The 72,089-nt window shown below is 43.0% G+C and overlaps 2 protein-coding genes across 2 annotated transcripts; one reads left to right on the forward strand and one right to left on the reverse strand.

The window, feature by feature from the left end:
* Window positions 1-12,539: 12,539 nt before the first annotated feature.
* Window positions 12,540-29,469, forward strand: LOC122113728 (spermatogenesis-associated protein 31-like). Its single transcript, XM_042686803.1, has 5 exons — window positions 12,540-12,731; window positions 14,761-14,792; window positions 15,284-18,754; window positions 23,467-23,611; window positions 29,350-29,469. Exons 1-5 carry the CDS (start codon window positions 12,540-12,542, stop codon window positions 29,467-29,469), a joined length of 3,960 nt encoding a protein of 1,319 aa, XP_042542737.1.
* Window positions 29,470-54,026: 24,557 nt separating this feature from the next.
* LOC122113729 (NUT family member 2G-like) lies at window positions 54,027-60,492 on the reverse strand. The gene is made up of 7 exons (XM_042686804.1): window positions 60,459-60,492; window positions 58,104-58,809; window positions 57,109-57,237; window positions 56,156-56,295; window positions 55,415-55,707; window positions 55,078-55,212; window positions 54,027-54,809 (listed from the first exon to the last, which is right to left on the reverse strand). Exons 1-7 carry the CDS (start codon window positions 60,490-60,492, stop codon window positions 54,027-54,029), a joined length of 2,220 nt encoding a protein of 739 aa, XP_042542738.1.
* Window positions 60,493-72,089: the final 11,597 nt, after the last annotated feature.

Below are 72,089 nucleotides of genomic sequence, written 5' to 3' on the forward strand. Positions count from 1 at the left end.
TTTTTTTTCATAATTACATGTGATAAACAGCAAAGTCTGGAAGGTTTGGGAAGCTTCGCCTCCTCCCAGTAATGGTGACCTCTAAAGACTCACTTTGTACTCCCATCTAAACTGAACATATATATATATATATATATATATATATATATATATATACACACATATATATGTATACACACACACACACACACACACACACACATATATATACAAACACACACACATATATTTTTTTCTGGTCCATTGTGGGACTTGAACTCTGGGCCTGGCACTGTCCCTGAGGTGAATGCTCTACCACTTGAGCCACAGTGCCACTTCTGGTTTTCTGGTGGTTTATCAGAGATAAGACTCTTGTGGACTTTCCTGCCCTGGCTGGCTTTGAACCTCGATCCTCAGATCTCAGCCTCCTTAGTAGCTAGGATTACAGGTGTGACCCACCAGCACCTGGCTCTAAACTGAATTTTTAAATACTGAATAATTTCTTTCTGCCAGCAGGTAATTTCATGTTGGACTTCTACACTTGTAGTCAAATGGCAAGTGCTTCCTGGCAGAACTCCCCACCCAAGGTGAGTGCCCCTGGTGATTTCCCCAAGGAAGTGCAGACCAGGCCACAAGCCCCCTTCCAACTTGCCAGGCTGGACACTGGGAAAAGGTCCTTACAAACTCAGCTCTAGACTAACTGGTTCCGGGTGGGTACCTTGCCCTCAGCAGTTCAATATACTTCAGTCAAAGGAGGTCCATTTTGAGATGGATAATGTTTGTGAATTAGTCTTTCTGAGTGCAAAATATTGAGCCTGACTTTAGTAAACTTGGAAGTTATCTTAGTTGAAAAGGAGAGGTCAAGACAGAATCTACTATTGTGGCTTTAAGAAAACAATTGCATAGAACAAAAACTTGTCTAATATTAGTATTTTCTTATGCCTCCTCTTGCTTGGAAACAAGAATTATGGTCAGTAAATGAATTTTTTTAAATGAACATCCTGGAAGGAGCTGTCTGATAGTCTGAAGGCTATCAGAGGAAATTGCCTTACATTAGGAATGTAATTAACAGATGTAATCGATGGTCAAAGTGGATGGTAATTAACAGATACAACTGATAATCAGTTTTGTAGTATTGCTTTCTACTCCTTCCTTTCTGTTTTATCCCTCCCTCATTCTGTCTCCTTTGTCTTTTTGACTCTGCCTGTCCCTGTGAAGACCCGGCTTGCCCTAGTACCCAATGAATTCTCCTAACTCTACTTCCTGAGGGCGGGATACAGGTGCGTGCAATTACACCTTACCGTCACTCAACTTAATTGTAATTCCCCGAAGAGACATTTTGAACAGCGATGAAATTTGAAGCAAAGGAACAAGAAAATGTGTAATTTTATAATCCAGCATATAGAGAGCCCATGCAGAGGAGACCTGGGTTTCTAAGTCCCTGACCTTGAAATAAGTTGCCAGTCTAGTGGCCCCCTCTCCTTCTTGATCTGGCCATGAGAAGAAATGATTAAGGAATTAATGGCTGTGCATAGAGGGGATCAGTTTTCTCCTACAACTGGGACCTAACACAAGACAATTGTGCCAAGCCCCTGAGAAGGCCTTCCTTCCTTCCTTCATTCATTCCTACATTCCTTCCTTCCTTCATTCCTACATTCCTTCCTTCCTTCCTTCATTCCTTCCTTCCTTCCTTCATCCCTACATTCCTTCCTTCCTTCCTTCATTCCTACATTCCTTCCTTCCTTCCTTCATTCCTACATTCCTTCCTTCCTTCATTCCTACATTCCTTCCTTCCTTCATTCATTCCTACATTCCTTCCTTCCTTTCTCTTTCTTTTTAGTTCATTGCAATAAATATTATTTTATAGGATCAGAGGCACATGGGCATTGCATGAGAAGGCATTTCTGTTCCACCCAAAGTGATCAAAAGGGGAAAGGATCTTTAACTTTAACACTGCCCCGAGAAGAAAGCAGGGAATGTGTTTTTATTCTTTCTGTTCTACAGTAAAAGAAAAATAGTAACAATGATGATGCTAACATTAATACTAGAGAAATTGAGGCATTTGCAGAGGCCAAAATTAACTGTAGAAATGCTGAGAGTGTATCCAATTCATGTCGCTTCTGAGTCCAACTTGAACCAGGAAGCTCAACCCCGGCGCTCAGTAGTTTGGGGACGCACTGATAGTGGAGCTCACTGGGAGATGCACTGGGAAAACAGCGACAGCACACTCATCAGACACTCATCGGACACTTCTCCAGTGCTTGTGTTCCAAGGCCTGATATTTTATTCTAAACTTTAAAAACCAAGCATAATTAATGATTTCCATTAAAGCTTTGAAAATTAATGATTTCCATTAATGATTAACTAATGGCTTCTATTAAACTAATGGTTTCTATTAAAGTTTTAAAAATTTTTAATTTTAACCAACAAATGAAGCACTGTGTGTGTGAGTGTGTGTGTGTGGGGGGGGGGGGTGTTGCAGCCAATGTACACCAGATATAGACAATGACTTAAAACTGGTATGAGCCAGGTGCTAGTGGTTCATGTCTATAATCCTAGCTCCTCAGAAAGCTGAGTTCTGGGGATCACAGTTCGAAGCCAGCCTGGGAAGGAAAGTCTGTGAGACTCCTATCTCCAGTTAACTATCAAAAAAGCCAGAAAGGAAGCTGTGGCTCAAGTGGTAGAGTACTAGCCTTGAGCAAAAAGTTCAGGGACAGAACTCAGGGTTTGAGTTCAACCACAGGACCAGCACCTAAAATCAAACCAAAGCAAAAACATGGTGTGAGTCTCCAATAAAATAAATGAACAGCCCATGTTTAGGAATGTGTATGTTCTCATGAACAAAATTGAAAATATCATGTAAGCTGAGACTAAACATGTGGTATTTCCTGACCAACATCATCAGTCCCCTCCTCACAGCTGGCCCTTGCCCATTTACCTTAGGCCTCCAGACCTGCCCAGGAGTTGGAGGAGGATAGAGTTGCCTTGAAATAGAGAAATCCTTCCCCAATACCCTCTACAGCTTAAACCATAACTCCATCAATTTTCATCTTTGTTAACCATTTTCTCAAGTTCAAATACTGTAATACAAAATAACTTTATTTATGCTAAGAGTAATTGTCTCCATAAGGTCCAAAACAACAACTCCTAAGAAACCATTAGCAAGAAGCAAATTGTACACAGCCCAGTGTCTTTTTAGGTTTTCTCTTATGAGCTGTGCTCTGTTATCACCTGTCCTCCATAGCTACGGTTTAACACTGGACAGATGTTCATTATTAGTGTCAACTCCACCTTTCTTACAAATTCAGCCTGCTTCTCCAAGGAGGACTTCCTGTGACCAGTACTTACACCTAAGCCAAGCGAGAGAAGCCAAACTGGAACCAAAGTACAAACAAAGTACAAAGTACAAACAGAGTACAAAGTACAAGGCTGTGCCGTGCTTTGAAAAGGGCCGGAGGAAACCTTTCATGAGGCACAGATAGACAGACACCTGGCGCTTTTCCTAGTGTTCTGTCCTGAGCAGTCAAGGAGATGAAAGATGAAAAGTTGAGCTCAGAGTCAGAAGCCAACAGTGAGCCCTATTATCACACTCTGATGTTACCCCTGTTGGTCCTGAGGAAGTCCCCTGAGGAGAACTAGTGGAAATTTCCATGTGCTCAGCCACATCGAGGAGGAGAAGCAGGGAGACATAGCACTGCCTCAGTCCCAACAGGACCAACAGAATCACCAAAACAACTTTATGTGTATCTAGGTGAACCTTCTGATTTATGGGAGACATACAACATGGCTGTGAATGTTTTTATTTCTTTAAAGTAGGGCGGGAGAAGCAGAGTTGCATGTTCCCTTAAAAGTATTGGGGGGGGGGGGCGGGGGCTGGGTGGTGGTAGCTCACACCTGTAACCCTAGATACTCAGGAGGCTGAGATCTGAGGATCATGGTTCAAAGCCAGCCCAGGTAGAAAAATCTGTGAGGATCTTATCTCCAATTAACTACCCAAAAAAGCTGGATGTCAAGTGGTTGCTCAAGTGGTAGAGTATTAGTCTTGAGCACAAAAAGCTCAGGGACAATATCCAGGACTTGAATTCAAGCCCCAGGACTGGCACATACAAAAAAGTATTTTATTTTAATTTAGAATGAAATAAAAAGGTAATCTTAGTGTACAAATAATTTTAAGGGGAATAAAGGGGAAAAGAATCCCAAATATAACAATTCAAGAAGCATGTAAATTCTATACCTTTCAATATAAAAATGTGAAGAAACAAATATGCTTGAATGACAAGATCTCACTAAATGAAACATTTAGTGCAGAAACAAAATGTTAGTCTATAACTTGTACTGGGTAGAATAGAAACTGAAAAATGAGCACACAGAATATCTCATTAATGCTGACCAAAGACAGAGAAGCACAGAGTAAATCAAATGCCCATGGAGTACCAAGCACCCAAGTAACAGACATAGTAAATCAAATGCCCATGGAGTACCAAGCACCCAAGAACAGACATAGTAAATCAAATGCCCATGGAGTACCAAGCACCCAAGTAACAGACATAGGCTGTTTACATTACAGATCACTCCAGGAATAAAAAATGGTGGATGAAAAAAATCTCAGAGCACCAGTGCTGCTGGCTCAAGCCTATAACTCTAGCTACTCACTCAGGAGGTTGCGATCTGAAGATCACAGTTCAAAAGAAAGGCCATGAGACTCTGATTTCCAATTAATCACCAGAAAAGCCAAAGTAGAGCTGTGGCTAACGTGGTAGCATGCTAGCCTTGAGTACAAAAACTTAGAGACAATGTCCAGGCCCTGGGTTCAAGCCCTAGGACTGGCACCAAAAAGAAAAGAAAATCACTGAGAGATGAACAATTGGCAGCAAGGGAAATTATATGTATTTATGTTTGCTTACAATTACCTGTTTAAGACCTCAGGACCAATGGAATAGAATTAAAAACCCAGAAATGAACCTACAGACCTATAGCTATCTAATCTTCGATAAGGGAGTTAAAAAAATAGAATGGAAGAAAGACAGCCTCTTCAGTAAATGGTGCTGGCAAAATTGGTTAACTACATGTAGAAAACTAAAGTTAGATCCTTATATATCACCCTGCACCAGAATCAACTCCAAATGGATCAAAGTCCTCAGAGTCAAAGCAGACACTCTGAAAACATTACAGGATGGAATAGAAGAAACCCTAGGTTTCCTTGGCACAGGCTGAAATTTTCTTAATAGACACCCAGAAACACAACAAATCAAAGAAAGGTTGGACAAATGGGATTGCATGAAATTGCAGAGCTTCTGCATGGCAAAGGACATAGCTAGCAAGATCAATAGAAAGCCCACGGATTGGGAGAAGGTCTTCACTAGCCATACAACAGACAAAGGTCTCATATCTAAAATATACTTGGAACTCAAAAAATTAAATCCTCCAACAACAAATCCTCAAAGAAACAACTGCCCAATAAATAAGTAGGCTAAAGACTTAAAGAGAAACTTCTCTGAAGAGGAAAGAAGGATGGCCAATAGACACATGAAGAAATGCTCAACCTCCCTAGCCATAAAAGAAATGCAAATCAAAACAACATTGAGATACCACCTTACCCCAGTTAGAAATGGCTATACTCAAGAACTCTAATAACAACAGATGCTGGAAGGGATGTGGACAGAAGGGAACCTTACTACATTGTTGGTGGGAGTGTAAACTTGTCCAACCACTTTGGAAAGTAGTATGGAGGTTCCTCAAAAGACTCCACATAGAGCTCCCCTATGACCCAGCAATCCCACTTTTGGGCATTTACCTCCATGTTTACAAACAAGACCACACTAAAGCTACCAGCACAACTATGTTTATTGCAGCATTATTTACTATAGCTAAGATATGGAACCAACCCAGATGCCCCCAATAGATGAATGGATCAGAAAATGTGGTATATATACACAATGGAATTCTATGCCTCCATCAGAAAGAATGACATTGCCCCATTTGTTAGGAAATGGAAAGACTTGGAAAAATTATATTAAGTGAAGTAAACCAGGCCCAAAGAAACATAGGTCCTGTGGTTTCCCTTATTTGCAATATCTAGTATATGTATGAGTCAAGCAGAAAAGGTCAGATAAGGTGATGTTAGGGAAATGAACCCTAAGATATATATTCAAATGTTTTTTTCTTTCATGCGATTGTTTCTAACACATTTATAAGATTATTTCTTTGTTGCTTTGTCTGTCCCTCCCCCACAGTATAACCCCTGCTTTCACTGTATTTGATGTCGGTATAATTTGTGGAGGGGAAGGGAAAAAACAAATCGTTTAAATAGGGATACAGGTGGACCCATAACAACAATGAGATGTACAAGTCATTATGTCGAAAACGAACTTTGCAACTTTGGTGGGAGGGGGAGGATTGGGGGTTGGGGGGAGGATGGGAAGGGATGGGAAGGGGAAACAAAGGAGGAGGCTACAATCCTTGATAAGAAATGTACTCACTATCTTGCCCATGTAATTGTAACCCCTCTGTACAGTATTTTCACAATAAAAATTAAAAAAAAAATTACCTGTTCATGAGTGTGCATATATGTGTATGTATATATGTGCATTATATGTGCAAGTATTGTTCAACCACATACAGCTCCACCGCAAAACAAAGAATTAGTTTTCTTTGTTGAAGGATAGAGCTTTGGGATACATGTGGAAAGTCAGTCTAGATGATATCTAGATAATGGTGTAGAAATACAAAATAAAAGAACAGAAATATATACCTATCAGTAAGATACAGTTACTTATATTGCAAATCTAACATCATGTTCAGTATGGATGTGAAACTGGTTATCCTGGAATAGAAAATGACACACTGATACACAGAAGTATAGTAATGATGTTGTACACCATGGAAACCATTGTAAAATAATCACCATACATTAGGTAGACCACAAAGAAGAATCCTGCTGACCTCTCTGCTGGTCAGAATTTTTTATCCTGAGAAATGGAGAAGAGATTAAACCAAAAATCCCTACCCAACATTATATATTCATCTATGTAAGAATAGGTTATTTCTACTTTTCCAGAAGAGGGTATTTCTGCCCATTTGCTTTAGAAGTATTTGGATAGAAAGTGTATATATATATATATAGCTCCTCCACTACCTCCACTCACTGGTAGTACCAGCATTTGAACCTGGGACCACACGCTTGCTAGGATGATGCTCTTCCAGTTGACTATTAGAAAGGATGATATTGTATCATTCATAAGGAAATGGAAAGGCTTAGAAAAAATTATATTAAGTGAAGTAAACCAGACCCAGAAAAACAAAGGTTGCATGGTTTCCCTCATTTGTGGTAACTAGAATGTGCCTATAAATCTGTAAGTAAACACATTAGAATTGGTCCAATCAGGCTGGTTATAACCCCTGTCTTCACTGTATTTGATGTTGGTATAATTTGTGGAGGGGAAGGGAAAAAACAAACTGTTTAAATAGGGATACAGGTGGACTCATTGCAACAATGAGATCTACAAGTCGTTATGTCAAAAAACAAACTTTACAACTTTGGGGGGCGGGGGGTAATGGAAGGGCAGGGATGGGAAGGGGAAACAAAGGAGGAGGCAACAATGCTTGATAAGAAATGTACTCATTACCTTGCTCATGTAATTGTAACCCCTCTGTGTGGTATTTTCACAATAAAAAAAAAACTTAAAAAATGAATTTACTGATGTATAATAGAGCTCTCTATGGAAAGCTCAGATAGTATAATCTTTTAGAAAGACTATGCCAAAGCTGAGCAAAATTAGCGCCAGGAAACGGATATATGCAAGAGGAAGGGTGGGTCAAGGAGGAAGGCATAGACACATTAAGCAGAAGAAGTGAGGAGAATGCAGTCAAGAATTGTCTATACCCCAAAATTAAGAAAATAAGGGAAGGAGTAGGTCAAAAGGGGGTATGTTGAAAGGGGAGCCACTGATCAAGATGCATTGTATTCATAAACTGATTTGCTAAGTGGCACCTGTTTTGTACAACTACTGAAAGATAATTTTAAAAATTTCAGAAAATAAAATAGCTAAATTTAGAAAAGAATCCACCCACACAGATGACAATGCCAAGAAAAAAACACACCCCCTTCCAAGTAAGTATTGTTTTAAAGATGAGATCAAAGATTAATTTGAGACTGGGTGTTGGTGGCGCACACCTGTGATCCTAGCTATTCAGGAGGCTGAGATCCGAGGATTGTGGTTCAAAGCCAGCCTGGGCTGGAAAATCCGTAAGACTCTTATCTCCAATTAACCACAAGATGCTGGAAGTGGAGGAGTGGCCCAAGTGGAGCTGTAGCTGAAGTAGTAGAGTGCTAGCCTTTAGCACAAAAGCTCAGGGACAGCTGGGCGCCGGTGGCTCACGCCTGTCATCCTAGCTATTCAGGAGGCTGAGATCTGAGGATCTCCGTTCAAAGCCAGCCAGGGCAAGAAAGTCCCTGAGACTCTTATCGCCAATAAAACCACTAGAAGAATGGAAGTGGCGCTGTGGCTCAAGTGGTAGAGCGCTCGCCTTGAGCTGAAGAGCGCAGCAACAGCGCCCAGGCCCAGAGTTCAAGCCCCACAACCGACCAAAAAAATAAAAAAGCTTAGGGACAGTGCCTAGAACCAGAGTTCAAGCTCCAGGACTAGAAAAAAAAATTACAAGTACTTTGGAAATTTTTTTGAAAAGTGAGGTACATATACAAAATTGGTTCGGGTGACGATGAGATGGATGAGGGAGATAATGCTGCAAGGAGTGTCAGTGATCAAAAGTATTGATCATTATACTCGTAAATTGATCAAAAGTATTGATCATTATACTCACAAATTGTGTTGAATTGAAAACTTCTTATGCAACTACTTAAAGATAATGAAAAGGAAAAAGGAAAAAAAGAAAATGCTTTATAAATATAACAAGAGCAGGCCTAAATATACTATAGAATTACTTAAAATCCTACAATGTGTGATACTCACTAGATACTGTTGGAAATAAACTATACAACTTGGGGTGAGGGGACTCTGGAGGGAAAAAACTGAGGGAGGGAAGGACACGGCTCAAAAAGAAATGTACTCATTAGCTGGTATATGTAATAATAACCACTCTACATCACCTTTATAATAAAAATTAAATTAAAAAGCCTTGAAACTGTTGGGTTTTTTTGGTTCTGATAGAACTCAGGGCCTCGAATATACTATTATAATATCACTAACCATGTCCCCAGCTCCCAACAAATAAATCTTTAAAAAATATTTTAGTTTGAATCAACTATACAACATATTTTCATATTTTATCCTCTGTACTTCTTACTCACTTGCCCATTCTTCACTCTTATTCAACCCTTCCTTCCCCTGCTGATCCTCCTCTCCCCAAATTGTCCCCTTTCATGTCTATAAAAAATGTAGAGTCTGCAAATGAGAGAAAACATATATTTGTCTGAATCTATTTCACATAATACCATGACCGCCAGTTCTATTAACTTTCCTATAATTTGATTTCATGTTTTTTTCTCTTGCCCACAGTTTATTTAACAATATGATGTAATGAATTGGTACTTTACCATTCTATACCATGATTGAATCTTCAATTTTCTGATTTATACTAATTATAGCACTTGCATGATTTACACTAGAATTGCTTTTCCTCGTTTTAAGAAATGAATGCTTCTCTATGAGCATTAGCATGGTCCAAGGGATGGATCATCCCTATGATTTCACTTTTTATAGTTGAATAATATTCTCTTGTGTGTGTGTGTGTGTGTGTGTGTGTGTGTGTGTGTGTGTGTATCTCAATCACATTTTTTTTTTGTCATGGGGCTTGAACTCTGGGCTTGGGCGCTGTCCTGGTACTCTTCAGCTCAAGGCAAACGCTCTACTGCTTGAGCCACAGCACCACTTCCGGTTTTTCTAGTGGTTTATTTGAGATAAGAGTCTCACGAACTTTCCTGCCCGGGCTGGCTTTGAACCGCGATCCTCAGATCTCAGCCTCCTGAGTAGCTAGGATTACAGGCATGAGCCACCGGTGCCTGGCTCTCAGTCACATTTTCTTAAAATCCATTTATCTGTCAATGGCTGATCATGACTGACCAGGCTAATTTCATGACTAGACAATTGTGAATAGTGATGCAATAGTGATGTAGTTGCCTGTGCTGTAGGCTGGCTTTGATTTCTCCAATACACAGGTGTAGTAGAGCAAAATCATATGGTGGTCCTAGTTTTCTTTGTTTAGGAACTTTCATATTGATTTCCATAATAAGTGAACTAATTTACATCCCACCAACAATGTTTTAGAGTACCTCAAAAGAACTAGAAACAGAGGATTTACCAGTGGACAAATTCACTGTGAGCCATACAGACAAAAGTGTGCTCCCATGGCAGCAATACCATTTAGGTCTCCCCAAATCTAGGTCAGAAGGAGAGGAGTGGGTATGGCTTAGTACAAAAAGGACTTCATCCTAACTCAGTGTGGCTGGTTTTATCTTAAATTTACATTAACATCTCAGCTACATCCTGGAGCTAGAGTCTGGCTGTAAAGCTCTGCATACCACCCCAATGGCTTATTTTTCAATTATCCATAATTTTTATTAGCATCATTTAGTTGCACAAAAAGGTTTCGTGCTGATGTCTAGATGTGTATACGTACAGTGTACCTAGGTCTGACTCACTACTTCTGTCATTCTCCATCCTCTCCCCCAGCTTCCCAAACCAGCTTCAACAGGTTTCACTGTTCCACTTTCACACATGCACATGAAATATTTCAACCATAGTTAGTATTCTTCCATTTACCTCCCACCTTAAACTAGCATTTACTTCTCTCACAGGTCTTGTGTTACATTCTTATAATTCATCTTAAGTGTATATTAATTGCTTTAATTCAGACATATATTCAAATAGTGCCCACACTCAATTTTCTTCTCCCCTTCCCTCCTGTTTCTCAACAGCTTTTAGTGAGCTTCATTTTGCCATTTTCAAACAATACTGTAATATATTTCAGTACTGTTCACTTTCTAACATTACCCACCCAATGTCTCTAGACCAATGAATTAATGAACCACATGTTGTATATACATGTGATGGTAGATGAATCACCTAATGGTGTCAAATTGTTTCTATTAGAGGTCATTAATTTCAATGTGGTATTATTGGATCAATATACCTGTTTTTCCACTTAGTACTTTGCTTCATCTCCTACCTGTATAAAACACTACTGGGCTTTGTGTAAAATTCATCAGAATCATGGACAAAGACAGGTGCATGCCTTCCATCAGAAAATCCATCAGAAAGTCCAAGTTCCTGGGCCTTTCTATAAAAGCTGTCCTTGTTGGGCTGGGAAGGTGGCTCTGTGGTAGAGTGCTTGCCTTGCATGCAAGAGGCCCTGGGTTCAATTCCTCAGCACCACATAAGGAAAAAAAAGAAAGCTGGAAGTGGCCCTGAGGCTCAAGTGGTAGAGCACTAGCCTTGAGCTGAAGAGCTGAGGGACAGTGCCTAGGCCCAGAGTTCAGGCCCTACGACTGGAGCAAAAAAAAAAAAAATCTGTCCTTGCAAGGTCCCAGAGGCTCATGTCTGTAATCCTAGGTACTCAGGAGACTGAGATCTGAGGATCACCATTTGAAGTCAGCCTGGGGAAGGAAAGTCCATAGGACTCAGCTGAAGTAGAGCACTATCCTGGAGCACACAAAAAAGTTTAGGGATAGTATATCAGGATATCAGGCAGAGTTAAAACCCTAGAACTGGGGACAGGAGGGAAGCTGTTTTTGCTAGGTGCTAGCAGCTCATACCTGTAATTCCAGCCACTCAGGAGGCTAAGATCTGAGGACTGAGGTTTGAAGCCAGCCCAGGCAGGAAAGTCCATGAGACTCTTATCTCCAATTAATCACAGAAAAAGTTGGAAGTAGAGCTTTGGCTCAAGTGGTAGAGCACTAGCCTTGAGCACAAAAACTCAGGAACATTACTCAAGCCCAGAATTCAAGCCCCAGGACTAGAAGGGGAAAGAAGCTTCCTTCTCTTACCCATCAGGATGTGCATCTTTCTCAGACATTAGCTCAAATAGTTCTCATTTTACCTCCAAATTAATAAACTTTTATTTCCTTTACTCTAAGACATTAATCTCATTTGTGAATTGACATTGAATTCAAGGGTCTGAATTTCCAGTAATGTGGGAAACGTTGGAGTTCCAGACAAGAGCTATCTTAGACTACAAAGCCATGTGAAACAACACAAATTCCAGAGCAAAGTCCAAATTTTCAAAACTATCAACCATGCAGACTTCAAGTAGTGGTCTCCAAAAAAACAGGTAATGTCTGGGTTCAAGGGGGGAAGGCACAGGAAATGGATGGAAGTATGCCTCTGACAGGTTGAGTAGGTGAACTTGGAGGTGGGAAACTAAGGACCCAGGAGTATAGAACTTGCTGAGCTAGCAGCAGGGGAAGGCTTTGTTACATATCACTCCTCCCTCTTTGTGACTTACTAGAAATCCAGGCCTTTGTGATGTAGGCCTTCATTTACTATAAATGGCCAAAGGAAACTCCCAGAGCTCAGTTGCTCAAGAGCAATAGTGCGATCCAGATGATGGAGAATCTTCTCTTGTCACTGAAAAGCGTTCATATACCATGGCTGAGCCCTGACCTCATCACTTTGGCAATGGATATGATCCTTGCCATTGTATGTGGAGTGGGGCTCTTCCTCCTGCTACTACTACTGCCCTGCTTCAAGGGAAATCCATCCGCACCAACACCTAAGAAAAAGAAGAAACTAAGGAAGGTAAGACACCCCCCCCCCAAAGGGATACAATTATAGACAATGGAATTTTACTACTCCATTTGAAAGTGATATTGTACCATGTGTTAAAAAAGACTTGGAAAAATTGTTAAGTAAAGTAAGTCAGGCCCAGAGACAAAGGATCCATGTTTTCTCTTAGATTTAGCTAACAAACTCATAAGTAAATCTGTTGGGTGATATACAAGTATCTAGAAATGCATTAAATGAAATATAGATTCAAGGGAGATGGTAGTTCAGCAAAATGTTCAAGTACTAGCTGTACTTGAAAGGGTTGGGTGAAGGGGAAAAAGGAGTAGATGGAGAAGAGAGAAAATGCAGACAATCCAATGTATATCTTACAAAATTAAGAGTGAAGGAAGAGATGGGTAAGGGAGGGATGGGTGTGAATGATGTGACATTAATCTAGATATATTGTATTCATAAGCGTTAAATGGCAACTTCTTTGTACAATTAAAAGATAATTTTTTAAATGTTAGTTTCTCTACTGATGTTTCCACCTCTCCAAGACCATGGAGAGGGGAAGTCACAGGAAAGGAGAGAGAGCATCCTTCTAGGGGCTGACAGAACAGGGCAGGGTGAGAGGATGAGGTCATCTACTGAGCCATCAGGCCGCCTGTGTGGTATGCAGCAAACGCCAGGGCAGTCAAACCCTGAAACTCATCAACCAAGGACTGGGCTCCTGAGAGTGAGGAATTGAGAAAGGACTGTGTACCACACCTTTCCCCAGTGTAGGGCTGATCCAAAGGCTCACACCTATAATGTGATCTGAGGATCACAGCCTAAGCTCTTGGAAAATCAGAAGCGAGAATCGCCTCTGGACTTAGGAGGCAAAGAGTTATCCTGCCAGCTGAGAGCTGAATGTGCGATCCTGAGCAGAGAAATGGTACTGATGCCCTGTGTGGTAAGTCTTTACTTCAGGTAGAAATCCCAACGATATTCCAAGACAGACAGAAAATCATTTTTGCCACACTAAAATAAAAGAAATGAAAGGACATAGGTGAAGACAGAATGTCGTTTTATCCAGGAGCAGTGAATAGTTAGTTTTGTCTAGACAGAGAAGGGAAAAGGAATCTTAAGACTCTTTCTTGTTTCTCATCACATGGAGAAACAACACTTCAAGAACAGGAAGAAACATGGAACTCTGAAAGGTAGGCTCTGCCCTTTCTCCCAAGGGGATTTTGATCTCACCTGTCTCTGACAACCAGAGCCAGGTCACAAGGGATGTCAGTTTGTTAGTCCTTCAGGGGAATTTCCTGTCAAGACTGGAGACACTAAGCCGGGCGCCAGTGGCTCACGCCTGTAATCCTAGCTACTCAGGAGGCTGAGATCTGAGGATCACAGTTCAAAGCCAGCCTGGGGCAGGAAAGTCCATGAGACTCTTATCTCCAATAAAAACCATCAGAAAACGAAGTGGTGCTGTAGCTCAAATGGTAGAGCGCTATTCTTGAGCTGAAGAGCTGAAGGACAGTGCTCAGGCCCAGAGTTCAAGCCCCATGACCAAAAAAAAAAAAAAAGACTGGAGACATTTCTCAGGAGCTCTGCTTGGAATGAGGCTGTGATGTGCCAGGGGCTGGGTGTGGCACAAAGTGGGGAGGGGCTAAGAGGCTATAGCCCACATGTGGACCTACTCACTTCCCTAAGAACTATGTTAGAAATGAGGGGTCCTACCTCCCTGTCCCCCAAGAGAGGTTCTACAGGTCATGGAGACTGGCACAGTTGAAAGTACCTTATAAACAAAGCACTACCCCTCCCTATGCCCTATTAGCACTGCCACCAGTCATGTGGCCATGACCACTGAGACGGGATCCAGTATGATCTTCCATGTTTTTTTAATAGAGGGATGTTTGTGTCCTGTAAGATCCAGGGACCCTCTCTTGTTTGCTATAACCACAGTCTCTGTTTCTAGCTTGCAAAGACGCTCGAGAACACCTTGAAGAGATTCATGATCTAGTTTCCCTTCTGAGTTGGTAAGGATTTTCCAGCTGTCCCTGTGCCTGCATTTCTACTCCAGGGTTGCAATGGGGATGGGAAAAGACTTTCCAGGTATGGAGGATGGGATATGACTGAAGCCCCAGCCTATAGAGCTGGAGAAGGAGACTACAGAGAAGAGAGCTCACAGCTGCAATCCTAACTACTCAGAAGGCTGAGATCTAGGATCACAGTGTGAAGCCAGCCAGGGCAGGAAAGTTCATGAGATTATCTCCAATTACACACACACACACACACACACACACACACACACATACACACAAGCAAAGACAGAAGTTGAACTTGTGGCTCAAGTGGTAGAGTGCTAGCCTTCAGCATAAAAACTCAGGGACAGTGCTCAGGCCCTGAGTTCAAGCCCCAGGATTCATTCTCTGTCTCTCTCATACACACACACACACACACACACACACACACACACACACACACTCACCCACCCATACCACACACAATAAGGGGGTGGTTCTGTGTGCTATGGACAGCAGGTAATCACCCTTGCCCATCCTCCTGGGCCTGTTGCTGAATAAAATGTCTCCTGTCTCCTACAGCTACCTAGGGCAGCTCCATGATACCAGAAGCTTTCAGCATTTCTTAAAAGGAGGTGCCCTAAGTGAAATTTTCAACTCAGAATCTACTACCTCCACGCCATCAGCTAGGTACTATGAGGACGACACATTCTCCAGCACCATGTCCTCAAAAGTTTCCCCAGCTCCTTCACCCAAGGCTTTGCAGCCTCTGGACTCTACCTGGTCACTAGTCCAGATGGGTTCCTCAGTTTCCACTGAGTCACAGACATCCCAGAGTGTGTCTCGGCCTCCAGAGCCACTGATTGCTCTAGGAGAACATTTATCATGCTCACCTGCACATTCTTCTCCCCATTCTCATTCTCCTCAACCTGTGGACTACTTTCCATCCAGGCCTAATTCAAACCTGGGTCTTCCTCTATATAACATCATAGAAGTCCCACCAGAAACCACCCCACAGAGCTGCTCTCCAATCAATGGCTCTAGGGTGCCTTCTCCTATCCCAGCCTTCAACTCTGACATCCTGGAGATGCTGGAGATAGTAATTAGTAAGAGGGCAAAGCTGAAAGCTTGTCAGGAAAGAGAACACCCTCTGGATTCTCTGGGGAACATGATGAAGTCACTGGGTGGTGAACAAGACACTGCCATGCCAGAGCCTTTCTGGAACACAAAACCAGAGCAGCTTCCTGATTCCCAGGAGTATATTTTCTTGGGGGAACACTTACAACCGAAATGCAGCCAGCTGTTCTGGGGCCTTCCGTTTCTTCACAGTGAGTCCCTGGTGGCTCCTGTGAGGCTGTCTGGTCATCCACTAGACTTACCCTCTATTTTATTCAATGGATTGTCTAGCTACATTCCGATACAAGTCCAGCCTAATATACAGCCACAACTGTTTCCATCCCAGCCTTTGCTACACCACTTAGTACAATCTCAAGCTTTGACTCCACCAGTGGCAGAGACCCAAGCCCATGCCCATCTTCCATCTTGTACACCAATGCTACCATGCCACTCATCTCCAGTTTCTAGCCCTACAACACAGGAAGGTAACAAATGTATGATTCCACCTGTCATTCAGCAGCTAGAATGTCACCTTCTGAAGAAGCACAAGGAAAGTCAGAGAGCTTTACCCCCTGCAGTCAAACAGTCTCTCAAGGTCTTTAACCACAACCAGGGCTCTCCAGACCAGAGACACTTTGTCAACTTCCCAGGGGATTTTATTAGTTTTGAGTTCCAGAAAAAGCTGGAGCATCACCTCCAAGAGAGGTTCACACAGCACTGCTATAGAACACAATGCATGATCCAACTGTCTCCTGACAAACTGCCAGGGAGAGGCCAGGCAGATAAGAGCTGCCAGGCTACACAGAAAGCCATCTCAGACTGCTCAGCAACAACATTCCCCAGATGGAAGAAGGGACCTTGTCTGAGCAGAGTCGTTAAAGAGGTAGATACAGAAAGCTCAGAGGATGCTCTAGATTCCTTCACTGACTTGACTGAATCATTTCTTGGCTCAAGCAGTGATTCAGATTATGTTTGCCCCATGCATTCAGACAAGTGTCGTCCGGAAGACCTGCTCCAAATCCATGCAAACAGGGAATGGGGGCAGATCAATGCCGGCAAGGTCCCTGTGAAAGCGAATCAGCCCAGGGGCGTTCTAGACTCTTCCTTGTCCTCCTTTGAAAACTCCCACTCAAGCCTGGAAACGGAGGGGGCACCCGGCACCAGCTCCCCGCAGACTACCCACTTCGATGCTGCTGCTCGCCAGCTGCTGGAAGCGCACATCAGGAAGCTCTGGGTGAGGCACAAGTGGGGCCTGTTCCTGAAGGTTCTCAAGTCCTTGAATCAGCTGACTTTGAAAAGGGCTCCGCCCGTGTCAGTGTCACCGGAAGCTTCTCAGAACGTGGCCTGTAAGGACGCGAAGCCAAACCCTACAGTGAAGGGGGTCGAGGTCCCGGGAGAAGCTTTTCCCAGAGCGCCCGCGAAGGAGACAGGGAAGACGGAAGGCGCGGCCGCCCCGACTGCCCTCCCCTCCCCTCTGCTCGAGTGTCTGCGGAGGATCCTCTGCAGTTATGCCCAGGCGCCCACCGAGGGAGCGCCACTTGAACAGGAAGGTGGACCGCCTTCTCAGCCCAAACCTTACAGCCTTGTGGGAAGATCCTGGCACAGAGACATTGCGCCCAGGTCCGAAGCTAGCAGTGTAGAGCCGATTACAAGTCCCCAAACAGATAGATCAGAATCCCCAAAGACAGAGAGCCTCTGCCACGGTGTCTCCATACGAGAGGTCTTTGTGGAGTCCACGCCTGGAAGAACAGACGAATTCAGGGAAATGGCAGAGGATGAAGAGGAAGAGCCCAATTACGTGACAGACGTGGACTCCAGTCATTTGAACCTGCGAAGTCTGGAAGTGCTGAGAGCCACTCAAACTGCACTCCCCGCCTCCAGAATTTCTAAGCATCCACGAGACCCATGCCTGCAAGGACAGGCAGAGTCCAGCGGTCGAAGCCAAAGCCCACCTTTGGACGTCATCCTGCAGGACTGCGAGACTGATGCATTCCTGCAAAACTGTGGGCCTGAAGTGCTGTTTTCTGCGCACATGCTGCCCTCCCGCAGCTCTCTGGGTAGCTCCCGGAACTTCTCAGGGAGCAGCACATCCATTTATAATCCCTGCCTTGCGTTACCAAATGGAGGGGACGTCCCGAAACAGCAAGAGTCGGAGACATCTGAGCAGCAAGACCCATGGTACAGCCAGATGTTCAGTGAACCTGATAAGGAAGAGAGCCTTGAGAGGCCCAGAATAAAGATTCAGGAGGTAAAGACCGAAGAAACCGAGCCTTCCCACGGCCAGAAGCCGAGCACACCTGCCCAGGTCAGGAGACCAAGCACCACGAGGAAGAGGTCTTGTCTCCCTGAGCCGGAGAAAGAGCAGCCTCCTCCAGAGAGTCAGTTTTTTGGCAACCGGATAAGGAATTTTTTTATGTCTTTTTTCCCTGGTAAGGGAAAAAGCCAGGCAGATTCCCCGCAGAAGTCCAAGATCCAATCAACCAGTACCCAGACCCAAGATGTACCCACAAGCAATACGTTTGAGAGCAGTCAATTGTCTGAAACCCAGACACTCATGAGCAATGTTGCACGGATCCTCGAGGAAAAGGTTGGATGTCCACATGAACGTTCTCTCTCCAAGAAAACTGTGCACAAAGAATTCCAAGTCCCCACGGAGAGACATTCCCACTACCACGCGGCTCCTTCCTACCTGGAACAATGCCCAGTTTGGAATAGTAAAGTCTGTCACCACCAAAGGAGCCCCATTGGCCACCGCCATCCTGTCAGTGACAGGAGAGTCAGCTACTGGGATAGCAGGGGGACACCCTTGCTTCCCAGAAGGCCTGTGTCTCTAGTCAATAGTCCCTGCCAACAGAGGCAAACGGGTACAAACATCTCAGGCCACCACGTCCACTGCCCACGGCACTGTCAGGTCGCTGGTGTCCTCTGTGGCCATACGTGCCACCCCTCTCATGTAGTCTCTTGTGGGGTGTATTTTCCTCAGGATAATTTCCAGCACATGAGTAGTAATACTATCGTTTTCATATGAGTCCATCCTCTGTCAACGGATGACTACTTCTTTCACCGATATGTATTGCTTCTTAATAAATTGGCTCATGAGATGTAGTGACTTCTCTCTTTGCTACGAACTGGGATAGAGATGGTCAATATGTGGTCTTCCTCAAAGCAGCTTCTAAGAAGGGATGGGTACCCTCAGCCCACATTCCCTCAATGCACCATTTTTTTTTCTTTGTGACTCAAAAAAAATCTTTTTATTGTGAAAATACTGTACAGAGGGATTACAATTACATGGGCAAGATAATGAGTACATTTCTTATCAAGCATTGTAGCCTCCTCCTTTGTTTCCCCTTCCCATCCCTTCCCATCTTCCCCCCCTATCCCCCCCACCCAATCCTCCCCGCTAGCTACCTACCTCCCCCCCCCCCCCCCGCACCAAAGTTGTAAAGTTCATTTTTCGACATAACGACTTGTACATCTCATTGTTGCAATGGGTCCACCTGTATCCCTATTTAAACAATTTGTTTTTCCCCTCCCCCTCCACAAATTATACCGACATCAAATACAGTGAAAGCAGGGGTTATACTGTGGGGAGGGACATACAAAGCAACAAATAATCTTATAAATGTGTTAGAAACAATCGCATGAAAGAAAAACATGAAAGAAAAAAACATTTGAATACATAGCTTAGGGTTCATTTCCCTAACATCACCTTATCTGACCTTTTCTGCTTGACTCAGACATATACTAGATATTGCAATAAGGGAAACCATCAATGCACCATTTTTCTGCTTGACTCAGATATATACTAGATATTGCAATAAGGGAAACATCAATGCACCATTTTTATACCACAGAAACTTTAGGAAGCCTTTAGGATTTGTGCTAAAGAAGCCTGGGAAGACAGCCTACCACAATGTTCTTCAGCCTGATGAACTTCATTCAGTTGGATCATCTTGCATGCACCTTGTGGCTGCTAACAAAGTCAGAGACTCTCTCAGCCCCTGAATACTAGGGTTCAGTGGGGAGGGCAATGCTGTGAATCACTTCTAGTGATCCTGCCAGCTCCTTTGTTCTCCTTTGGGCAACTGAAGCTGGGGTTCCATGGAATTTCCAGCAAGCAGAGGCAGACCTGGAAGCTATTGTCCAGAAGAGTGAATCCTAGAAATTTTTAAGAGGCTAAAGTATTTTTCCACCTGAACTCAGGTTCAGACAAGATTTTGTCTACAATTCAGGTTAATTCACCTTCATGAGTTAGAGTGGTAGCTGAGGAATCTTTTTTTTTAATGTTATTGTAAAAATAGAGGGATTACAGTTACATGAGTAAGGTAATGAGTACGAACAAAAAAAGCTGAGTCAAGCCCCAAGTCTGGTGCGTGCACACACAAAAACTCAGCCTGAAGTGAAATCAGGAAAATGTTACCCATGTAAAAAAACATCTTTCAGTGATATACAAGAAATCTATGGACTCAGGCAATCTATACCAGAAACTTCCTACACGCAGAGGGTAGGCCCCTTCTGGAAGTAAAGTTGAAGTGCTGCTCAAAACTAGACCTTTTACTCTGCATTCTTATAAATCCACATGCCATTTTGAATAAAACAGATGCTGACCTACCCAAAAGAGGGTATTGAGGTTAGTAGTGTCTGGATCAGAGTAGCTATATCATACTGAAGTCTTGGTGTGACCCTCAAGAAAATGTGTGGAGATAGATGCAGGCAATTGTTCCTCTTTCATCAGATGATACCACTTCGTCTTCTGTTCTTCCAAAAGCTACCATCGTACATTTGAGACAAGCTCTGAGCCAATTAGTTACATTAAAGAGCTCTATGCCTTAGGCCATAGGCACATTTTACCGGAATCTTGTTACCTTTTGGCAGGGACTTTTTGTCAGTTTGAAAAAATCCTGGCTTTAAAACTACCAATTGCCCCTTTCAGGTCTACAACATTTTTGGAAGGCAAAATGTTCCTTGTTCCACATACCTTAATAGGACTTTTTTTGCATGCTCCTTTACTGTGATTTGAGCTTTCATCATATCAGTATCATGGGCCAACTCCCTCAGGCTCTGAGAAGACAGAATATTATCTCATATAAGTAAAAAATTTATGTAAGATTTCATCTAATATTTAAGATAACTTTTTGAGTTTTTAGTAGCATTAAATTGTACATAGTAGAGGGTTTTGTCATTTTAACCAATGCAGAAAATTTATTTAGTCATCTTCACCTCTCCACCTCTGTAGTCCCTCTATTATGGCCTTGGAGGTTTTGGTTTGCTTTCCTTAGCTTCCACAAATGACAGAAAATATGTGGTACTTATCTTTGTGGGACTGGCTTGTTTCACCTCATATACATTTTTCAGCAAATAACATTTCATTCTCAATGCTCAAGTAAAATCCTGACATGTATATATAACCTATTTTTTTAAAACTGGCAAATTGGCTCACCAGATTCTTTTCGAAAGAAGTCCAGATGGGCTGGGAATGTGGCTTAGTGGTAGAGTGCTTGCCTAGCATGCATGAAACCCTGGGTTCGATTCCTCAGTACCACAGAAAAAGCTGGAAGTGGCTCTGTGGCTCAAGTGGTAGAATGCTAGCACAGAGAGAGCTCAGGGATTGCCCAGGCCCTGAGTTCAAGCCCCAGGATTGGCAAAAAAAAAAAAGTCAAGATCACAAACGAAGAAGAATTGTTTGACATGTAATGGAACTCCTTATTCACTGTATATGGGAATGTAAACTAATTTAGTCATTATGGAAATCAGTATGGTGGTTTCTCCAAAATTAAAAATAGAACTCCAAAAGAGTTACTAGAGAAAGATATTGGTATACTCATTCTTAAAGTTATGCTATGCACAATAGCCAAATTTTAGAATCCAAATTTTTTGTCCAGAAACATTTAACAGGTTTGCCAGGCACCCGTGGCTCAAGCCTGTAATCCTAGCTACTCAGGAGGCTGAGATCTGAGGATCGTGGTTCAAAGCCAGCCCAGGCAGGAAGTCCGTGAGACTCTTATCTCCAATGAACCACTCAGAAAACTGGAAGTAGTGCTGTGCCTCAAGAGATAAAGCAGTTGCCTTGAGCTGAAGAAAAAAAAATAACAGGTTTATTTATAATTGTTGTAAAATTGAAACTTTTTCGCTGAATTTTTTTTTTGGGGGGGGGCGGTCGTGGGCTCTGAACTCTGGGCACTGTCCCTCAGCTCTTCAGCTTAAGGCTTGCACTCTACCACTTGAGCCACAGTGCCACTTCCAGCTTTTTCTGCTTATATGGCGCTGAGGAATCAAACCAAGGGCCTCATGCATGCAAGGCAAGCACTCTACCACTGAGCCACCTTTCCAGCCCCTCATTGAAATATTTTTATTTGCATTAATGTTTTATATCCCTGTAGTTATGCTAGAAATTCACACAATAATGGAAAAACTGCCAGTACCTGATTTCTGTCCCTTGTTTTTCCACTGGCAATCGCATACTTGTCACTTTTTGACCCAGTGGGGAAAACAGAATCTAACATTCAAAATTACCCATAACAGGAAAGGGGAGACGGGGGTGGGAGGACCTTTTTGAGAATGAAATGCTCCCCTTAGTGGCTTTACGCACATTCTCCATGTATGCAGCTTGCTAGCTGGATATCTTTTTTTGCATAATTGTCACACAGTTGGCCAAGGATAGTACACATTAGTATCTTCAAACAGGCCAACCAGATAGGACCTGCTTGCCTCCTGCAAAACACCTATAGTTGTGTGTTGGAAGCACAGATCTGTTTGGAAGTCCTGAGCAATTTCCTACAGCAGATGCTGGAATCAGCTAGCAGAGGATTTCTGAAAGTGTCTAATTTCACCAAGCACCTCACAGTACCACGCCTGTAATAATGAGGATCCTTCACTCCTCCAGTAGTGGGCGCGATCTTGCGAGCTGCTTTTGTAGCCACAGGATTCCTGGGGGCTTTACCACCAGTGGATCTGCATGGTTGGCTTGGTATGAACCATGGTTTCCAGGCCCTACTTCCCCCCTGTTCCTTTGGCTGCAGCTAGGCTAGCCAGAGATGGCGCTGGCAGCAGAGGGCGGTGGTGTATGGTTGAGGCTGCAAACACAACCTTCTCAAGTTATACATTTCTTCGATTCAAAGCTAGTGAATTTTATTTTATGTACTATTTGGAAAAATGCACATTTCAGAGAGTGAGAGTCCCCATATTGTAAGAAGCCATTTAATATCTTTATGCCAATGCTAAACTTTTATCTTGTGAAAAGCCTGGAACATAAATTTAAAGTAGTAGCTGTAAGAAGTGAGAAATGAAGATTCTAAGACTTTTAGTGCAACCATCTCTTGCATTGGAAGCACTGAACAAATTCCTGCTCCACCAACAGACAGCCAATACATGTTCTAAGAGAAAGTATCAAGTCTTGGAAAGGCTGAGAGTCACAACCTAGCAACAACTTAATCATTTCTGCTTGTTTTAGCTGGTGTCATTCTCATGTGTCACCGTACAGTAAGGTGAAACCACAGCATTCTTTTGTCCACTGTATCCAATGGCATCTTTGATGCATGCATGGGGCACTTGTGACTTTACAGTCCATGGTTGCAGCATCTGAGCTAGGACCACAGTGGTCCTTCTGTCTGGAAAGTATTGCAAACTGCCATGAGCATCTTATCCCACAGCAACCGGGAAGAAGGCAATGATGGAAACCAGACCGTGAAACTGGTTTCAGGGTACCGGGGGCCTGTGTCTCTCACCTGCAACAGATGCCCAAGGTCCAATTACACAGAGTATTTATTGATTGTGACAGGAGAGTACGTGCAGAAAGTAAGGTAGCAATCTCTTTGAAGTTACAGACACCAGCATGGGAAGCAATCTTAGGATGAATGACTTCCTTACCTTAGGAAGCAGGGGTAAGCAGCAAACAACCACAATTTGTTTAGGCCTTTACCGAACTCCAAGGTCCAAGCAAGTTTGGATTCTGATTAACTCACATTTTGGGTAGGAGCTGGGGTCTCTGTGATGCTGGGAGCAATTGCTCTTTCTCAGGCCAATCCCAGCTTTCTGAGACATTCCAATTCTCTTTACTAGACCTCATGGCTCAGCGTTCACAGATGCCCACAGGAAAGGAGTACTTGGAAGCAAACATTTGTAGGGAACAGGAAAGAGCCTCTAGTCTTCTCCATGGTCTCTCTGTCATTCCTCTGCAAGTCCATGTTTCTTGTCACCACACATGCACTCAGGTCCTGTGATTAATGGCACTGAGAGCTGGAAGGCAGCAGTATCCCAAATGACACTGAATCTGCCTGAACCAAGGTCCCCTTACATAGCAAAAATGTAGAAACAACAAAATGAGCTGCACAAGCAAAATGTAGAATGAAATAGACCAAACCCTCATATGACTTTCTGTGAATAGAATGTTCTGGTAATTTGAGGATTTGAAGTCTCAATAAATTTAGAGTGCAAAGTAAGAATAAGATGGTGACTATTCCAGCTTGTTCTTATACAGTGTGTAGATTTCATTTATCTTGCTTTTATATGAGAAATACCAAACATGTAAAAATTTTACAAAATAGGCTGGGCAGCAATGGCTCACACTGATAATTCCAGCTACTAAGAAGGCTGAGAACTGAGGACCACAGTTTGAAGCCAGCCCTGGTAGGAAAGTCTGTGAGACCCTTATCTCTGATAAATATCAAAAAAGCTTAGAGTACAGCAATGGCTCAAGTGGTAGAGTACAGCCTTGAGCAAAAAAGCTTAAAAACAGTGGCTAGGTCCCAAGTTCTAGCTCCAGGACCAGCACCAAAAACAAATAGTTTACAAATTTTTAATTTAGCATAATGAAAATAACCTAAGATATCAAATGCATATTTTCTAGACATTTACATTTGTGTGTCAAAATTTTCAAGCAGATATGTGTTACTTTGTGAAATCTAAGTTTTAAAAAATGGTGTTCAGAATTATATGATGCTATATTTTTAGCAACATGTTTCTATGCATTAAAAATATAAAATATATTATATCAATATGTGACACCCAATTTCTGACATCAAAGCAAGAAATCTAGAAGATCCAAGGGAGCCATTTCAAAAATAAAGTCTATATACAGTGATAATACTAACCCATTGCTATCACTACAATTACCAAGTTTTTCAGTAGGGAGCTCCTAGAAACACTGAAAATATGGGGACAAAGTCCAGAGTCATGATAATGCAGCCCATTGGACATTGCTGCTCTCTTCCTGGTCCCTGGAAATGGTTGGGCCTACCCATAAGACTCCAACCAGCCCACTCAGGATCCCTCACAGACTGACATTTAGTGCTAGTGGTTTTTTAAAGAAATAATTCTTTCTATAAATTAACAGGAAAGTAAGTAAGTATATGCATCAATAAAATGAAGGAATAAACCAAAATAGAGTCACAAAATAAGACTTACAAGATGTGGGGTGACTTTTAATTAATCATATTAATTAATCATATTAATTAATCATATGTCTTCAATTGTTGAGGTACTCTAGAACCATATAACACAATAAATTTTAGGTTCTTTTGCCATTTGGTAGGCTAAAAGTTGGCTAACTTCATCTGTGCAGTAGCCTAACCTATGTCCAATTATTTCATCAGCTTCAGGTAGTGAGCAGCTGTCCTGTATAAACTTCTTAGAACAAGTTGTGATATGTGGCATAGTTCTAATTCTTAATAATAACTTGAAGCCCAATGTTTCAAGATAAATGAGACACTGCGGGAATGGGAAGAGATTTGCCTGCAAAACCTACTCATCCCATAATATGGAGGAAGGTTATTTTGAGTATCCATCACCCATTCCAACAGGTTTTCCTTACTACATCAGGCTCAGAATTTTCAAAACCCAAAAGATTTGTTGTAATTATAGCTTGAGTGATCTCAAGCTATAATTAATCTCTGATCTTTGAAATATTCTAAAATGTGAGAAAATGACTCAATTCCGCAATTATGCCACCATAATTTACAACAATATTTGCTTGCAGTAACATTAAATATGTGATACTTCTAAACTAGAATCAACTTAAAAAGTAATGGAACATTTGAATTTAAGTATTATTCAATTAATTATGTGTATTATTTAGTCTATTTAACTGTTATTTGCTCAATAAGAAAATAATGTACCAAGGTAGCATGAATGGATTAATATACCTTCAAGAGTGAGCCCATATCACCCTTCACAAGGTTAGGATGAACAGAAATCCTTATTATTCATGCTAAATTTCTGAGCCTTCCCTCTGAGGTCATTGGCCTTGTGGTCTCTCGAGATCTCTGACACTCATTTATACATTTATTTTTTTTATTTACTAGTTTTAGTTTATCATGAATTGTTCACTTGACTAGTCATCCTTCTATGCCCTGCTCTTAAATTAAAAAGAGATGAAGTGATCCGGTGATTCACTTTCTAGCCAGAGTTTTCCTTATGAGCACTCATGGCCTTTTGGTATAGGGGAACATTCTCAAAAGAAACTAAACAATTTTTTTTTGTCAGTCATGGGGCTTGAACTCTGGACCTGGATGCCATCCCTCAGCTCTTCAGCTCAAGGCTAGCACTCTACCACTTGAGTCACAGCGCCACTTCCAGGTTTCTGGTGGTTTATTGGAGATAAGAGCCTCACAGACATTCCTGCCTAGGCTGGCTTTGAACCGTGATCCTCAGATTTCAGCCTCTTGAGTAGCTAGGATTACAGGCATGAGCCACTGGTGCTCAGCCAAACTAAACAAATTTATAATAAGCCAGAAGAAAAGCTATAAATTTTATCATGATGAGATAGTTTCTTCAATTTCATTAGATACAATGTAATTACAGAATGGAAAGTAGCTAAAAGTTGCAAAGTCTTTCTGAAGGAGTTCAGGATGGATAAACAAGAGGACTATAGCAGATTGACCATATCTGAAATCCAGATTAACAAACTAATGCTGTAGCTTCTGAACAGCTCCATGCTGCTGCTGATGGATACCCAAGACTAGGCAGAGGCCAGAGAGCAGCACAGGTGTCTGAAGAAAACTAATCACAATGCACTGATAGGTGTTCTCCTTCTCCTTCCTTCCTCCATACTTTTTAGTTAACACATAGGAAAATGCTAGAAATGGTAGCAAGCATCAGTCTTGTCCAAAGTGTGCTAGTAAATAAAGAACAGTTAGAAGCTCTCAAGAAGAATAAAAGGCCTGATTCATGCATTTTGCTGTTGCAAGAGTTTGCATCTTGATTAAAATTGAACCCTATAAGTACTGACCGAGGTTGGAAAGATGCTCAGTTTCACACATTGTATGGCTTTTCATCTGTGCAAGTGGGAGATATGAAAATCCATAGTGTTCTTCTAGCCAGAGCTGTTGCTGACTCAGGTGAATTTAACCTACAGCTGTTGAGTTAGGAATGGACACCACCACTCAAAAGTATAGCACCAGCAGGGCACCAGTGGGTGGCTCACATCTATAATCCTAGCTACTCAGGCAGTTGAGATCTGGAGATTGTGGTTCAAAGCCAGGCCAGGCAGGAAAGTCTGTGAGACTCTTATCTCCAAATAACCATCAGGAAACTGGTAGTGGTTCTGTAGCTCAAAGTGGTAGAGCGCTAGAGCAACAGAGCTCAGGGACAGTGCCCAGGCTCTGAGTTCAAACCCAACAACAACAAAAATGTGTAGCACCCCTCTGTCTCCTCATAGCCACACTGACCTGAAGTCATCTGCCCTTTCATCTCAAGCCCAAGCCTAGTTCTCCTCTCTCTAGCTTAGGTTTTGGAATACACAATGGTACTAGGAAGTTACTTGGGTTTTTTTTGTTTGTTTGTTTTAATACCAACTGGACACTGTAACCTAAGTTTCATGGATTCCCAGGAACTCTTGCCAGATACTGAATGTAGAGTTTGGCTCAGATGGGTCTTGCATTCTTAGTGTCCTAGTAGATACAGCATTTTAGTACCTTCTACTTCTTTTCTTCCCTCTGGCAATATTGCCTTTCTTCTCCTCACCTAGCGAACACCCAGCAGCATGAGTTACATGGATCATATGAAAGCCTTGAGTCAGAAAGTATGTCATCCACTTCACAACTGAGGGAAATAAGATGCTCAAAATCACCCAATGACTTTCCATAGAAAATGTGTTAACTCTGGAATGCTCAGAGATCTTCTCATGAAATTTTTCTTTTATTACATGATCTGGTGTTTAAGAAATGCAAATTCTGCATCCTCCACATACTTTCAAAATAGCACACTTAGGTTCATATAATCATTTAGTGAGACAAAAAGGTGTATCAAGTGATGCATCAGGGATGAATCTAACATCGTGTGAATACCACAAAGTGCAGTTGCACTAGCCTGAAAGCACAACTATTGACACACCTAGACCATACAGATCAATACAATAAGGATTTTTACCCTTATACAATAACTCAAGTATGTCAAAGTATATACTCAAATCTACTATCTGTACTGTCTTCTATGTCGTCTTCCATATCTGAAATTTTGTTACATGAATTTTCTTTGTTACATCAAAGAAGGAATAAGTACACTTCAGTTTGCTGTCTCCTCTCATTCTTAAATGTAACTTGGTCAGTGTATACGCCCTCTCTCTCAATTATTGTAGTCTCCTGGCATTGACTGCACATCTCACACCATAGGAAAGATGCTGTGAAGTGCCAAGACTCACAAATGTTCTCATAAACCAAAACAACATTGTCCAGAATTTTAATATCGCAGACACATAGCACCTAGCTAGTGTCACTGTTGCATCATATATTTATATTGTAAGCTGTTCTATATACAGTTGTATCTACATTGTACTACTTTTGGTATATAGGTTTATGTTCAAGTTCCTGATCACTGAAAACTAAAAAAGTAAAACTAGCAAACGTTCAGCTTTGATCATCTCAGAGCATTTAAGCAAACATCTACAGACATACAATTTTTTTTAAACTGGCCAATTCTGAGGTATAATCCACAGCTCTTAAAATACTGCCTTTCATCGACATGTGTTCATTGAAATGATTTCATATGAACTGAAGGGTTCCAGCCAGGGTCCCAGGCTTGCCATGTAGGCTTCAGCACCGAGCTCCATTCCAGCTCATGATCATGCCAGCTGGGGGAGAAAGGGAAGTCTTCACAGCACAGCCCCTTCCTGGAGCTGCTCCCCAAGGTCAGGAGCAGGCCAAGAGCCTGTGCACTTATGAGGGACAAACTCCATCTGCCAGCCAGCAGGAGAAAGCTTTCTTGGATAAAGTCCCTCAGCAAGTGAAGCAGAGTTTGCACCCCATAAGGGAAGATGTGGGGTTTCTCCATGGCCTCACACAGAAACTGAGGCTGGACAAAACCCATTTTTCGGCGAACCCCCGGATGCCAGCCTCGTCTGCCTGAGCCCAGATTGTCTCACAATTGCTCTCACCCCATACCAGGACTTGCGGGCAGACTCACACTGGCATCCTGAGAGCCTCAGGAGAGGCTGGCAGATCCCAGCAAGGGCCCCAGGCCCCCTTGGCCTTCCAGTCTGAACCAACAGTGACAGCCGTGAGTCCATGTCTCACACAGTCCTCCTGTGTTCCTTCCTCCAGGACCACAAGCTGAACTTGGCGGCCCTCCTCCAGGCACATATCTGTCCCAACTGCCATCATAAACCGCCAGGAAACCCTAATTTCACATGCAAACTGAGCGCCCTCACATGGAAATACTAACCAATCACGATGTGTCATGGGGGCATCATTTACTTACAGCAAACCAACCCAATAAGGATGGCCCAGCACAGCTTTCATTTACATAAGTAGATCAGGGGAACTCTGGGTAGGAATGTTCTCTGTATGAGCTAGGTTGCTCTCCATCTTCTGACTTCCTTTCTTCGTGGATTACTAACTGCTTATTGGCTTTGTTTTGTTTTTGAACAAGGCCTCCCTTTTAATCTTAAATCCCTTCTTGGTGGATTTTTGTTACAAGTGATAATTTTGCCACCCATATTTTCAATTCTTCTAGAAATACTGTATTTTGTTCAAGTTTATCAGACTTTTCTTAGTAAGGAGGTCAGGTCTGGCCCGCTCCATATTGGCCACACGGTGAATTGTAGGGCCTGTCATTTGTCTTTATGCTGGGGGAAGAAAACTCTCCCTGCCCATCACCTGCCTCCCAGGTAATGGGCGTGCCCAGATCCCTGGAGGCAGGGGTGGGAACTTGGCTGATAGGTTACTAAATCTGTCAGTCCAGTGCCTGGGACTGGGAATTTCCTGAGGATCTGCCCTCTGCGCAGACCTCTTTAGGCCCAGACCAGCCTACCCCCCAGGACTCCATGCCACGTGTGTCTCCATGATCGTGTCCTGTGCCCTGAGGTCTCCTGGCTCATCTCCGGTCATCATAGAATCTCAATTCAACTCTCCTTTGAAGCTGAATTGGCTTGTTGGTATTGTTTTTGTTCTTTCTTTCCTCCTTAGCATGTTTCCTAGTTCTGTAACGTACATTTGCATACTGCAGGCCTTTGTAACAACGGGCATCCTACTACAGCCTGTTAGCTATATAACAATATTATATATTTCAAAATGTGGCTTCTGGTATGATTCACCTTACAACACTTTATCATGTTGCCCCAAGATTTATCCATGTTAACAGAAAAAAGACAACTTTGAGTACTAAAGACAGCACACCATTTCATGTCTTCAGACAGCAGGTTGCTAGTGTATTCATCAAACTAGGAATTATCCAGTAATTCATTTTTGTAATGAGTAATTTAGTAATAGAACTTTTTAATTTGTAGTGAAATGGCAAATGCTTTCTGTCAGGATCTAATGACTTGGTTTCTGTCAGGATCTAATGACAGCCACAGTTTAACTCATGGAGGGAGAACATTAATCATCGTCTGACACACAGGGTAATCCTCACTTACGAGAGAGGCAAGTTCGTGTTTAGGAATGACTCAGGACACATAGTGGCATTAAGAAGCAAATGCTAAATCGTTAAGGCTATTGAGGATGGATAGACACCGGGTGGAAATCACTGTATGTTCAATGCTTTTCTTTTCTATGCAAACTTCCTGGTGGTAACAAATGTGTCCCTCCAAAGTGGATACCAAGCAACAAGGCTTTCAGTCCACTTGCTTGTAATTTGTCTAAAACCACACCGGGCTGTCTTTCTGTCCAGTCCACAAGTCCTCTTTAAAAATTTTTAAGAGGAGAAGAATACAGGGACTTCATAAAATTCCTCTAGGAAAAAAAAAAATCCCCTGACAGAAATTCTGATTGAATGAGACTCTTTTGGGACTTTAAGTATAGGGTTAAATGACTACAGGTCTGTTGAGTCCATCTAGCTAAAATTTCATGATGCCAGTGCAGAAGTAAGAAGTGAATGTGGCTGCACAGAACTCTCCAGAATCAGCAGCAGAACCAATCAGAAAACACAGCACAAACTGATAGAATATCCAGGATTCAGGCAGGCTATTTGTTCTTTAAATAAAGCCAAGATCTACTGGGTTCCTTTGTTAAACTTCTTTTGTACAAGACAATGGCTTATTTTTAGTTCTAAAAAATGTGCAAAAGCAAAGCTCATTTTTGTAGTGTCCAGTGGCTACCTATCTTAATTTTTTAATTTGTTTATTGTTATTAAAAGGTGATATACAGAGGGATGACAGTTACATAAGTCAAGTGATGAGTTTGTTTCTTTTTGGACAGTGTTGCCCTTCTCTTACTCTCTCCAATTTTTCCCTCCCACATCCTCCCACAAGTTGTATAGTTTGTTTTCAACATGTGTGTCTAGTAAGCACCACTGCCGTATTTATTCACCCATTATCCCTCCACTTCTGTGCCCCCCTACCCTCTCAAAGACAGAGAAATGAACAAACATGAAAAAAAGAAAAGAAAAGAAAAACAACAATAACAAAGGAATAACATCTCATTTCTGTTTCCTGGACTTCATCTCCATAAATAATGCTTGATATGATCAGAGGCATGTAGACATTGCATGTTCCTTCCTAAGAGTATGCTTGTAGGGGAACTTCTAACTTAATGGGAGACATACAAGCTGACCATGGCTTTCCTTACTCCTTTAGTGTCTGGATAGAGAGGCAGAGTTGAGTATACCACTAAAAGTTATAAGTTGGCTGGGCACCAGTGGCTCACACCTGTAATCCTAGCTACTCAGTGGGGAGAGTCGGTAGCCCAGTGTAAACCTGACCTTGCTTGGCTATTGCTTCTCATTGAGGAAGACTCAAGGCATAGATCTGCAAAACATGTCATCACCTTTCTAAAAAAGAATCAGCCTTTCTCTCTACCAGTGGCGGGGTGCCCCATTCTCTCCTCACAGTTCCCAGAGCTGCTTGGGACATGTGGTTGAAAAGGAGGGCTGGAGAGGAGTTCCCAGCCTGGAGCCTCACAGGCAACAGTGGCTGCTGCAATAAGGGCAGCAGAGAGCCACTCTCAGCTCCACACAGCAAGTCTCTGCTCATTATGAGCACTGAGCATTATTAGCACTTTTATAGGACATTTTTCAAGAATTGAGTGCTATGTGTCCTGTGTCCTGTTACATACGCTAGAACCAATTGCTTTAATTGGCCTATTGTTGCTGGAGGGAGTAGTCAGGGAACAGGCCAGATTATCTTTAAGCCTGTGGTTCCCAGTCTGGCCACAGATCCCAGCCAGCCCCAGAACATTCAGGGAAACTGAGTCCGTATGTGCCCTACCCCCCCCCCCCAACAGATTTCCCAGTAGAAAAATCTGGGACAATTTGAGCATCAAATAAATAATATTACAGGAATGGATTCTAGCCCATTAAATAAGATAGAAATCCGTGAATTGTGTGCTGTTATTAACTATAAACAAATAAGAATGGAACACCTTTTCATAGAATAGAAGGTCAGCAAGTAAATGTGGAAGGAATGATAGAAAATCTACCTTCTGGCAGGCATCAGTATAGAAGTTGATTTAGGAAGGAATTGTCAGTGGATACTTAGGCTGATGGGTGAATGCTATATATAAGTAATAAGATATTGGCATCATCTTGGAATAATTTACCAAATAATGTCAAGCAAAGGGAAAAATAGTGACTATTGGTACAAAAATATGGACAACATCAACTTATCCTCATAAAATGCAGTGAGGCCAGGTACAAATGGCTCATACATTTAATCCTAGCTATACACAGGAGGCTGAGATATGAGGATTAATGTTCAAAGCCAGACTAAGCGGGAAAGTCCACGAGACTCTTATCTCCAATTAATTATCCAAAAGCTGTCAAGTGGTATAGTGCCAATCTTAAGCAAAAGAGTTAAAAGACAATATGCAGACCCTGGGTTCAAGCCCCAATACTGGTACACTTACATACATACTGGGGGGGGGGCGGCATTAGGTGTCTACCTGGTTTGTCATACTCCAATTATGACACCCACTAACTGGGTGATCTTTATCACAACTTCTGTCTCTGCCTCAGTTTCCTCTGCTCCATAATGAGAATAGTCATGGTTCCATGCTCTAAAAGTTGCTGCAAATTAGTATAATGACCTCTATAAAACTTCACAGGACTTCACAAAGCCCATGGTAAAGTCTCTATGTATGTTAACAGTTACAAATAATACAGACTAGGAAAATCAGCCCAGAGAAGTAAAGCAGCACTCAATCTCACACCCACCACACTCCAAGTCTCCACTCTCCCCTGCCTTTCAGAAAATGATGAATCCCTTCAGAGAACACTTTTGAAAATACTCTCTCATCTACTTGTCCTTTGACAGTCTGTGCAGGTGAGCAGGAGCTAGATCTCTCATGGGCCCCATTTTACAGGTGAGGGAAAACCTTGATTCACCCCACAAGGACAGCATTAAAAAAATCATAGTGTCACCAGACAGAGGTGAGGTTTAGTGAAGCTCCTCTTTAAATGAAGGAACTCTTCACTTAGGGTCCTTGACTTTGATCGCCAAATAAGAATTTCTGGACAAGTCACAATGGTAAGAAAACTTGGCAGAACTTTATTAAGTAAACAAACAAGGAAGCAGACTGACAAAAAAGCAGACAAACAAAGCAGAGTGTGGGTACTCTCTAGGGACACAAAGACACAGACACAGACAAGGATACACCCAGAGAGACACACAGCTCCTTGGGCTGTCGGGTATTTATAGGGTAAAGGCAGGGGGTCTGGCTTTAAGTTATGCAAAGCTAGGTGCTTTGTCTTTGCTTTAACTACACCTGGTGTTCCAGGTAAGAATGCATCCTGCCATAAAACAGATCTTTATCCTTGAAAGGAGGAGACATCCTGCTATCTGCATTTTGGGGCATCCTGTCTGGCAGTTGTGAATTCTTGGGTGAGGAATGCATCCCTTAGGAAAGAATGCATTCAGTTGCCTCTCTTTAAACCAAAGATAGCATTTCTAAGTTTCTAGGTACCATATTTCTGAGTTGCTACACCAGGCTTCAGTTTCCATAAGTTGTCCTTCTTAATTTCCCCCAAAATGACTTTTGTTCCCTTAATCTTAAGGGAAGTACATGAAGGAATATCTCCTGTATTTGCTGTTAGCTGACAGTATCTCATCTTTCCTAGTCTATCCAGCTTCAACAAGAAGAATTTGAGCCCCTTTGTTTTGACTCCAAAGCTCTGATTGCTTGCTAGACCTGAACTTGACTCTGGGAATTCCAGCCCCATTTCTATTGCTCTGGGAAAGTGGCCTAGAAATAGTGTCAGATTCAAGAAAGGTCACAGAGGTTGAGAAGGCTCTTCTGAACTTGAACATTACAGCAAAAGTGTGGGGTGTTCTCTCTCTGCTTCCAAATGCATTATGCCATTGGAGCAGACCAAGCAAGAAAAGTTTCTGACAGGTACTGAGAAAGACTTGGAGCAAGGATTAGAAGCAAGGGCTGGCACATGTTAGTAAGCCCTCAAGGTCAAGTCAAGGAGATATCAGGCCTACTCAAGCAAGCAAGAGAAAACAGTGGCTTTTGTCTTCAAAGTTGAGGTTTGTTAGAATCTCAACAAACCAGAATGGATGGCATTCCTCCTCCTTTCTAGTGTTCCATTGACTCTCAGTTTCTCCTTTGATGCACAAAATGTAGCTGTAGTTAATTGACCAATTTTTGGTCAGCAAAAGGATTAAATGAAAGTTCTTATTTACCCAGGAAAAGGGATCTGGAGTTTATAATCACATCACTATATGGTAATCATCTGATGCCTTATGGGTTAAGAGTCGGAAGTACGCCATCTTGCCCCACCCCACTGCAGGTCTTGCAGGGCTATCCACACAGACCTCTCCTCTTCTCCTTTCTCCTTGCCCTGAGAAAAACTCAATCTCATCTGTCTGCAGTTAGCAGAAATCAGAGTAACTGCTAGATTTGCTGCTGGGACAAAAGATATATGTGATGTTAACCGTTCATTGAGCTATGAGATGAACAAGATGGGTGTTGAAAGGAAAACCTGAGCTGAGAGTACATTTCCAATGTTCATATAGCTTCTTTTTTGATGTATGTTTCCAAACACTGACTTCAGGATGGGAGCCATCCTTTTCCTCCTACAATGAGACTGGCTTGTGGCTTTAAGACTTTAAGCAGAGACCATCACTCAGACCTATTAACAGTCAGTACAATGTGTTGTGTCAGGAACTTGCCCCCATTTTTAGTTCTGGCTGCAGGTATTTTGCTGGATAGACCAAGTGTGAAGCTCTTTTATATGAACACAAAATAGACCACTGAGAAATGTCAAATTCCAAGAGTAATAGAGGGAGTGAATCTGACCAAAGTACATTCTATGCATGTATGGATATCACACAATTTATATAATTAATATCCACTTATTTCTAAACTCACAGTTCAATGTGTGTATGAGAGAGAGAGAGAGAGAGAGAGAGAGAGACGACAGACAGACAGAGACAGAGACAGAGACAGAGATCATGCTCTCAGGACAATGCTGTCAGCAGTGGCAAAGTGGAAACAACCTAAGTGCCCAACAATTAGGGATTAATAATGGAGGAGACACACATGGAGTTCTGCATGGCCCCTTCAGATGCATGCTGAAGATGTGTACTTGCTGATTTGGAACTATGTGCTCAATTTATGGCAAAGTATTTTAAAAAGCAAGAAATGGAGATGGGAAGGGATGGGAAGGGGAAACAAAGGAGGAGGCAACAATGCTTGATAAGAAATGTACTCATTACCTTGCCCATGTAATTGTAACCCCTCTGTACAGTATTTTCACAAAACCAAAAAAAAAAAGCAAGGGATGGGGGCTGGGAAGGTGGCTCAGTGGTAGAGTGCTTGCCTTGCATGCATGAGGCCCTGGGTTCAACTCCTCAGCAATACATAAGCAGAAAAAAGCTGGAAGTGGTACTGTGGCTCAAGTGGTGAAGCACTAGCCTTGAGCTGAAGAGCTGAGGGACAGTGTCCAGGCCCAGAGTTCAGGCCCCACGACTGACAAAAAAAAAAGCAAAGAATGTCACAGTAGATGATCCCAGTTGTATATACATGCAATAAGGGGAGAATAAGGAAGGAAGTATCCAGGAAGGAGGAAAGATTCCACGTAATAGAGAAGGAAGTAGAGTTTTGGAACGGCATTCTAAGAAGTGGAGAATGAGGACAGAGAGATGATTCTGAGAATAAAAGGGAATGAGACTGCTGTGAACTGAATTGTCGTCCTTCCAAAAAAGTAATTGAGGTCCTGCATCCTGATAGCCTAACCCAGGTGAACTTGAACACGTAGGTTACATTAAAAAAAAAAAAGTTCTTTGTGAGTGTAATGAGGCTACAATGACATTAAGATTGGCTGGGATGGATCTTGATCCCATGTGACCAATGGAACACCAGAAATGCATGGAGGAAAGTGTTGAGTTAAGGCAGATGTGAGAGATGGTACCATGACATGGGGAAGATGGCAGTATGTGATGACATCAACAGAGATGGATATAATCTGTGGCTGTGCTGCCACAGCCACAGGAATACCTGTTGTTATCAGAAGCTACAAGAGGTCCAGAAGGGATCATGGCCTTGCCAACAATTTGATTTTTTTATCTCTAGCCTCCAGCAGAGAGAAAGAATGTGTATTTGTTGTTTGAAGACCCTCAGTGTGTGACATGTTGTCTTGGCAGCCCTGAATAATTAATACAAGGACCCAGAAAGATGGGGTGAAGCTGAGAGGGCTCCAGGGAATGAAGGAAGCATGGATGGAAGAACAGATAGATACAGGACATTTTAAGGATGAGATATCTATATTTGTATCTGCGTTTGCTATGAATGCCTCTTCAATCTCTTCCAAATCATCACAAATTGGAAGTTGAGGTCTTTTCTGTCTGGATCATCATGGAATAGAACCAATGCAGAAGAGAGCCAGGGTGACGTGGAGATAGAATATCCCATCCCTTCTGACCCTACTCAGCCCAAGTAATTCTCAGAAGCCCATAAGGAAATTTAGACTTCTGCTTTTGCAAAACTTAAATACTCTATTTCCAGGATCTATGCCTTACAAGATGGAGCCACATGTCCTGGGTCCTATAGTCACCAGATCAGTGAGATTTCTGCCACGTACTGACTAGCACAGGAGCCAGTCTGGATGTTACTCCAGCTGCTCCAATGGCCCTGCTTAATGAAGAGCAGATGTCACACAAGAGCCATTCCATCCCGTGTGGTCATCATCTGGGTTGTTCAAAGAAAACAAAGGACTTGTGCTCACAAAGCTTCATGGAGCTTCCTTTCCCAATTCTCCACTGCCTCATCCAGATGGCAGATGGCCAAGGATCTCTGATTTCTCTTTCTTCTTGACTGATTATAAATCTAATTTATTCAAATGTTCTCTGGAGACATCAACCATCTAAGAACAGGTCAGGATGGCTTTGCCCCTGTGTTCAACCCTCCAACCCTTCAATGGGGGATTCATACATTGGCCAAGGCAGGAGAGTAACTCTTAATGATGTATGCGAAATGACAGTGAAGACTTCTTTTAGTGATCAGGTAATGCTTTAACCATGGAATATCTGCTTGACATCATGGAAAAAACAGCATTTCTAACTGAGATGTGATCACAGAGAAGGAGTCTTTGGTTATCCCAAGGCAACAAGGATATTCCAGAAAAGGGAACACCGATGCTCAGATGAACAGAGGCACCTGAAGTGCCAGGAACAACCTACAGTGGAGGGTGGCTGAAGGAGGATTGAGACAGGACAACATCTGCTAACTCAAGATCTCAGGCCTCCGGTGCCATTCCAAAGGTAAGCACAATGAAGCTGGAGGCATGGCTTGGTCGCATAGTACATACCTAATATGCATGAGTCCCTGAGTGGCAGCAGATGTTGAGTGTCTGGGTGGTAGGGAGGTGGCACTGCATACTAAAATGGGCCAGCATGTGGAACAAGTTCAAGAAACAAAGAAAAAGTACAACAGATGCTGGCAAGGATGATGCCAAAAGGGAAACCTAATACACTGTTGGTGGAAATGTAAACTTATTCAACCACTCTGGAAAGAAGTATGGAGGTTCCTCAAAAAATTAAACAAAGAACTACTCAAATGATGCAGCAATTCCATTAATGGGCATTTACTCAAGAGAAAAGCCACCAGCATAATGATGCTCATTGCAGCATTATTCACCATAGCTAAGGTATGGAATCAGCCCAGATGTTCCTCAATGGATTAATGGATTAAGAATATATATATATATATATATATATATATATATCTCACATTATATACATATACATACACATATATGTATATATGTATACATATATGCACACAATGGAATGTTACTCGTCTATTAGAATATTATGCCATTTGTAAAGAAATGGAAAGACTTGGAAAAATTATATTAAGTGATGTTAATCAGTAGTCCCAGAGAGACGAAGGATGCATATTATCCTGTATATGTGGAAGCTATGTTTCAATCATAAACTTATAACTAAATATGTTGGGTGGTATGCAAGTGTAGACAATTGCATTAATTGAAATATAGTAGATTCTAGAGAACTCAAATACCTTTAGTCCTTAAAAAAGCAAAGGCAGAAAAGGTCCAAAGCTATGTACATATGACCATATAAGATGATGTTAAGCAAAATGAACCCCAAGATAAGGACACAAGAGGTTTTAACTTTCTTGCTGTAGTTTTTAATGTACTTATAATGTACTATGTGATTTGATTTTTTTTGTTTCTTTGTATGTTCTTCCCCCATGGTATAGCCCCTGTTTTCACTGTATTTGCTTCTGGTGCCCTGCATCTTATACATACATTTTTCTAATTTGGGGATGGGAAGGGAAATAACAAAATGCTGAAATAAGGATACAGGTTGACCCATTGTAACAATGAGATGTACAAGACACTATGTTGCAAATGAACTTTACAACTTCGGGGTAGGGGGAGGGACGAGTTGGGGAGATGGGGAGGGAAGGGATGGTAGGAGGAAAACAAAGGAGGGGGGAACAAGGAAATGTACTCATTACCTTGCTCATGTAACTGTAACCCCTCTGTACAAAGTATCTTTACAATAAAATATATATTTAATAAAAAAGGTAAAGGCAAAGTTCAACAAAATAAACACTAGTAAATGAGTACTGAAAAAGAGTGGGATAAGGTCAAGGGGAAATGGGGAGATGAATGAAGAGAAGAAGAGGGGAAGAATGTAGTCAAGAATTCAGTGTATATCCTACAAAATTAAGAAGAATGATGAAGAGGAGTAGGGGAGAGATGGGTGAGAATGATCAAGATATATTGTAATTGTAAACTACTTCGTTAAGGGGAAACTTCTTTGCACACTGCTTAGAGATCATCTTTTTTAAGTTAAAAAAAAAGTGTTGGAGGCTTGGCTCAGTTGGTAGAGCACTAGCCAATGAGTGAATGCATCAGATATTTAGCTTAGAACCAAAAGAAAAAGTTAAAAAAGGGAAAAGAAGGAGAAGGAAGAGGAGGAGGAGGAGGAGGAGGAGGAGGAGGAGGAAGAGGAGGAGCAGGAGGAGGTTGTTTTCCTTCAGCCAGACACTGGTAACTCACACCTATAATCCTAGCTACTCAGGAAGCTGAGATCGAAAATCACATTTGGAAGCCAGCCCAGCAAATAAATCCAAGAGACTCTTATCTCTCAATTAACTAACAAAAAGAAAAAAGAAAAGAAAACCTGTGGCACACACAGTATAGTGCCAGTGTTGAGCAGAAAAGCCAAGTGAGAGCATGAGGCTCTGAGTACTGGTACAAGAAAAGAAAAAAACAAAAAGCAACTGAAGATCTATTAGGTGCAATGCAAATGTTCCTAAGAGAACATCAGAAGATACCTAGAAGGGAGAAGTGCTCCTAAGTTCATTTTTATTCTTTGTCATATGTCCTGTAAAAATTCTACCCCATAAGTTCCAGCCCTATTTTTTTTCAGTCATGGGGCTTAAACGCTGGGCCTGGGTGTTGTCCGTCAGCTCTTCAGCTCAAGGCAAGTGCTCTACCACTTGAGCCACAGCTCCACTTCTGGTTTTCTGGTGGTTTATTGGAGATAAGAGTTTCACTGATTTTTCTTTCCAAGCTGGCTTCAAACTGTGATCCTCAGATCTTAGCTTCCTTAGTAGCTAGAATTACAGGTGTGAGCCACCGGCACTCAGCTTCCAGCATTATCTTGAAGGTACGTTCCTCCTTCTTCAGCTGTCTCCCTCCTGCTCCTCCCCAGTTTGTCTGTCTGCCTGTCTGTCTGTCTGTTTCTCTTCCTACCCCCCCCCCCCCACTCCTCTGCTTCTGTCTCCAAGCTCTTCATCTTTCTGAACTCTGGCCACACTAGTGGATTTTGAACCTGTTACTCTGAGCCTGGTGCCCTTTTCAAACCTGGCATCTTTAAATAGAGATAGTTTATTTTTTTACTCTCCTGGAGTCTCTGCTCAGGCCTCAACCCTCTAAATCCAGCAGCCTTGAGACGTGACTGCATCACTCACAGATATTTGCTGCTTTCCTGTTAGTCTTAGGCCAATCAGCACCTGAGAAGGACCATGCTGTGTGTCTGACATTAAAATGGCTGTTGCCCCTATGAGCAGAGATCTGTTTGGGCCACCATCAACTTCTTCCCTGTCCCAGAAGCATGTGAAGCACTTTGTAGATGTGCAGGAAATGTTGACCAAAGAAGACTCCAGAACTTCCCACCTCTCCTATCTTTCCCTTAGGCACTAACCATCTTTCTAAGGGGACCTTCTGGTGGTGACTTCCATAGGCTCATGGATTCCTCTCTGCATCTCAGGTAGCAGGTGGCTCTCTCTCTCTCCCATTTTACAGATGAGGAGTGCAGCCATAAAGCCCAGGTAAGAACTATAGAGCTGGAGCACAGGCCCAGGTAGCCTGTCTATAGAGCTTCCCTGCCTGCTCCCTATACCTTCTGCAAATTACTCATGCCAACATGTTGTCTTCTGGTTGCCCAGCAACCCTATGAGTGACAGAATTATCCTATAATGGCCAATGGAAGAAAGGAAGGTCCAGGGATGTGATCCAGCCTAGCTTATTATCTGTCCTCTGCTACTGTCTCTTGGAAGTTTGGGAAGGCTCTATTTCACTGACCTCACCTAAAACTATAAGCAAATCAGAAAAGCAGGATATTTTCTAAGTGTAAAGTGGTATTCTTCAAATCCCATAAGTGTATTATCACCTCTCTAAAGACAAAGATGTTATTCTTTTCCCTCATCCCTCTACCCCCAAAAGACTTTGCTAGTTGTTGGTGCTCAAGAACCATCCAAAGAAAGAATCAGGGTGCCCATGGGATGCCCACGTGTGTGTGTGTGTGTATGTGTGTGTGTATGTGATACTCTGAATGTATGCTCAGATATCTGAGTGTTAAAGTTTATATAAATTTATATAAACTAGGGGTTTGTATATATTCAGAAGCTGTGATTATTGTGTGATCATCTCAGAGCTTTGGTATTGGTATGTGTTTTGACTATGGGAGTGTAGGGCAGCATGTGTACATGGAATAGAAGTTAGAGTGTGGTGGTACTAATAGTGTAAATGCATAGTTTATCACACAGGATTTATGGGTACTTTTATTTTTGCCAGTCATGGTGCCTGAACTCTGGGCCTGGGCACTGTCCCTCAGCTCTTCAGCTCAAGGCTAGTGCTCTACCACTTGAGCCACAGCACCACTTCCAGCTTTTTCTGCTTATGTGGTGCTGAGGAATCGAACCCAGGGCTCATGCATGCAAGGCAAGCACTCTACTACTGAGCCCCTGTGGGTACTTTTAAAGAGTGCTTATTAGAGAGAGATGCTTTGTTTTTATTTAGAGGAGTATTTAATTGTGAATGTGTATCTTTTTAGACATGGAAGGTGCTTGAAACAGAAGAATGTGTATATGGGAGCCACTAGTGGGGTTAAGTGTGTATTTATTTAGAAGGTGGTGATGGAAGGATTCTGTTTGAGATTGTTTCTATGCAGATATTGGAGACTTTGTGTGTGTAAGGAAGTTGGCGGTATTCCTTGATGTTCCTGTGTGTGTGTGTGTGTGTGTGTGTGTGTGTGTGTGTGTGTGTGTGTGTGTGTGTTTGGGGCTTTGAGGTTGAATCTGTATTTTAGAAGTAATTTTCAAGGTCCCAGGAAGGTGAGTGATGGTTTTGAAAGTATTACTAAGTTCAAGATATTTGATTCTGTTCTCTTACATTTCCAACTGAAATTCTGCAATACATTGGGCCAGAGGTGGAAGGGGGTAGGGGGGAGGGGGGAGGGACAGTAGGGAGTGAGGCAGGGACAGAGCCAGAGCCAGAGAGATTAAAAGGGCCCCATACTACTTTAAAGTCAACCACAATTGGCCTATGCTGTCAAGTTCACTAAAAGTAGATCAAAAGTTTGAAAGTAAACCTTCCTGGCATTGACATTGGGGGGATATCTGTGTGTGAAATACATGTATATAGTATAGAGTAAGAGCTCTAGGAAAAGAGTCAGGACACATCACCTTCTGTGCCCGAAGGGTTCTTCACTGGAACTTGCAGTGGTAGATTGGTAGCTTTGAGTGGTAGATTGAGTGGTCAAGTATGACATGATGAGTTTTTATAAAATTGTTTATTGTTATTAAGGTGATGTGCAGAAGGGTAACAGTTACACAAGTCAGGTATCTACAGTTTTTAAATTTTAAATATATTTTTATTTTAAAGCTACTGTACAGAGGAGTTACAGTTACATGAGCAAGGTAATGAGTCCATTTCCTATCGAGCAGTGTTACCTCCTCCTTTGTTTTTCCCCTATCATCCCTTTCCTCCCCACCTCCCCAACTCCTTCCTTCCCCCACAAAAAGTTGTAAAGTTCATTTTCACCATAGTGTCTTGTACATCTCATTGTTGCAATGGGTCATCCTGTATCCTTATTTCAGCATTTTGTTATTTCCCTATATATACAAGATGCAGGACACCGGAATCAAATACACTGACAACAAGGGTTATACCATGGGGGAAGAACATACAAAGAAACAAAAAAAATTATATTAAGTGAAATAAGCCAGACTCAAATAAACATAGGTCCAATGGTTTCCCTTATCTGCAATAACTAGTATATGTCTAGGACAAGCAGAAGAGGTCAAAAGCTATGTACATATGACCATATAACCTGATGCTAAGCGAAATGAACCCCAAGATAGGGACTCAAGAGATATCTTTCTTATTGTTCTTTTTAATGTACTTATAATGTGTCTACATTTCTTTTAGAACAGTGTCACCCCTTCGCTCTCTCTTAGTTTTTCCCTCCCGCACGCATCCATGCATGGATGGTTTTAAGGAAGGATCATCTCCCAAGGTTCTGTGAGGGCGCATGGTCTAGAAGGTGAGCGGTGCCCCTGCCCCGCCCCTCGGGGCGTAGCCAGCGCGTGCGCACAGGGCAAGTGTTCTGACAACCATCCAACTGCGGCAATTGCGCAGGTGTGAGCTTGGATACGCAGGCGCGACCTGGGCGTTGCTGCCCAGGCAGGTCAGGCGCGAGCTAGGAGGACGTGGTCTCAACGGTCATGGCTCCCTGAGTCAGTTAAACAAAAACAAAGGTAATGGAAACTCAGCACTGATTCTACCTTAGCATGGCCTGGCACTGCTCCAGGGTTCCCGTCCTTAATCTTAAGCATCTCTGTGTCTGGAAGGGCAACAGTACCCTGTGGGACTCAGTACCCTGTGGGACTCAGTACCCTGTGGGACTCGGCCAGTACCTAGCGCTGTGTTTTGTTGGGTTTGGGGGAGGGCCACAGCCCAGGGCGCCCCTCATTCTTCTGTGAGGTCTTTGGCCTTCAGGTGGGGAGTGGAGGCTAATAAATATGCTGTGAACCTACAAGCGTGGCCCTTCTGATAACCCTCACTCCTTCAAGAATGCAGAAGGTTGAGGGAAACTTCTCATGTGTTTGAAAAGCATTTTCCTATTCAGCTATAAAGTAGCTCCTGTCAAAAATTGTATTAAGTGAAGTAAGCCAGGCCCAAAGAAACATAGGTCCCATGGTTTCCCTTATTTGCAATAACTAGTACATGTGTAGGACAAGTAGAAAAGGTCAAAAAAGCTATGTACATATGACCGACCATATAAGACGATGTTAAGCAAAATGAACCCCAAGATAGGGACACAAGTAGGTTTTTTTTCTTTCTTGCTATTGTTTCTAACGTATTTATAATGTACCTTGTGATGGTTTTTTTGTTTCTTTCTTTCTTTGTATATTCCTCCCCCACAGAATAATCCCTGTTTTCACTGTATTTGATGTCCATGCCCTGCATTTTGTATATACAGTTCTCTAATTTTGGGAGGAGAAGGGGGAAAAAAACCAATGTTTAAATAGAGCTACAGATTGATCCATTGTAACAGTGAGATGTACAAGACACGTCGTTGAACTTTGGCGGGGGCAGTGAGAGGGGAGAGAATTGTGGAGGTGAGAGGGAAGGGATGGTAGGGGAAAAACAAAGGCAACAATATTCGCTAGGAAATGTACTCATTACCTTGCTCATGTAACTGTAACCCCTCTGTACAGTATTTTTACAATAAAAAAGGTACAAAAAAAAGTAGTTCCGGTCATTACAAAGTGATGGAAGTTCTGATAGACTTTCTTGTTTTACTTAAGACCCTTGTTGGTATAAGAAAAAATGTCAGCATCCATATTCTGTCTATATTCATCTGTGCTGTTGATGCCTATACAGAATTTCATAATAGTGTTTTGTTCAGACTGATGTCATATCACAAAGGACTTCTTCTGGATGCAAGAGTCTGGTGAAAATCAAAACTTTATAATTAGTTGACTAAAAGGAATCTACATTGAAGAAAATTGTGTATTTTATTCCAGTGTATACTACTCATCTATTCAGCAAAAGTTATGTATTCAGTGGGTGTTAGTGATAATGTATGATTAAGTCATTGAGCACTTTTGAACATGTGAAGGTGTGTTTGCTTTGGAGAGCATGTAAATTGCAATGAATTATTATATAAATGTATTATTTTTGGCTACTTGGGGACTGAGAATTCAGAGGGAATGAGTCTTGTCCATCGTGTGTTTTGAAACATTAGTTGGAAAATTGTACAAATGTATGTTTTGGAGTTATGTTGTAAATTGAATGTGAGAATGTAATCTATGCATTTGCATGTGTGAGTGATGATAGTTGTAAAGATATTCTGAATAAAGGAATTTCAGCATGGTGTTTGTAGCATGATGTGTGCGTATATTTATGGAATGTAAGATGCAATTGCATTTTGGGTTAGGTGTTTATAATTAGGGTTTTTAACACTTTACCAGTACTTTTTCTAAACGAATTTTAAGGCAATGTATTAAGGCAAATGTGGAAGAAATCTGTGCATATGTTTGTAGGCCATGTTAAGACATTGGTCATTTTTCTGTGGATTTGAAATTGGTTTATGTAGTGGGGAAAATGTAGGAAGATGATTTGTATATTCAGGAATTGCTGGATGATGGGTTTTTGTGATTTTCACAGGCGATTTCTTATTAAGTATTTAGTAGTACGTGTGTGTGTGTGTGTGTGTGTCTTCCAGATGTTTCCTCAGAGTCAGAGGGAGTAAGATGGACCTGAATGGTGAGAGGAACATCAGGATAAATTGGCCATTTGGTATATACATTGTGGTCATTATGAGTTTTGCTTCACTCTTAACTAGTTTAGTTAATTTTCTAGAGCTAAAGAGTCCCCATAAATGTTGGGTTCAGATTCTTCATGCATATGGATTCAAAGGTGACAATACATTGGAAAGTTAAATGTTTTTTCAACATTTGTGGTCTCCTGCTATCTGGGGGTCATGAAGGCTGGGCCAGTGGTTCATAACAGTGGAAAAGAGGACTTTTTGTAAGTGCATGGGCTTCATGGACGTCAGTCTTATAGCTAAGCTGTTTTCTTGACGTCAGGCGAGATGAGCCAAGCTCTTGTCTCGCAAAACATCTCAGCTGCATGAAGGCAGCCAGAAGTGCTGCTACCTCTGCATGTTCAACTATTTGGAAAGGATACTCTCCACAGGTTTTGATGGTTGAAAGCCCACTATCACCTGCCCGCTGGTTGATAGGTACTGCTGGCTATCAAGCAGATGAGCTGTGATAGCAGTTCAGTAGTAACCTCTCTCCATGAAAAGCTGATATTTCAACAGTAGGTACAACCTTGAGTGCTGAATGAAGAGTTTTATTTCTGCATGAGAAGCATGTTTCGTGGGAGCATATTTCAAGAAATGTTCCATCTTCTGTTCTTTTCTGCAGGCTTATGGTGAAGCTAGCTTTTTGGAAGCTCATGTCAGCTTTGTGTTTCCTTGATAAGGTAGTACAGCTATCTTCATTTTCTTCATTTTTTTGGTGAGCTGACCAATGAAACAGAACTGTATGATCAAGGTGACTATAGGCAAATGCCACAATACTTCTGCTTCTCCCTGACCTTTCCCCAAAGTTTCTGATCCAGGCCTTTTTTTGGAAAGTCATGATATAGAGGCAAGAAATGCTTTTTTTCCAGAAAGAGGTAGAATGGTGATAAGAGTATGAACAGTAAAGATTGTATTCAGATGGAAATAAGAACTATATTGGGTATTGGATGCTCATGTTAAATACTGACACTAAACTTGTCTACATTTTGTTTATTCCCTGATAATTTTTGTGAGGTCAGGTGTAAAGGTGACCTGACAAAAATAATTTCAACAATGCACATAATTGAAGAGCTGTGATAGAAGCATTGAAGACAGCTTTTTGGCCAAACTTATACTGAGATCCTGGCAATAAATACATAGGGCAAAGGTTTGAAAAAGTTAGTTTGGACAGAAAGTAAGATGTCTAAAGTTGAGGATAAAAAGTATGGTTGCTAAAGTGATTAGGGTCATTCAAAAGAGCCAAGTTCTCTACAATGGGAAGAAAATGCCATGAGGACTTCTCAGGATTAGTATTGCCAGTCACCAATGGCTCCCATGATTGTTTTGGAGCGCAGCTTCCTTGTTTGCACAGTCTTTCCAGGGAATAGGTTCCAAGGGTCTTTTGGTCCAGGGTTTTATTTTTCCCTGTTTGGCCATGATGACATTCAGAGGAGATAGGGTCTGTGCAAGCCCAAGTACTGCTCGTAGAGGTATCAGGACTTGTTTTATACATTTAGTGCTAGGTGTCAAAATGTGCAGAATGAAAGAGTTATGAGGTTATGAAGGCTTCTACTGTGATTTCAGAGGAAAACCTTTGTGTTCAGGAAGCTTGAGGTAATGTCAGAGTCCCTGCACACAGGCTGTGATGGGCTATTTGTAAAGCTATGAGAGTGAGCCACAGCTGTCGTGGAGACCCCAGGCATTTGGAGATGTCAGAATGTGGAATGCTTGCTGTGTGCCAAGGCAGATAAAGAGTGTAGCTTTGTGAGCTGTAGCCAGCAAGGCCATGTGAAGATAGAGGATGGAATGTTTGCCCTGTTGGTTTTGTCTTGCTTTGGACTGATTCCTGCTTGTTTTCTTATTCTTCTTGCCTTTTGAAATGCAAAGTTATTCTGTACCGTTGCATTTTAGAAGCATGTAATTAAATGTTATCTTTCATTTTTAAAAATTAACTTATTTTTATTGTAAAGGTGATACACAGAGGGGTTACACTTACAAAAGTCAGAAAGTGAGTACATTTCTTTTTTTACTGATTTTATTTATTTTCATTTTTTAATATATATTTTTATTGTAAAGGTATTGAGTACATTTCTTTTTGAACAGTGTCACCTCTTTTCTCTTTTTCTCCAAGTTTTTCCCTCCACCGTAAGTTGTAAAGTTCATTTTCAACATAGTGTCTTAGTGAGTATCACTGCTGAATTAGTTCACTCTCTAGCCCACCATTTCTCTCTCCCCTTTACCCTCCCCCAAGCAGATAAACTCACATACAAAAAGGGACACTAGCCAAAAACAGTGGCAACGGACAAAAACCAAAAAAAGGCAAAATAACAAAAAACTTCTTGTTTTTCTTTCTTGGAGTTCATTTTGGTAAATATCATTTAAATGATCATTTGCACATAGCTGTTGAACCTTTGTGATCCTCTTCAAAGAATATCTTCCTTCTGTCTCATTGTGTGAATGTTTATACAGTCCTGTTTTTATCATGTCCAAGTGTAATCTTTTGTCTTTTACCACCCATTGTGTTTAATTGTAGATTTATAGGCACATTCTAATTATGACAAATGAGGGAAACCATGTAGCCTATGTCTCTTTGGGTCTGGCTTCTCTTGATACAGTGTTTTCCAAGTCTTTCTACTTCCTTACGAATGGTGTACTGTCATTCTTTTTGATGGATGCATACAATTCCATTGTGCATATATTCCACATATTCTTGATCCATTCATCTACTGAGAGGCATAGGTTTATTTCATATCTTGGTTATGGTAAAGAATGCTGACCCAAAAAAGGGTAATGAGTACTTTACATGATTTTTAGTACAAGTGGTAAGAAATTCACTAAGAAGTTGATATTCATTTTTCAAGTTATTTAAGAGGAGTGATTAGAGGTTAAAGTTTTAATAAGTTTCCTACTTTTTATGGGAAATTATTTCTTTCTTGCCAAAAATTTAATAACTTTATGGAACTCTGCAAGGTTAGATCTGGGAGTATAATTATACACCCAAATGTTTATGCACACTCAAAATGAAGCCTTTTAAATGTATGTCCCAAGAAACCTACAGAAATATTCTAAAGAAAGCATATTATCATGAAGTTGACATGCTTTTCAAGCACATAGACTTCTCTTCGTTACTAGTAACATGTTAGTTGACCTCAAACAGCACAATATGCAGGGAAACTTTATAGTATGTAAAAACTAAACATGTTCCAAGACAATACAACAATAAAAGAAACAGTACTGAATATATTTGTTCTTTCTAGATTAACTCAATAGATTATCCTGCACAGAGTAAGATAACACTTCAAAAACAGACATCCATTCATCATGAATGGATGAGAGACCACTATGAAAATTCACTTGGCCTAATGGTTATTGGAAAATCACAAAATTTTATGATTGTATTTTATCTGCTATTTCAAATATGATAATTTTGTATTTGTATTTGACTTTTCTGGGCATAGGTGAAGATCTTTCTGGAGCTTAGGTGGCTTACTTTTTCACTAGGTTACCGATCAGGTATTATTGGCCATAATATCTGGTAGGTGTCTTCATAGCAAAGGTTAAGGCCACAAAGTAGACAGAAAAAAAATAGGAAGATAGAGAAGTCAGTATGTCATCTTGTTCCAGTCATCCTCTCATTCATCTTCAGGTCTAACTGAGGAGTCAGTCACTTTTGTCTGCAAAAGGAGCTGTAATAGCCTAAGCAAATAGACCATGAAAAATGATCTAGAAACTGTTACCATGTTAGCCCACATCCCAGAGTTGCAGTCCACAACGAAGTCAGTGAGACGCAGGGGATGCATGGCCTCCAGAATTAGAGACTTTTAACCAAAATGAATGAAGCCAGGAGATTTATTTAGTCATTATTGATAGAAAAAAATGGAACAATTTCTCAAGACTCATTACTTACGAACTCTTCATCTTCTCCCTCCTATGTGAATTTTCTCTATGGTTTGAAATATTTTTAGTACACCATAAACTATTAAAAACATGCTAATTTCAATGCCAGAAATGCAATAATGTAAAACAGAGCACATTGTAAAGAAAGAAAATGGCATAAAGAAACCATTTGTTATTGGAGAACAAGATGAAGATGGAAAATGAAAATTTTGTCAGAACATTCTCAGTTGTCAAGTATTTCATGAAAGATAGTCAAATGACATAGATTTGCAGAGTTAGCATATGTGATGCTGTCATGGCTAAAACTTCAAAAAAGATCTAAAAACCCAATAAAAAAAAACACAAGGCACTAATGGCTCTTAAAAGCTTGACTACAGTGAGGGATCTGTGCAGTGAACACTTCAAGTGAAGACATTCTCTCACTTTGACACAAAATCTGCACAAGGATCCCATAGAACTGTGATGACGATTTTCAGCAACCCCAGTTGTCAGTCCTGAGAATGATCCCTGACAGATTTCTTGCTTTGCTCTGAGACTCATGGAACCAGTGCCAAGTAGGACAAAGAGGTGAGAGTTTGTGTCTTGCACATTAGCTGGACTAGTGGTTCTCTCATTATCTAGAGTCCTGAAGTGCTGCAGGGACAGCTAAATACACTTTTCATAGCAATATGGCTTCAGGGTACATATTTGATGGTCTCTGCAGCAGTGTATCATACATCTCTATTTCTAAATATCTTTTGTACTTTTCTTCCTATCATGTCTATACAATGCCTATGAGTTCATGCCAGTGACTCCTTTAATGATAAACGATTTTGTAGCCAGTTGCAGATGACTTAGGCCTATAATACTAACTAGGGAAGAGGCTGCTATCTAAGGATCAAGGTTCAAAGCCAGCCCAGGCAGAAAATCTGTAAGACTCTTATCTCCAATAAACTACTCCAAAAAGTGAGAACTGGGGCAATGTCTTAAGTGGTAAAGCAGACAATACCCTGAGTTCCAGTCCTAGGTCTGACAAAGAAAAACAGAAAAAAAAGATGATTTTTGTTCAAGTTTGGGTTAATGTGAGGGTCTGATAATATTTCATGGAGGTTCACCTAGATTACAGATTTTTGTATCAATAGAACAGTATCTATGAATTTGACTTGTGAATTTGTTGCAAAGTTGAGTTTTAAGATTTGCCAAACAAATAGTTAAGCACCTATATCTGCATAGCAGATAAATATATATAGATATATATATAGATATATAGATATATATATCACATTTTCTGAATTGTTCATCCCCTGATTGGCACATGATTCCACATCTTGACTATGACAAACAATGTTGCGGTGAAGATGGTAGTGCCTGTATCATTGGTGTGGCGTTGTATTCTATTGGTTAAATGCCAAGAAGTGGGATTGCTGGGTCTTAGGGTATCTATATGTTTAGTCTTTTAAGAACATACTTACTGCTTTCTGATGTACTACTCCATATATTTCACATTTTGGTTCTTTTTGGACCTTTTCCTTAATTTCATCTACTTGGACGATGTGCAGTGACTGTTTCAGCATCTCCTAGCTGGCTTTGATGGCAACACTGTGGTCCCGGTGATGTACATTGGATTGTATAACATCTGCTTTTGAATTTCTCTGCCAGCATAAGCTGAGGAGGTGAACCTGGGTTAGGTCAGTTTGGTACTAGCAAGATCCAAGGAATAAAGCCAAGAAAACCGTTAGATTCTGCAGGTTCCTGCCAATGACTTAGGTGGGAGAATGAGTAAAATGTTTTGGTGTGTGATGGTATGTGGTGTGTGATAGCCGGGCGAGAGCTCAACCTCTCGGGCACTAGCCCTAGTATTTTCAGACAGTATGTCCTTTTTTGTTGATGTTGCTATTGTTTTTGACCATAGTCCATTTAGTGATTTTCCTGGGTTTTATACCTTCTCTCCTCCCTCTGCTTCTCAAGTTGCTAGGAATACTGACTTGCACCACCACATCAGCAAGAACAAAATCTCTTGACTGGCCAAGGAATGCACTAGTGTGACCCCTACTGAGAAATCAGCCTCTCCACTGCGCAGGTTGGTGAGTCATGAAGAGAGAATAGACAAAATGAAGGCTAATGAAAGGAGGAGTTGTCATGACTTTTCTCGGCATAGGTGGAGATCTTTCTGGAACTTAGGTGGCTCCCCTCACTTTTTCACTAGGTCATTGATCTGCTATTATTGGCCACGCCATCTGGTAGTATCTTTATACAGAGGTTAAGGCCAGAGAGTAGCTAGAAAAAATAGAAAGATAGAGAAGTCAATATATCGTCTTGTTCCAGTCATCCTCTCATTCATCTTTGGGTCTAAGTCAGGAGTCACTTTTTCTGCAAATGGAGCCATAATGACCTAGTCAAATGACCAAGAAATGTGACCTCGAAACTGTTACCATGTTAGCCCACACTCCAGAGTTTCAATCCCCAGCGAAGCTAGTGAGACACTGGAGATGCATTGGCCAGCAGGATGGCCTGCAACATTAGAGACTTTACAATCAAAATGAATAGAGCCAGGGGATTTATTTAGTCATTATGCCTTCCTTTCTTTCCTTTCTTTCATTTCTGTTTTCTTTTTTGTTGTTGTTGTTGTTTTGTTGGTTGTTGGGCTTGAACTCTGGGCCTGGGTGCTGTCACTGAGCTCTTCAGCTCAAGGCTAGTGCTCTACTACTTGAGACACAGCGCCACTTCTGGTTTTCTAGTGGTTTATTGGAGATGAGTCCTGCCCAGGCTTGTTAAAAATCATGAACTTCATATCTCAGCCTCCTGTGTAGCTAGAATTGCAGATGTGAGTCACCAGCGCCCGGCTAGGAGTCATTATTCTTGATTTAAAAGAAGGAACTAATATTGAAGACTCTTTACTAACATTCACTACTCACCTAATGAGCTAGCCCTCCTATGCAAGTTTCCTCTGCAGTTTGTTTCTACTGACAGAAACATCTTGCAGGCTCTCATACACTTGTACAAACATGCTGCTTTCAAAGGGAGAAATGTGGGCTTGCAGTAATCTAATACAGAGCACAATGTAAAGAAAAACAATGGAATGAAGGTAGATTTTTTTTCTTTGGTACTGAAATGAGGATGGAAAATGACTTTTGGTGAGAGCATTCTCAGTCGTCATGTGTTTTATGAAAGAAACACAAGTATCGAGAGATGCAGAGTAATCATATCTGAAGCTCTCACAACTGACTATACAATAAAGAACTCCTTAAGACCCTGTAGAAAACATGCTAGGTAGTTATGGCTCTTGACCTTGTCTACAGAGAGAAACAATCTGTGCGGTGAACATGCCAAATGAAGATATTCTCTCACTTTGACACAGAATCCCCACATGGAACCTATAGAAGTGTGATGCTGATTTTCAGCAACCGCTGTTGTCAGTTCTGAGAATGAGCCCTGACACATTTTTCGCTTTGCTCTGAGACTTGTGGAACATGTGCCAAGCGATGGCCAATGGTTGGCAGAGCTCTGGCAGGTGAGGACCATTTGCAGCTACATGTCCAGACTGAGAAACCATGGCCAAGTTTCCCCAAACCAAGCACTCTCAGCAATCCTGCTCAGAGTGCATAGACCAGGACAACCTCTAGCTATTCTGAGTGACAATGAAAGGACAGCCACCAAAAGGCATCCCCAAGAGCAGGTCCCCTGCGTCACTGCCAGAGAGCATGGCATCTGCATGAATGGGGGAGTCCTTGCTGGGGCTGTCAGCTGAAGATCCCCCAGGCCCCAGGGGCCTACACTTGATTTCCCCCAGGGCCACTCACTGGAGAAGACCCTGGCTACTTGAGAAATTCAGCCATGGGCATGATGATGGCCTTAAAAAGAGGCTCAGTAAAAAGAAGACCATCTCCATCAATTCCAGAGAACCTAAGAAGAGCAAGAAAGTGGAAATCACAAAATAGACTTCCCTACTAGATGTTTGTAATGATGTGCACAAAGGGATCTCTTATGATGGGTGAGGCCTTGTGAGATGAATAGGAACAAGGATCACAGTGAGATTCCAGTCTGTCTGCTCCCAGGAGCAATGGACTGATCCATGTGGAAGAACTGCAGGAGAAATGTGTGGACTGCAGATCCTGACAACTCTACCTCTTTCCCTGCTCACCCACCTCATTCCGTGGACAGCAGAGAACCAAGTTCACCGGGACACATTCTAAACAAACTATCTTTATTCTGCACAATTACATAGCCCCCCCCATGTAAATCTCCCTCCCTGTCCTCCCCCACTTTACTAATTCTCCCTCCACTCTTTCCCCTCAGTACCACTACCCTCCCCCTTCCCTCGAGGACCCCTGGATCAGCACTGAGTGAGGAAGAGCTTTTGCTTAGTCCATTGCACAATGCAAGCCAGGTGAGATCTCACTCAGGTCCCAACTGGCTTCAAGGATTTTTCTTCTTCCTCTTCTTCCTCTGGACCTCCAACAACTCACGCTTTCTCTTCTGAGGCTGTGAGGGCTGAACCAGCCCCAAAGACAAGACCTGCTTTGCAGACTCCTCAGAGTGAGACCCTGGGCAAGGATTCTTTGCTGGGGTGCATGAGTCTCCAATGCGAGCCCTTTTCTTGGACTTGGCAGGTGGAGGGGGATCCAGGCTGCGGCCTCTTCTTTTGCACAGTGAAGGCCCGGGGGCTTGGTGTCCAGAGGAGAGGAAGGTGGTGGGAGACCTGGGGCTCTGAGATAGTCCCCAGGGCAGGAGACAGTACTCAGAGCCCAGCAAGGAAGCCAGGCTGGGGACACATCCCTTGCCCAACTTACTGTGCCCTGCTCGCTTGCGTGGAGTGCCAGCAGGAGACTTTTCCATGTGATTCACGGCATCTACAGACCCCAGTCTCTTGGGATAGGATCCATGTCCCCGGGGACAAGCAGTGGACAAAGTGGTTCCTAGTGAAGGACACCCGTGACCCCCCTGAAGAGCAGCAGCAGCAGCAGCAGCAGAAGCAGGTGTCAGGTGCTCTGCATCTGTGCCACCATGGCTCTGATCATCTCTGCAAACGATGTGCAGAGTGCTGGTATCTGCACTGACTGCTTGTTGGGGGCTCTGCTCATTTCTCTCTGCACCTTGGCAGATGGCCAACTCAGAAACACTTGAGGCTACTCTGGGTGCCCCAAGACGTTTCTCCACTATCTGTTGGAGGAAATACAGAGTTACTGGCTTTGCATCTGGCTGGAAAAGGACACAGTAGAGGGAACAACTTCAGGGTCACCTCTCTTGGTTGCAGACACACACACTTGTGCTTGTCAGCTCCCCACTGGGTCTCTTTGCAGCTGTACAAGCTCAGCCCCTCCCTGGCTCTCCTGGGTCCTTCCTTCTAGTCCACATCCACATCTACCATCAGGAATAACCTCCAAAGCCATGACTGCCCACAAGCCTAAGGCAGTGCTCCTTCTTTTGGTTGTGCGGCCTTTCTTCCCCTCCTGATCTACCTGCCTACAGTCTTTCCTGTGCCAACCTGCTCAGGGGTGAGTCCTTCTTCCTGTTCCAGCTCCTCAATTAGGGCTTCAAGATCCAGCTCTGGTTTGGAGGAAAGCAATTCTTCCAGGAATGTGGGGTGAATGATGGCCTCCACCTGGAGCAGAAGGAAGAGGGTGTCAGTGTGTCTAGAAAGGAGAAATCTGTGCCAAGGGGACTTTGAGAACACAGGAAAGAATGACCTCCCCAACCTGGTACATACACACACACACACACACAGTCCTGAGCATCCAGGGAATCAAGGTCCATTTCAAGGGAGAGGGAAAGTGGCAGAGAACAGGGCTGGAGTTGGAGCCCACATTTGACATGAAGTCCTCCTGGCAGCACAGCTGGTCAAGGAGACTCAGGAGCTCTGGATCTGAGCACATGTCTTCCACATCCTGTTGTTCCATTCCCGCCTCTTTGGATGTTCCCCCAGAGTCCTGGGTGCACAATTGAGGAAGGCCCTCCAGCCAGTCCATGATGGCCATGTACTCCTCCACGGCTTCAGCTGGGATCTCCTCGGGTGCCTTGGTCTCTGGCGGCCTCTGACCTGTGGGTGCTGATGGCTTGGCAGGCTGAGCCTTGAGGCCAGTCTTGCTGGAGTTGCCCTCTAAGGGAGAGGAAACAAGACAAAGCAAGGATGGGAGAAGAGCTTCCACACGATGGCTGAGCAGCAGAGTTTACTAGCGCTACACCAGCCCAAGACCAGCATAGACAATGGAGCCAGAAGAGACTGCAACATGTGGAATATATAATACAGCCATGCAGTACCAAATTCTGAGAAACTGACGTTCTGGTGCTCTGCCCATCCCATTGCTGATCCTGAGTAGGTGTTGTCCAAGGTGCTTGTGCTGAGAGGAGCTATAGACATGGCCCTATGATAACCAGTTCCATGCTAACTATTCCTCCAGAAACCTCAGGTTCTGGAGGGATGCTTTGTTTCCATTGCAAGAGGAGCTCCTCCATCGAAAACAGAAGCCCTGCGTGTGGGTAAACCCTTCAAGATCCCATCAGCCACTTCATGCCATGGACTCCAATAGAACATTGAGAGACTCTACCTGGCCGCTGGAGAATGTCGAGGGATGAGGGCCTTGGAGAATCTGGCTTCAGTGGGATGGCAGGAGGCGGGCCTTGGAAATGCATAATGCCCTGCAACTTTGAATTCTCTATCACCTCCATAGTCTCAAATTCCATGAACCTGGGAATGTAGGAGGCACAGAGTGAGCTGAGAGGAGATGAGCCCCATGGACGCTTCCCAGAAGGAGGACATAGAAGGTGTGCAAGCAGTACTCTGAGGTTCTTGCCTAGGCGCAGAAGGTTGCTGATAAAGGATGAAAACAAGCTGTCAGTGCAGGAAGGAGTGACACTGCCCAAAGAAGCGCACTCTTCACATGGTGCACATGACTGAACCACTCTAAATAACACACGTATAATAGCAATAAATAATATTTTTAAAAAACGCAAATGTCAGGGAGACTTTAGATCGCCCAAGACTTGTGTGGAAACAAGTGACCCAGGAAGGGCCTTCAGTGACCCATCTTCTAAGCCTATTCCATCCCTGCCCCTAATTGAGGAGGTGACTGACAGAAGCTGATCAGGATGGGTGATTGATGGAGAGAACAAAGATGAAATTAAAACCTTGGGTTCCTAGAGCAGGCATGGGCCCTAAAGTGTCATGAACCTGGAGCAACTTTGTCTTTGCACAACTGCCCATGTTGGAAGGGACCAGTTGTTGGCTGATTTCCGCACCGGGTCTGACCCTCCGCCCCCTGGCAGGTGTGGAGCAGGCATCAGTGAGGCAGGAGTTTGTGAGGGCCCCCAACTCAGAGCTCAGCCCGCACCTCAGAGAGACTATGCCACTGCCTGGACAGAAGGCTGTCAGGAGAAGGGCATCTTCTGTGCATGTCCATGCCCTTCCTGGCAGTGGGAGTGATGAGCCCCACTGGGCCCAGGCGTGCAGTCTCTGTCCTCCTCCACCACACAAACCCCAGCTCCAGGGTCCCTCACTCACTTGGCCGCCATCTCGTGAAAGTTCATGCGCTCGTAATTGCTAATGCCTTCCCACTCCTGAAGGCCTCTCCACAGGCCCTCGTCCAGGGACATGGTGGGCTTGAGCCGGGCCAGGGACCGAAGCACTGGGCTGCAATTCATCAGGATCAGTCACAGCCCACAGCCCAGAGCCCACAGGTGACCCTCCATTCCCAGTGGACCCAAACCCTGTGCTCCTCACCCTTGCTGCCTACATGTCCAGCTCCAATGTGGGCTCTTATCTCCAGGTCACCCTTATGGACCACAGAAATCAGTAGCAAGGGCACTGCTGGCCTTCCCCATGTTCCTGTGAGTGCTTTCCATTAGTGAACATTCTAGACTGAAATACTCTGTTCTTCAGAATTGACATACTCTGAAGCCTTATTCCCCAGTGAAGCTATTGGGAGACATTGCCTTTGGCCAGCCTAGCTTAGGTACAGTTATGGAGATGGCATTCTTTGCCAGGACAGGACAGTGGCCTTGGAGAGACAGACAGGAAGAGCAGCCAAAGCTATCTCTCAGCCCTGCATGACACACACAAGGCAGCCATGAGGAGAGCCATCTCCAGACATGGAATCTTCCATCCCAGAATCAGAGAATTCCATCCTTCAGACTGTTAGCAAGGAATGGTTTCAATTTCCAGTTCCACAAGTATGGGTGAGGCCTAAACTGAGCGGCACAAGCCCAGTATGGTCTTGAGCAGAAAGCCAAATTGTGGCCCCCTTCATAGCAGGTGCTCTTTGGGAATGTGGGCCTTTCTACAGTGCTAATCCTTCTGGAAAAGTAAAATGGCCACACTTACAGGGGTACCATGCTGCAAAGGGAAGGAGCTTTTCTTGCACCTGTGTGACATTCCTATGTCTGTGTGTGGTTTTTCTCTACAGGTGTGATCAGCTTCAGGATTTCCCTGCCCTTGTGGTGTGGATTCCCATGCAGGAGCCCCAGCAGGAGATCTAGGTTCCCAGAGGAGACACTCACATGAAGAAGCAGGCAAGTGCTTCCCCATCAGGAGTCTGTGGAAGTTTATTCTGGATCAAGGCCTTCAACTGTTGCCAGCGCTGAAAGTTCTGATAGACACTGGGAGGTGGAGGCTTGGTCTGGGATGTGGGCCGACTGCCCTCTGCACAGGGCCTCTGTGGCCACGGTGCCTGCTGGCTCACTGGGGGCCTGATGGGAGCCTCCTGGGAAACTGGTGGTGTTGATCCCAGGGGTGGGCCCCAGGTCAAGCTGTCTTGGGCAGCCTGTCTACATCCAGTCATGGGGACACTCACTGGAGCACTGCTGGCAGCACCAGGCAAGAGGAGTGGAGCTGGGCCCATGGATCCCACATCCCCAGGAGGGACATTCCAGATGAGAGGGGCCTGAGTGACAATTACTTTTGGAGTGTGGAGGGGCACTGCTGGCCTTCCTCCTGTCCCCATTTCCACAATGACATGGGAGGAGCCTGCCCCACTGGATTTGCAGCTTCCCCCTGACACCAGAGATGTGCTGGGGAAAGCAGGCAGCACCAGAGGGCTCCCCTGAGGAGGGAGTGCAGCAGCCACTGTTGGAGGTGGACAGGAAGGCTGCTTCCTCAATGACCCTTGTGCTGGTTCTGGGGCGGCTGTGTGGAAGGGCAGCTCTGTGAGAGGAGCTCTGGAAGCAACGGGGTTCAGGCTCAGGTAGGCTGCAGACGCTGGACACGCTGCTGGAGAGAGAGCAGTGTTCATTGAAGAGATACAGAGCACCGCAGAGGGGCTCCCTAGGACTTGGAAATACGGAGGAGTAAGGAGGAAGGACAGCAAGTCAGGGCTTGCAGTGGGAAATAGTGTTTCACAGATGTCCCCAAGTGAATGCCATGGTGTGTCTCTCTTTGAGGATTAATCCTGCCGAGGACTTGCTCCTGTTCTACAACACTCCTGCACCTACCTGTGTGTGCTGAGATTAACCCCTCAGCTTCTTGTGCTTCTGTGGGTCTCCTTCAGGCATCCTAGGCAGACAGCCCATGTCCCTGAAGCCCGTTTCCTAGAAAGGGGTTAATTTGCCCCTGTTTCACAGCATGATCCACTCAGCAAGCTTGCTGTTGTGCAGAAGACCCTGTCCATCGGCAGTGCTACGCCCCAGTCCTCTCTAGGGAGTTATCATATTCAAAAGCTGGCCCTTTAGCTCCTCAGCCTTCCTTTTCCTGATGCTCTACATAAACCTCTCCTTTTGTCTCTCACCAGAAACAAAAGCTCTGAATGAAATCTCTCTCACCTAGCAGCTTAGGAAGTCTAGAGTTATCCTCATAACACAACCCACAACCCACTTCACATTAGCACCTTCCTGGATTAACAGTAAGGGAAGAGGCTTCTCACCAGGCCTTTCCTATGTAATTGCTTGTCCCTTCCTTCACAGAACCATTGGTGTGGCTGATATCTTGTCCTTGCACAGCCAGGCATGGCTGCAGAGGACCAGAATGCTCAGGGAATGGGGAGTAGTGAGTCAATAACGGGAGAGTCTAGAGATTTTCATAGTCACTTTGTCACATCAGAAATGTGTCACTTCTATTTTGCCCTCAGTTCTATCATGGATTGGGTAACAGGGATCCAGGCATGAAGCAAATACACAGGGTCAACAGTGGTCTACAATGCAGCATGTTCTGAATGCCCTCATGTAGCCTCTGTGAAAGAAATTAGGTGCTCAGGTCCTACACCTAACCACAAGGTCACCTGCTGTAACTTGAATGACATGAGTAACAGCAGAATGTCCTCCCCACTCAGTAGTGCTCCCTCTGACCTCTTCAGAAAGACAACCCTAGAATCTACAAAAGGAAAGTCGGCAGCAGTCCATATCAGTTCCCTATTCATGAAATACCAGATGGAGGAGATGGGCCCAGCCTTCATGTCCACACACATTAAAAGGCAGAGATTGTTGACAAAACAGAAAATCGGAAGGCTTCTTTGTACCAAAGGGATGACAGTCCCCAAGTGTGTCCAACCCAAGTTGTGTGTCAGTTGAAGTGTCCAGGCTGCCCTGTCCCTTTGCAATGAATGGCATGAGTTACCTGGACTAGCATAGAAGTCCCCTATGGATAGGAAGAGACCAGCAGGTCTGGCCTGTGGCCAGTGGAATGATCTGCAGCCTCGTCTAAGAGCCCATATTCCTAGGGTCCTTATGATGACTCCCTTGGGAGCCATCTCCAAATTGTCATACTTTCCTGAGTCATCTAGATGATCTTGGGAAAGTTCAGTGCTATGCTAGTAAGCTACAGCTCAATAACTCAAGGTGGGAGCATGGTGGCAAACTGAAACTCCAGAAACCTTTCAGGGATAGCTGGGGCTTAGAGATTCTGGCCCTGCCCTTCAGGCTTACCTCCATCTGAAGCCATCCCCACAGGGTTGGACATCGCCCACAGCTCTCTGGCAGCCTTCGAAGGCAGGAAAGTCAAGTGGAGAACCCAGAGAGCAACGTGGCTCCAGTTGCTTCTCAGGGTCCAACTACAACTGGGGAAAGTTTAAATGTAAATAGCAGTAGAATGTGGGGGTCAAGGCATTCTACAGTGGGGGAGGGGCAGAGACCCAGGAGGGCTGGGTGGGGAGTTGACAGACATTCCATTAAGGGCTGTGGCAGGAGGACCAGAACCTCAGTTCCCTTTAAATAATAATACAGAGGCAAGATGACTGGTGGGTGCCCAGGCAACTTTGATATTCTCTATCACATGCAGAGGCCAATGGTTTTGCTGATGTTTTCTTCCTTCATGTCTTCATCCATAAGCCTGGTTTTCTTTCCTTCATCCCACCCGATTTCCTTCTGCATAAGTAGATTCTTTAACCATTTCAACGGTTTCATACGCTCGGTCTTTAAGCTCAGGTTTGCCAATGCATGTGTCTATTTGCATGTGTACATCATGTGTTTATATAATTTGTATGTATATGTAATGTGTATACATCGTCCATACCCACACATAATTCTGGCTAAAGATGATTTCAAATATGAAATATCCATGGTAGCCTCTAGACTTCATAGCCATAGAGAAGGCTGTGAGAAATAGGGAGGCAGAAAACCTACTCTCGCCCTATGGTAAAGGTGCTTCATATTTCTCTTTTCATTTTTATGCAAACATTAGAAATTCTCTATCCTTCTTTTGTCTGTGTAGTTTGAGAAGATTCAGGCTTCCACCCACCGATCCCTAGTATTCATTCCTCTGTGTCCTCCACATGGTAGTGAGTGCTGTCCCCTGGGATCCTGGCCACACTGCTCACTGGATTCCCAATGGCTTGTCTCTATCACATCCACTTGTTCTTTGGAATCTGGTTTCTTTGTTGCATGGGTGATATTAATGACTTGATGTCTTGTCTTGGGCATCAAGTTGTATTCTTTGTTGTTAGTTTTCACACTAAGATGATGGTAGAGCCACACAGATCCAGTAAGACACATAGGTGAAGCTTTTGTGTTTTGATCTTTAGCTGAGCTAGTGCTTCTCTCATCATCTTCTGTCCTGAAGTGCTGCTGGGACAGCTAACCACACCTTTCACAGCCATATGACTTCGGGGTACATATTTGATGGTCTCTGCAGCAGGGAATCATACATCTCTATTTCTAAATATGTTTTGTCCTTGTCCTCCTATCATGTCTAGACAATGCCCATGTGTTCATACCATTGACACCTTTAAGGTTAAAATGATTTTGTGGCCAGTTGCTGGTGACTTAGGCCTGTAGTCCAAACTAGTCAGATGGCTAGTATGTCAGGATCAAAGTTCAAAGCAATCCAAGGCAGAATGTCGGTAAGACTCTTATCTCAAATAAACTACTTCAAAAAGTGAGCCTTGGACAGTGTCTCATGTGGTAAAGGAAAAAGACACTCACAGACACTACCCAGGCCCTAAGTTCCAGTCCTATTTCTGGCAAATACAAAGGGGAAAACGACGATTTTTGTTCAAGTTTGGTTTAATGTGAGGGTCTGATAATATTTCATGTAGGTTCACCCAGGTTACAGATTTTTGTTTCCATAGAAGAGTAACTATGAATTGGAAGTGTGAGTTTGTGATAAAGTAGGGTTTTAAGACTTGTCTTGGAATCAGTTAAGCACCAATTGTGAGTATATCTGTAGAGTCATTGTTTTAACCAATCTCTTAAAAATTTGTTTTCTCATTTTCATATTGTGACAATTGCAGTTCTTCAATGTCCAAATCACAGGAATTTTAATACTCATAGTTTATGCCAAGACCAAAAGACATTGGTAGAAAATGCACTACGAGATATAGGATGAGTATGAGGAAGAATCCCAAAGGAAAATGTCTGCCACATGATGGACTTCACTCCTTGCTGGCATCCTACAGATGGGAAGGGAAGAAAAGTCCAGAAGGACTGTTCCACTTTGTGACCTTTCTTGGAAACAGAACACTGTTGGCTGAGATATTTTGACCAAAATGGGTGTTGTATGAAGAATGACAGGGGCCAGGCAGGAATGGAAGACAGAGCATCTCAAGTCCAACGCGGCCAGGTGTGGGGGGGAGGTTTGGGGGGGGCGTGAGTCTCCCTGGTTAGGGACACTGGTGTGGCTCAATGTCTCAATGCTTCTCCAATATCCTACCACCTATATTTTTTTCGGGGTGGGGGTCCGGTCATGGGGCCTGAAATCTGGGTCTGGGTGCTGTCCCTCAGCTCTTCAGCTCAAGGCTAGCACTCTACCACTTGATCCACAATGCCACTTCCAGCTTTTTTTATTTTTTGCTTATGTGGTGCTGGGGAATCAAACCCAGGGCCTCATGCATGCAAGGCAAGCACTCTACTACTGAGTGCATGGTAGCCACTTTTCCAGCCTCCACCTATATTTCTGCATGGAACTGTGCATATTTCCATCAAACGCCTGCATGGTGTTTGGTCACAGTGGCAGGGGTGAGGACACACAGCGGCTGCCCTCTGCCCCCTCTGCATACCTACGTGTAGGCTTCAGTTTTCTGTCCCATGAATAATTGCTTTCTTATATGTATCTACCTTTCTGCTCTGCTTGTCCGCTTCCCTGTACAAGTCTCTCTAGACCGTACTTGGGGTAGAGATGTGCAGATGTAATGAAATTATTTCAGCTATAACTAGTGAGATCACTGCATGGAGAGGCAAGGCCTTGAGCCATGTTGAGTGCCAGGAAGGAAACGCCAGTGACAATGCACTGGTGGAGAAGCATCACCGAGTTTCAGAAGACAGAGCCCCTCTGCCCTCTCAGAGGGGACTAGCGATAGTAAGAGGCTCTATTTTGTCCTTGGAGCTTTGCCGTGGGCATACCTTGCTGGGGATAGCTTGAGGATGTTGCTGCTGCCCGTGGGATGAGAAATCAGAGGAATCTGCAGGGCCCTGACAGGGGAGTGCTGGTGTTGAAAGGGTTAATAACTCAGGACAGGTGTTTTTCTTTCACGTTTCTGACTGAAATTTTGCAGTATGTCTCAGAGAGGGAGGGAGCGAGAGGGTAAAGGGGAGGAAAGGAAAGAGAGATTTGGAATGAGAGCAATTAAAAGGTGCCCCATACCACATGAAACCAACCAACATTTGGCAAGCTTTCAAATTGAGGAAAGCTGTCACTAAACTGTGAGAGCATCCACAGTTACTGGGGAATCTCTGTGTGGAGGAGATGTACATAGCAGAGCAAAGCTGTAGTATGAAAAGCTCTAGGACACAGTGTGGCCCAGGTCTGAAACTCTGTGCCAGAGGGGTCTTAAGAGGAATTTGGTGTTGGGTAGTGTGCAGTGCAGAGGTCTCAGGTTGGTGAGTTTGGAAATCAGGAGTGTGCACGTGTGACCGGCTGTTTTAAGGAAGGGTGACAACCCACGTTCTGGGAGGGGCCTCCAGGTGAGCTGTGACATGGCTCCACGAGGGCTGCGCATGCGCCTAAGGAGGCGCTCTGATGCTTCACCTTCAACTGTCAACTTCCTGGTGGAGATGCGCAGGCGCGAGCCTGGCCCCTCACTGGGGAACGTTATGTGCAGGCGCGAGCATGGATGACGTCATTCCGATGGTGATGTCCAATCTGTTAACAAAAACACTTGTAATAGCAGCTCAGGGCTCAGTCTTCCTGAGCTAGTGAGTGGGCTGCTGCAGTGTTCTGCCCTGGGGCTTTAGCACCCCATGTCTGCGTGGTGTCAGCAGCCTGTGAGCCTTTAGCATCCCTGTCTGTGTCCATGCGTGGTGGCAGTAGCCTGTGTCCTGTGGGACTCGGTATCCTTTGATCCCGGCCAGCTACCTGGCAGTTTGTGCACCATGGGTCCTGGCGAGTGCCATAGCCCTGCGATCTCATTTTTCGGTGGGATCGTTGGCCTTCTAGTAGAGGATGCAGGGTAATAATGTGTTGTAAGCCTGCAGGCATGGCCCCTCCAATATCTCTCACAGCCTCAAGAAGGGAGAAGCTTGAGGGAAATGTCTGCTGTGCTTGAAAATCCGTGTGCAGTTCTGCTAAACAGTAGCTCCTTTCATTGCACAGTGATAGAAGGTCTGACAGACCGTCTGCTTGGTGTACTTATCCTTATGGAAGTAAGCACATCTATCAGCATCCAGATTCTCCCTATAGTCATCAGTGCTCTTGATGCCATTGCAGAATTTCATAAGAGGCTCTAACTGAGACTGAAGTTGTCATAGCATGACTGGCTTCTGGTGGATGCAAGAGTGTGGTGAAAATCAAGCCTAGTGTGTAGTAGTTGATCAAAAGGATTGTGTGCAACTCATGTGATAGTTCTGTAATGTTTATTATGTATTCAGAGTCTTTGAGCATATTTGCCCATGTGAGGCCATGACCTGCTCCTTTGCAGGTCAATGATTATATTACAATGTTATTCCTGACAACCTGGGGCACGGTACAATTCCCAGAACATGGATGCTTTTCTGTATGTGTTTTAGGACATTACTTGGGAAATTGTTTAACTTCATGTTTTTGAAATTGAGAGTGAGAAGAAAATGTGTGCATTTACATGTGTGACTGATGATGTGTCTGAAACTGTTCAGAATATCAGAAGTCAAAGTAACACGTGAATGTATTTATAGGATGTGATATCCTATGTTTATGAGTTTACCTTTGAGATATGATGTGTGCAAGTCATTTTTTAACATTTTTCCAGAACTTTTGAAAATTCAAACTTGAGAGTTTATCATGGCAAATTTAGAAGAAATCTGTGAATATGCTTATGGATCTGATAAAGACAATGTTCATTTCTCTGTGGATTTGAAATTGGGTTATGTTATAGGTAAAATACAGGAGGAATACTTGCATGTTCAAGAATGGCTACATGTTTGGTTTCTCTATGTTGTCACCAATTTTATTTCCCAGAGGAATTCTTATATCTCTTACTATGTATTTAGAAGAACACTGAGATTGTGTGTGTGTGTGTGTGTGTGTGTGTGTGTGTGTGTGTGTGTGTGTGTGTGCGTGTGTGTGTGTGTGTGTGTGTGTGTGGCTGTCGGTCTCTTATAAATATTCTAAGATGTTTCTTCAAAGTACGAGGCACTGGTGAACACACTTGTCACTGGTTCATGAGCATAAGCTTTGGAGGACAGGAACACTATGTTATGTTTGGATCTTCAGTGTCTCACTGTCTCATTCATGCCTTCTTTTTGATCTTGGTTGGTTCTTAGGTAAAACTGTGATTGGCAGCTGTGGGAGCCAGCTAGGTAGAGCCTAATGGGAGGGAATTAGCACACTGCAAGCAAGCCTCTTAAAGGGATGCTTGCACTCTGGACACTCTTCTTTTCATATTCACCATGATTAGGTGGGGAGGAATCATCTACTACACACTCTCCAACATGATGTACTGCCTCACAACAAGTACAAGAAAATAGTGCCACGTGGCCCAGGGCTGGAACTGGAGAATCTGTGAACCCAAAATTTATCCTCCTTTCAGTGATTCATCCCGACTATATTATTATAGCACCACAACAGTTATAAAATATTCATATGTGTGTTTGTTGGTATCATATGAATGAGTTCTTGAGAAATTTGCCCATGTGAGGCCATACTCTGGTTTTGGAGAATAGCTCCTTTGCAGGCCAATGATTATATTACAATGTGTTATTCTTGACAACCTGGGGCCTGTTACAATTCTGTTACAAATCTGGTGTTTTCCTGGGTAGGACCTTACTTTATAACCACAGCACAGCAGGCCTCAGCCCCTCTGTGTGTACAGACTCAGGTGCCATACATGCAAGTCACAGGCAACAAGTGACAAAAATCAACTTGGGGATTTGTGGTCTAGAAACTTCCTGCCAGCTGTGGCTTTTTCATGAGCCCAGTGGGAAACACTTGTAGTGTCAGAGGCAAGACTATAATTGAAACATGGAAGGAAGCTCATGGCCTCTGCTGTGAGGACACCCAAATCTGCTCAGCTGTGGCATAGAAGTGTCTGGGGAGCTCAGGTGGACTGTCCCAGGCCCCTCTCAGCAGCATGACATGAGCAGTGGCTGTGCTGCCAGGGAGGAGGCAGAGCCCAGCCGACAGCAGACACTGCAATGGTGCTTTTAGGATGATCCTTTCCTTTGGGTCCCTTGGTGAAAACCTCAGTACTGTCCTGTGCAGAAGAGAAATCTGAAGAGTTGTCCCGCCTTCAGCACTTCTCAGTGGGTATCAGGTTCCTCAAGGTGCAGTGTGGACCAGGGGAACTTACAGATTTAGGCGCCAGTCTGCTGGTTGCAGTGCTTGAATCTGTGTGAGCTCTGTGACTCTGGGCAAGCTTTGCTAACTTCTGAGCCTGGGCTTCTCTGTGAACTGGAATAACTCAGCTAACTCCAGGAGCTGTGAGGATTACAGTCAGTATGTGTGAAGGACTTTGCTTAATGAATGGTGGCATAGTTTGAGTAGGTGTCAGGTCTTCAGTGACAGGTATTCTGGAGCTTTGCAAATACATGCTCTGCCCTTGACCCAAATGCAGGCCCCCTTCCTATCTACACTCAGGGCAGTAGCAAGTGTTCTGTAGCTCAGGGGGAGCATGTGGTCCCTGCTCTTACACCTGAACCTCATCCTCAACATTTTCCTCACAGTGACATGAGGGCTGTCAACCGAGTCTCTTACAGTATTGAGATAGCAAGGACAGGAGCAGATTCTGCAGAGAACCCTTCATGGTGTCTGAAATCAGACAACCGCATAGAACCACAGTTCTACCACAGTAACCTGCTATTGTATGAAATTCATTCCACCTTGTGGTGTGTATGTGTGTGTGTGTGTGTGTGTGTGTGTGTTTGTGTGTGTGTGTGTGTGTGTGTGTGTGTGTCTCAGAAGAGGCCTGAAATTCCTTCCCTGTCTCCATCCCAGCCCTATACCATGAGATTCAGTAAACATACCCCTTCTGATCACTCATTGAATATCTGGGCTCTGCTGTGAGTTTTCCCATATTGGGGCTTGCTCTTGGTCCTCCATTGACAGGGGAAATTTGTTAGGCTTCGTGTTAGAGGAGGCAGTCCAAAAGGCTGTGTCCCTGTTATGCGAGTCTGTCCAGAGGGGACAGGATGACAGCCTACCCATTAGGGTCACCTGCCTTCCATGATCTCATTCATTTCAATCTCTCCGGAGAAACATATGATCTAATTATACCTGCTGGGTGTTACACTCATCTGAGTGTCTCTGTGTGTTACAGCAGCAGACAGCAAGTAGACTTGAGAAGGAAGTCCAATCTCCTGCCTAGACTAGGGATTTCACTTGTGGAAGAAACTGAAATCATAAAAACAGTTTGATAAGACGGAATATGCTTTCTCCTTCGTACTTCTATATTCTCGTTCCTTCGCAAACTAGAAAAGTTTGGTAGAACTTCAATATGGTACTATATCCTTCATTTATATCTGCAGATCAGAGAAGATGAAAAGTTTTTTTTTTTGTTTTTTTTTTTGGGTCTGGTCATGGGGCCAGAACTCTGGGGCTGGGCGCTGTCCCTCAGCTCTTCAGCTCAAGGCTAGCACTCTACCACTTGAGCCACAGCACCATTTCCGACTTTTTTCTTTTTGCTTATGTGGTGCTGAGGAATCGAACCCAGGGCCTTGGGCATGCAAGGCAAGCGCTCTAACACTGAGCCACCTTCCCAGCCCGAAGATGAAAAGTTTTTAATCACATTACTGATTCTATGTCACCTCAGGGTTTTCTTTCTCTGTGTGTGTGTGTGGGGGGGGGTACTTGTTTAGGTCAGGGTATTGATTTTTTTTTTGCTCAAAAGGCTTAAGTTGGTAAATTCTTTTTCTGCTTGCCACTTAAAACTACCTTTTTTTTTTATTACTAAGGCATTTATTTCTCACCACCATGTGTTACTAATGGCATTGACTTACATGCGATGTACTGTTCAAAATCCTTTTTCAGCCTTAATATCTCAATAAGTCCAGCACTGTTATCTCTATTTTCCACAAGAAGAAAATAAGGCATAGAAAGTGTCAAAGGTGAGGCTAAGTACTTTCAAATAACATAAACTAAGCAGGATGTAAAATTCAGGGTTAAAACCAGGTGTCAGGCAGCTGCTTTTATCCCCTTTTCTTCACAGCCTCAGAGTCCTTGGGTATTGTTTTCTCCTTCTTATTGTTGGGAATGCATCACAAAACTTGAGGTGATCTCTACAATATGAGCAGCTACCCATTGTCTGTAAGCCTTTTGTAGTTTGCTTATCCAAGAAACAACTTGGATATTGAAGGACCTTGGGGAATTGCCCCTCCCCAGACCTATTTTTTTCTTTATTATGATAGATTTGCTATAAACAGGGGCTGCAGTTACATGAGTCAGGTAATGAGTAAAATTCTTTTGAACCATGTTTCCCCCTTCCCTCACTCTCTCCTAGGTTTTCCCTCCCACCTATTAGATGTACAGTTCAGTTTCCACATAGTGTCTCATAGGTACCACTGTGGTATTTGTTCACTCTATGTTCCACCTTTTTTCCTATCCCCCTCTTGTTATCCCCAAAACAAACCAACAACACTAAAGGAAAAGAAAACAAAACCAGCAAGAGCAGCAGCAAAAAGCTATTTCTTCTTTCCTTTGGTTTGAGTTCATTTCATAACAGATTATTTTATATGATGATATGCACATGGCTATTGAGCCTATGTCAACCAATCCTTCGCATATCTTCCTTTGGCTTGAGTGAATGTCTACATTCCCATATATTTTATAATGAGCCATTGTGTATGTGTGTTTGCCTGCATATATGCATTTGTGTATATATATATATATATATATATATATATATACAAATCATCTATTCTGTTTACTTGCACATTTATAAGATCATTCTAATTACTACAATTGAGGAAAATATGCAACCTATGTTTCTATGGCTCTGGCTTACTTCATTTAATTTTTCCAACTCTTTCCAGTTTGTTATGAAAGGTAAAATATCATTCTTTTGATGGATGATTAGAATTCCATTCTCTGCCTGTATGTTTGTGTGTGTGTGTGTGTGTGTGTGTGTGTGTGTGTGTGTCCGTGTGTATTTGTGTGTATATATATATCACATTTTGTGAACTGTTTGTCCACTGAATGACCCATGATTCCACATCTTGGCTAAGGTAAACAATGCTGCAAAGAAGATGGTGGTGCTGATAACTTTGGTGTAGCATTGTATTCTGTTGGTTAAATGCCAAGAAGTGGGATTGCTGGGTCTTAGGGTATCTATATGTTTCGTCTTTTAAGAACATAGTTACTGCTTTCCGACGTATTACTCCATATTTTTCACATTCTAGTTTTATTTGAAACTTCTTAATTTCATCTACTTGGTGGATGTGCTGTGACTGTTTCAACATCTCCTAGCTGGCTTTGATGGCAACACTGTGGTCCCAGTGATGTGTGTTCGATTGCATGATTTCTGCTTTTCTCTGCCAGCATAAGCTGAAGGAGGTATACCTGGGTTAGGTCAGTTTGGTACTAGCAAGCTCCAAGGAATAAAGCCAAGAAAACCCTTAGATTCTGCTGCTTCTTGATAATTCCAATGACTTAGGTGGGAGAATGACTAAAATGTTTTGGTGTGTGATGGTATTATGAGAGCCGGGCGAGTGCTCAGCCACTTGGGCACTAGCCCTAGTATTTTCTGTCAGTATGTCCTTTTTTTGTTTTTGTTGCTATTGTTTGTGTCCATAGTCCATTTAGTGATTTTCCTGGATTTTATACATTCTCTCCTCCCTCTGCTTCTCAAGTTGCCAAGAATACTGACTTGCACCACCACATCAGCAAGAACAAAATCTCTTGACTGGCCAAGGAATGCACTAGTGTGACCCCTACTGAGAAATCAGCCTCTCCACTGCGCAGGTTGGTGAGTCATGAAGAGAGAACAGACAAAATGAAGGCTAATGAAAGGAGGAGTTGTTGACTTTTCTCGGCATAGGTGGAGATCTTTCTGGAAATTAGGTGGCTCCCCTTACTTTTTCACTAGGATACTGCTCTGCTATTATTGGCAACGAAGTCTGGTAGTATCTTTATACAAAGGTTAAGGCCAGAGAGTAGCTAGAAAAATAGGAAGATAGAGAAGAAAATATATCTGTCTTGTTCCAGTCATCCTCTCATTCATCTTTGGGTCTAAGTCAGGAGTCACTTTTTCTGCAAATGGAGCCATAATGATCTAGTCAAATAGACCAAGAAATGTGACCTCGAAACTGTTACCATGTTAGCCCACACTCCAGAGTTCCGATCCCCAGCCAAGCTAGTGAGACACTGGGGAGGCACTGGCCAGCAGGATGGCCTGCAACGTTAGAGACTTTAAAACCAAAATGAATGGAACCAGGGGATTTATTTAGTCATTATGCCTTCCTTTCTTTCCTTTATTTCATTTTTTTTTCTGGGTCGTTGGGCTTGAACTCTGGGCCTGGGTGCTGTCCCTGAGTTCTTCAGCTCAAGGCTAGTGCTCTAACAGTTGAGGCACCACACCACTTCTGGTTTTCCAGTGGTTTATTGGAGATAAGAGTCCTGCCCAGACTTGTTAAAAATCTTGAACCTCAGATCTCAGCCTCCTGTGAGCTAGAATTACAGATATGAATCACCAGTGCCTGGCTAGTAGTCGTTATTCTTGATTAAAAAGAGGGAACTTTTATTCAAGACTCGTTAATTACATTCACTACAGACCTCATGAGCTAGGCCTCCTATGCAAGTGTCCTCTGTGGTTTGATTCTACTGACAGAAACATCTTTCAGGACCTCATACACTTGTACAAACATGCTGTTTGCAAAAGGAGAAATATGGTCTTGCAGTAATTTAATACAGAGCTTAGTGTAAAGAAAAACAATGGAATGAGGGCAGAATTTTTTTTTGGTGAACTGAGATGAGCATGGAAAATGACTTTTGGTGAGATCATTCTCAGTTATCATGTGTTTTATGAAAGAAACACAAATGTCACAAGATGCATAGTAAGCATATATGATGCTCTCACAACTGAGTGTACAAGAAAGCTTCTTAAGACCCTGTAGCTATGGCTCTTGACCTTGTCTACAGAGAGAAACAATCTGTGCGGTGAACATGCCAAGTGAAGATATTCTCTCACTTTGACACAGAATCCCCACATGGAACCCATAGAAGTGTGATGCTGATTTTCAGCAACCTCTGTTGTCAGTCCTGAGAATGAGCCCTGACATATTTCCCGCTTTGCTCTGAGACTTGTGGAACATGTGCCAAGCGATGGCCAATGGTTGTCAAGACTCTGGCAGGTACACACAAATTACCAGCTCCTCTGGGACACAGCAAAGGCAGTACTCAGAGGCAAGTTTATAGCTCTGAGCTCCTACATCAACAAATTGGAGAGATCTGAAACTAGCAATTTAATGACACATCTAAACCTCCTTGAAAAAGAGCAGCAAGATAAACCCCAATCCAGTAGACGGAAAGAAATAATCAAAATTAAATCAGAATTAAATGAATTAGAATCCAAAAAAACTATAGAAAGAATCAACAAAACAAAGAGTTGGTTCTTCGAAAAACTTAACAAAATTGACAGACCCTTAGCAAATCTTATCAGAAAAAGAAGAGAGCACACCCAAATTAATAAACTCAGAGATGAGAATGGAAACATCACCACG

This window comes from Dipodomys spectabilis, unplaced genomic scaffold, assembly GCF_019054845.1.
Source record: "Dipodomys spectabilis isolate Male_0828 unplaced genomic scaffold, ASM1905484v1 ptg000098l, whole genome shotgun sequence".
Lineage (NCBI taxonomy): Eukaryota > Metazoa > Chordata > Mammalia > Rodentia > Heteromyidae > Dipodomys > Dipodomys spectabilis.

What these genes read in the sequence shown, in the direction of transcription:
- LOC122113729 (XM_042686804.1), bottom strand. Translation starts at nt 60,492, where the DNA reads ATGTCCAACCCTGTGGGGATGGCTTCAGATGGAG. An exon ending in TTTCACGAGATGGCGGCCAA is followed by an intron (nt 56,296 to 57,108) that starts GTGAGTGAGGGA and finishes CTACATTCCCAG; the next exon opens with GTTCATGGAATTTGAGACTA. An exon ending in AGGTTGGCACAGGAAAGACT is followed by an intron (nt 54,810 to 55,077) that starts GTAGGCAGGTAG and finishes GTCCTTTTCCAG; the next exon opens with CCAGATGCAAAGCCAGTAAC.
- LOC122113728 (XM_042686803.1), top strand. Translation starts at nt 12,540, where the DNA reads ATGGAGAATCTTCTCTTGTCACTGAAAAGCGTTCATATACCATGGCTG. An exon ending in AAAAGAAGAAACTAAGGAAG is followed by an intron (nt 12,732 to 14,760) that starts GTAAGACACCCC and finishes TTTCTACTCCAG; the next exon opens with GGTTGCAATGGGGATGGGAA. An exon ending in GGTGTCCTCTGTGGCCATAC is followed by an intron (nt 18,755 to 23,466) that starts GTGCCACCCCTC and finishes CTTATCCCACAG; the next exon opens with CAACCGGGAAGAAGGCAATG.